At 44.4% G+C, this 72,089-nt stretch overlaps 3 protein-coding genes across 4 annotated transcripts in view; 1 reads left to right on the forward strand and 2 right to left on the reverse strand.

Moving 5' to 3' along the window:
* Nucleotides 1-12,910: 12,910 nt before the first annotated feature.
* LOC139415995 (uncharacterized) lies at nucleotides 12,911-19,894 on the reverse strand. Its single transcript, XM_071164223.1, has 7 exons — nucleotides 19,150-19,894; nucleotides 18,495-18,616; nucleotides 16,106-17,587; nucleotides 15,752-15,988; nucleotides 15,455-15,679; nucleotides 15,212-15,278; nucleotides 12,911-15,116 (listed from the first exon to the last, which is right to left on the reverse strand). The coding sequence occupies exons 1-7, from the start codon at nucleotides 19,319-19,321 to the stop codon at nucleotides 14,623-14,625; spliced, it is 2,799 nt and encodes a 932-aa protein (XP_071020324.1). The 5' UTR covers nucleotides 19,322-19,894; the 3' UTR covers nucleotides 12,911-14,622.
* Nucleotides 19,895-23,097: 3,203 nt separating this feature from the next.
* Nucleotides 23,098-33,803, forward strand: LOC139415994 (protein mono-ADP-ribosyltransferase PARP14-like). 2 transcript variants are annotated; one of them, XM_071164220.1, is made up of 7 exons: nucleotides 23,098-23,405; nucleotides 28,812-29,128; nucleotides 29,631-31,523; nucleotides 31,736-31,972; nucleotides 32,051-32,275; nucleotides 32,444-32,509; nucleotides 32,605-33,803. In XM_071164220.1, exons 1-7 carry the CDS (start codon nucleotides 23,234-23,236, stop codon nucleotides 32,629-32,631), a joined length of 2,937 nt encoding a protein of 978 aa, XP_071020321.1. In that variant the 5' UTR covers nucleotides 23,098-23,233; the 3' UTR covers nucleotides 32,632-33,803. The 2 variants fall into 2 exon arrangements, with proteins under 2 accessions (XP_071020321.1, XP_071020323.1); XM_071164222.1 differs by having other exon boundaries at nucleotides 23,101-23,405; nucleotides 29,673-31,523.
* Nucleotides 33,804-70,589: 36,786 nt separating this feature from the next.
* Nucleotides 70,590-72,089, reverse strand: part of LOC139415993 (uncharacterized) — an 8,936-nt gene continuing 7,436 nt past the window's right edge. Inside the window, exon 7 of the mRNA XM_071164219.1 lies at nucleotides 70,590-72,089. This exon is cut by the window's right edge and continues 3,374 nt beyond it. The gene's annotated coding sequence lies outside the window, so the exon portion shown is untranslated.

Raw genomic sequence — 72,089 nt, forward strand, 5'->3', positions numbered from 1 at the left:
GATTGACAGAGTCGAAAGCCTTGGCAAGGTCGATGAAGACGGCTGCACAGTACTGTCTTTTATCGATGGCGGTTATGATATCGTTTAGTACCTTGAGCGTGGCTGAGGTGCACCCGTGACCGGCTCGGAAACCAGATTGCACAGCGGAGAAGGTACGGTGGGATTCGAGATGGTCAGTGACCTGTTTGTAATAGCAGATAGAGTCTGTTGTTACTGTGGTGTTGGCCATTAGACCACATAAATGCAGTGTTGATCTGGGTCAGGACTCAGAGCCCTGGGTCTTGGTCCATATGCACTAATCCCTGAAACCCAAGTGAACCTGTAGCCGTTATAAAACCTGTTGTGTAGATCTGGAAGTATTGGATAGGTGCAAGCAATATGCTGCTAGCTCCATCTTGACCTTTGATAGGCCAGGTGGGATTAAGGAAAATGTCCTGTTGTGTTGTTCTTGTATTTTCAATTGGCATTCATACACGCAGTTTTTTTTTGTTTTTGCTAGCTAGGTCACAAAATGAGCTTGCTTGAGCTCTGATCCTGACTACAATATAGATACAAGAAGGTAGATAGGTATATGTATGTGCAGTATTATATATATGCCTATTTCATGTGTTAAACAGGGCAAAGAGTGTTAGAAGTGGTTTTAATTATATATACATCATGTGTATATATAATATAAAACCATATGTATATATAATATAAAACCACTTCTAACACTCTTTGCCCTGTTTAACACATGAAATATGCATCACTCATCTTGCTAGCTAGTATTAGCTAAACAATCGCCAGCTGATCGTTTTGTGAATAGAACTTGTGTGCATCGCATTCAGATTTTTAAAATGATTTAAATATATATATATTTTTACAAGCTAACTAGCTAAGCAGCTATTTATCTGGACCCATTTCTGATTATCCATTGATCGAATCCATGATGTCTTGATGGCTGTGTTGTGAGCTACATTGGGAAAAAAAGTTAACAAATCTTAGAATCAATGAGAGTAGAGCTACTGATTTCAGATGTCACACACATCCATATATGGCATTGTATTGGCAGCCATATTGGATTGGATTTCCAGTGATGTCCCTGGAACCTGGACCACATTATACCACCGCCATATTGCTGAATAGGGCTGAATGGCACCAAAAAATCTCTACGGATCATGGTGAAAATGGCCGTAACTAGCAAAGGATCATGGTCGATGTAAGGTAAGTATACTGTACCTATTTTAAGCCCACATACCCATTAAGCCCACCTCCATCTTTGAATATTTTTTTAAAATACAAATCTTATGCTGTTTAATATTTCAATCAATTAATCTGATTGTTAGATCAATAACAATGTTTTATTCTAAGCCAAGATACGAGATACGATTGTGTTGAGACAGATCTGGGGAAGGGTACCAAAACTTTTATGCAGCATTGAAGGTCCCCAAGAACACAGTGGCCTTCATCATTCTTAAATTGAATTAGTTTGGAACCACCAAGACTCTTCCTAGAGCTGGCCGCCCGGCCAAACTGAGCAATCGGAGAGAAGGGCCTTAGTCAAGGAGGTGACCAAGAACCCGATGGTCACTCTGGGAGTGCTCCAGAGTTCATCTGTGGAGATGGGATAACCTTCCAGAAGGATAACCATCTCTGCAGAACTCCACCAATCAGGCCTTTATGGTAGAGTGGCCAGACGGAAGCCACTCCTCAGTAAAATGCACATAACAGCCTGCTTGGAGTTTGCCAAAAGGCACCTAAAGACTCTCAGACCATGAGAAACACGATTCTCAGGTCTGATGAAGATTGATCTCTTTGGCCTGAATGCCAAGCGTCACATCTGGAGGAAACCTGGCACCATCCCTACGGTGAAGCATGGTGGTGGCAGCATCATGCTGTGAGGATGTTTTTCAGCTGCAGGTACTGGGGGACTAGTCAGGATCGAGGGAAAGATGAGCGGAGCAAAGTACAGAGAGATCCTTGATGAAACCTTGCTCCAGAGCGCACAGGACCTCAGACTGGGGCGAAGGTTCATCTTCCAACAGGACAATGAACCTAAGCACACAGCATAGACAAGTCGGGAGTAGCTTCGGGACAAGTCTCTGAATATCCATGAGTGGCCCAGCCAGAGCCCAGACTTGAACCTGATCAAACATCTCTTGAGAGACCTGAAAATAGTTGTGCATCGATACTCTCCATCCAACCTGGTTTTGCTTTGTCATTATGGGATACTGTGTGTAGATTGATGAAGGGAAAAAACTATTTAATAAATGTTAGAATAAGGCTGTAAAGTCACAAAATGTGGAAAAAGTCAAGGGGTCTGAATATTTTCCGAATGCACTGTATGAACGAACATCTCTGGAGAGACCTGAAAATAGCTGTGTAGCGACACTCACATCCAACCTGATAAAGCTTCAGAGGATCTGCAGCGAAGAATGGGAGAAAGTCCATAAATAAAGGTGTGCCAAGCTTGTATCCTCATACCCAAGAAGATTTGAAGCTGTAATCACTGCCAAAGGTGCTTCAACAAAGTAGTGAGTAAAGGGTCTGAATACTTATGTAAATGTAATATTTCCTTTTTTTCTGTATAGATTTGCACACAATTCTAAAAACCTGTTTTAACTTTGTCATTATGGAGTATTGTGTGTAGATTGTTGAGAAAAAAAACGAACAATTTAATCTGTTTTAGAATAAGGCTGTAATGTAATAGTCAAGCTGTCTGAATACTTTCTGATCAGATACAGTACGTCCAACCGGCTTCACAACCGCAGACCACGTGTAACCACGCCAGCCCAGGACCTCTCCGGCTTCTATTCCTGCTTGATCGTCTGAGATTAACCACCCGGACAGCTGATGAAATTGATCATTCTGATTGGCTGGGCCTGGCTCCCCATTGGGTGGGTCTGACTCCCAAGTGGGTGGGCAAATGCTCTCCCAGGCCCATCCATGACCGTGCCCTTGCCCAGTCATGTGAAATACATAAATTAGGGCCTAATGAATTAATTTCAATTGACTGATTTTCTTATATGAACTGTAACTCAGTAAAATCATTGAAATTGTTCCATGCTGCATTTACATTTTTGTTCAGTACATATACACACGGTACAAAGATGTTTTAAAGTGACCGTGATTGCGCAATAAAGTCGGGGACATATTTCCATTGTGATCCCTGTCATTTTTTAAAACATAAATACATATACAATTACATAAATACAGACACATTACAGAGACACAGACAAAACATATGCTTGACATCCAGATGAATATGAGGGGGGAGTTAAAGTACAATTCTTACAAGCTTGTTTAGGCTGGTCTGTAGTTTATTCTTTAGACGTTTGGGGCTGCTGGTGAATGTAAATTGTAAATTAGCGCAAGCTAACATGTTATTGTTGTAAATTGCAATGTGTCAGTGTTATTGCATCTGTCCCTACTCAAATAAATAAAATACAAAGAAAATAAATATGTGCCCACTCTGGTATTGGCACATGCTCATAGCAAACAGCTCGCAGATACGGTGCGGGTATAACCTACTATATGATGAGATTATTAAAGGCAAAAGTGCGAGATCATTTTTATTTGTTAAATGGTAGCCAAGCATCAATGCTCATGTCACCAGAATAAGACCCTTTAAGTCTACTTCTTCTGGGTAGGCCTTTTTCCTCCAGTATTTCAGATTTCAGCTTGGAGCTGTCAGTCAGCGTTGTTTGGCTAACCTGGTATTCAGCATTTGCCCTCTGGAGTTGGATCTCACTGTCATATGAGATGCGTGTAATCGGAAAGTTCTTTGGCCACTGTTCGGTTCGGGACGACACAGACTCGAAGGATGATCGTGCCATCCAATGCTATGGAAATGCAGTCGTCAGAGCCATGTGAGGCTGAGTCAGATCCAGTCTCAACAGGGGTACTGGTCAAAGGTGAGTTGGTGTGCTCCTGGATCACCTTCACTGTCCCCAAATCCTGAAGTTCAGAGGTCAGTTCAGAGGTCAGATTGAAGTACTCGTTGTCAAAATCTTTGTCCATGTATTGTAGCCTAATGTTGCCTTTTAACCCCAAGTCACTCGTTATCGTTTCGAGCAGGTCATCAAGCAACTCCGGTTAGCCATTCTGGATGGTTCGTTTTTCAGTGTTGTTCTCCCTGAAGATGACCTTTGCTCCTGCAAAGCCTGCAAGAAACAGAGCACAGACAGAAACAGAGCACAGACAGAAACAGAGCACAGACAGTTAGTTGTTCTTTGATTGTTACAGTACATCTATCAATTTAGCATTAAACTCATAACGTAGGGCTTCATTGATTCTAATGAAGTAACAATTACAACTTCTCTTGCAATATTATCATTTGGATGATTTCACTCAACTCAAAAGTGGCTTTTGAGAGTCATGATGCTTGCAGTGATGATGCAAAAAATGGCTAGGTATCCCCCCTTACCCCCGTCACTGTCCATTTCTAGATTTTAAACGATGAGAGAAGTGCTTTATGCGAAATAGTTGCTTTATGCTTGCTGTACGTTACGGCATGACACGTCACGAGGGTCAGTTCACGAGGGTCAGTTCTCAACTTTTCTCCAATACTATAGAGCCATTACCATGTCGATCAACGCTTGAATAGAAACCTAGTTCACACCCCCGTTTTTGAAGTCAACACAGTCGTTACAGTCCCATTAGCTTTCTTTGTATGCTCGTTTGAATGTTGTGGTTGCGCACATTTGTACGGAATGGGGTGAGTTTACCTTAGGTAACCCCCTTTCCGCTTATTCATATACAAAATGGATGCAGCTTTGAATGCTTTTATGTGTGGTATGATTGCTAGTTAGCCTATCATAAAACAACGTTTCATAATGTTTAGATTGACAAAGTACCGTAGAATAAATTAATATAATGAAAAGCCTAAAGAATGCATTCGTTCATAACAGTTGGCTATGTGAAAGTGAAACTTATTAAGCCTATACCATATTTATGTGTTGCATACTGTATGTCTGACATACATTCTGATTTAACAATCCTCTTAGAAAGTTGAAATATTATTGTGTCATCCAAGTGTAGGCCTATTCAAATATAACTATTAATCAAATAGGCCATAGAATTAAAACATATATTGAAAAAGCAACTTTCAATTATAAGCTGACTTTCACTTATGAACCAACTTCCACATATGAACCGAGTAGGAAATATGGTAAAAAGAAAAGGCACGCAATATCTGATCACTTAGCCTAAAAATATTCACGCATCTCTGGTCTATATAACTCATGACAATTAGCCTATTGCAGATATGGATAGAGGGCAGGATAGAAAGTCAGACTGCATGTAAACCTGGGAAAATAAACCCACTGAATAAACCACCACCGTGTCCAGTAAAGAAAAACACACAACCCGCCCAAAGCAATAAAATACGTTTGACAACGCTCCCCTATTTTTTAAAATCGTTATTCTCCTTATCGACTGACTTGCTCTTTCTAAACGACAAGTAATAGCAGGCTACTTTATAATATGGAATACCATGTTTTCTTCGAGTGCCAGACTCTGGACACATCACAGAAAGAGAAGATGAACAAGTACTTTGAAATTCGCCGTAATTCCGGTGGCGCAGATTGTGGACCAGTAGAATCAGTTGGTGACAACGTTTACAAGATCGCATTTATTGACCAAAAAGGTATGCAAATGTTTCGGTGAAGTGATCGGATATTGAGTGCCTTTTTTACCATATAGCTTACTCGAAAGTTGGTTGATAAGTGAAAGCCAGTTCACAAGTGCATTTCATAAATACATTATTTATTCTATGGCCTATTTGATTAATATGTTTATTTGAATAGCCCTACTGTTATATAAATAATCAAATATCAAGCATTACTAGCTGGCCAACGCTCTGGTTAAACCAGATGTCCTCAGATAACTCTGGGCCCAGTGTCCTCAGTCAAGTTTAGAGCCTACATGCAATAACATGATTATCCGAAGGACACATAGTTGCCATCACTCAAATACACTCCCCTGTAAACTACAAAATAACATCCTGCAACACTAACGAGCTTAGAGTGCCAAACTATTTCACTGACATTGACCCTTGCATGCACTCCTGCAAAAACAGGAAACACCTGAGACACTGCCAGTCCCCCTATCTCACGCTTCCTTGACACACAAACATTTCATGAGCACGCACACACACACTCCACTCCCCTCTACTGGTCGGGTGCCAAGAGCAGAGGACTCTGCTGTGCACCAATGGGGCTCCTGCTCTGGCTAGAGCAGGCCCGCCTCCAACCTTCACCGACCAGTCAGAAGACAGAACTACAAGAATCAACCTATGTCATTCTATGTACAAAATCCGCTGCACACTCTGTTTAAGCAGCCTTTTCAGCTAACTCCTTCTGAGCTATATGAATAGGTCCGTGCACGCTTAACTGCAAGGACAAGATATCTTTGACTTTAATAAACTGCCTTTTTGCTATACTTGATTCCATTCTGTCCAGCGTCTTGATTTGGTCTCTTTCTCTCGTAGTTAAACATCAACACTACACTTGCATAAAACAATACTATTTAAACTTTCTAGGAGGATTTGTTAAATCAGAATGTTTGTCAGACATATACAACAAATATATATGGTATAGTCTTAAGTTTCACTTTCACATAGACAGGTTACACATGCAGACAGACATGCACAATGTATTGCTTAGGCTTTTCATTAGGCTATATTGATTCATTCTACAGTACTTAATCAATCTGTAGTTACCAATTCTGTAACTAGCAAATACCCTGCTTCTCCCCTGACAATCCCACCTACAGTCATCAATTGGTTTTCCAATTACGATGTTTGGGAGCAGCTACGTCCAGATTTTGCAGGAGAAGCTGTTGCCAGTACTACATTGATCTGAAACAGTGATGAAAGATAAATATATCAATATCAGACAACATGATTACAGTTTGTTTATTGGAGCATTGCACAATGGCATATGCAAAACATCTAAAATTGAATAATTTGATACAAATATAATTATCAAGATTTAGGAAAAAACATCATGATCGTGCATCAAAGTTTTGTTGTTAAACCACACAGGGGACCTTGGTCTCAAATTTCAGTCTGCCCTCTAAAATCCAGGATCCTGGGAACTACATTGTATGGAGATCAGCGGAGTTGTTGACATAGTGGACCCGTTCGCTGGCGAAACAACGACCACACTTCTTCCTTGGGGCCACACCATGATCCTTATATAACTGTATCACTGCGGTCAGTTATCCATAGATATTCTGAAACCAGAAAATATATTTTTAAAAACATGTTTTTAATATGTGGTAAAAGGCAGTTCCTGTATTTATATTGATACATCCTACTACTAATTATTTCTTAAATACCTCATTAACTCTTTTTATGCTGTTGAAGCCCCAGCAATAACATTAAAACAAAGTTATATTAATCTCACAAAAACTTGCCGACAGAGATGGCCGCCTCGCTTCGCGTTCCTAGGAAACTATGCATTTCTTTTTTTTTTTTACGTGTTATTTCTTACATTGGTACCCCAGGTCATCTTAGGTTTCATTACATAGAGTCGAGAAGAACTACTGAATATAAGAGCAGCGTCAACTCACCATCAGTACGATCAAGAATATGACTTTCGCGCAGCGTATCCTGTGTTCTGCCTTTCACCCAGGACAACGGAATGGATCCTAGCCGGCGACCCAAAAAAACGACTTCGTAAAAGGGGGAAACGAAGCGGTCTTCTGGTCAGGCTCCGGAGACGGGCACATCGCGCGCCACTCCCTAGCATTCTAATCGCCAATGTCCAGTCTCTTGACAACAAGGTTGATGAAATCCAAGCAAGGGTAGCATTCCAGAGGGACATCAGAGACTGTAACGTTCTTTGCTTCATGGAAACATGGCTCACTGGAGAGACGCTATCGGAGTCGGTGCAGCCAGCTGGTTTCTCCACGCATCGCGCCGACAGAAACAAACATCTTTCTGGTAAGAAGAGGGGCGGGGGCGTATGCTTCATGGTTAACGAGACGTGGTGTGGCCACAACAACATACAGGAACTCAAGTCCTTCTGTTCACCTGATTTAGAATTCCTCACAATCAAATGTCGACCGCATTATCTACCAAGGGAATTCTCTTCGATTATAATCACAGCTGTATATATTCCCCCCCAAGCAGACACATCGATGGCTCTGAACAAACTTTTTTTGACTCTTTGCAAACTGGAATCCATATATCCTGTGGCTGCATTCATTGTAGCTGGGGATTTTAACAAGGCTAATCTGAAAACAAGACTCCCTAAATTGTATCAGCATAACGATTGCGCAACCAGGGCTGGAAAAACCTTGGATCATTGCTATTCTAACTTCCGCGACGCATATAAGGCCCTGCCCCGCTCTCCTTTCAGAAAAGCTGACCACGACTCCATTTTGTTGATCCCTGCCTACAGACAGAAACTAAAACAAGAAGCTCCCGCGCTGAGGTCTGTTCAACGCTGGTCCGACCAATCTGATTCCACACTCCAAGACTGCTTCCATCACGTGGACTGGGATATGTTTCGTATTGCATCAAACAACAACATTGACGAATACGCTGATTCGGTGAGCGAGTTCATTAGAACGTGCGTTGAAGATGTCGTTCCCATAGCAACGATTAAAATATTACTAAACCAGAAACCGTGGATTGATGGCAGCATTCGCGTGAAACAAGGTGACCGAATACAAACAGTGTAGCTATTCCCTCCGCAAGGCAATCAAACAAGCTAAGCGTCAGTACAGAGACAAAGTAGAATCTCAATTCAACGGCTCAGACACAAGAGGTATGTGGCAGGGTCTACAGTCAACCACGGATTACAAAAAGAAAACCAGCCCCGTCACGGACCAGGATGTCTTGCTCCCAGGCAGACTAAATAACTTTTTTGCTCGCTTTGAGGACAATACAGTGCCACTGACACGGCCTGCAACCAAAACATGCGGACTCTCCTTCACTGCAGCCGACGTGAGGAAAACATTTAAACGTGTTAACCCTCGCAAGGCTGCGGGCCCAGACGATATCCCCAGCCGCGCCCTCAGAGCATGCACAGACCAGCTGGCTGGTGTGTTTACGGACATATTCAATCAATCCCTATCCCAGTCTGTTGTTCCTTCATGCTTCAAGAGGGCCACCATTGTTCCTGTTCCCAAGAAAGCTAAGGTAACTGAGCTAAACGACTACCGCCCCGTAGCACTCACTTCCGTCATCATGAAGTGCTTTGAGAGACTAGTCAAGGACCATATCACCTCCACCCTACCTGACACCCTAGACCCACTCCAATTTGCTTACCGCCCAAATAGGTCCACAGACGATGCAATCTCAACCACACTGCACACTGCCCTAACCCATCTGGACAAGAGGAATACCTATGTGAGAATGCTGTTCATTGACTACAGCTCGGCATTCAACACCATAGTACCCTCCAAGCTCGTCATCAAGCTCGAGACCCTGGGTCTCGACCCCGCCCTGTGCAACTGGGTACTGGACTTCCTGACGGGCCGCCCCCAGGTGGTGAGGGTAGGCAACAACATCTCCTCCCCGCTGATCCTCAACACTGGGGCCCCACAAGGGTGCGTTCTGAGCCCTCTCCTGTACTCCCTGTTCACCCACGACTGCGTGGCCACGCACGCCTCCAACTCAATCATCAAGTTTGCGGACGACACAACAGTGGTAGGCTTGATTACCAACAACGACGAGACGGCCTACAGGGAGGAGGTGAGGGCCCTCGGAGTGTGGTGTCAGGAAAATAACCTCACACTCAACGTCAACAAAACTAAGGAGATGATTGTGGACTTCAGGAAACAGCAGAGGGAACACCCCCCTATCCACATCGATGGAACAGTAGTGGAGAGGGTAGCAAGTTTTAAGTTCCTCGGCATACACATCACAGACAAACTGAATTGGTCCACTCACACAGACAGCATTGTGAAGAAGGCGCAGCAGCGCCTCTTCAACCTCAGGAGGCTGAAGAAATTCGGCTTGTCACCAAAAGCACTCACAAACTTCTACAGATGCACAATCGAGAGCATCCTGGCGGGCTGTATCACCGCCTGGTACGGCAACTGCTCCGCCCTCAACCGTAAGGCTCTCCAGAGGGTAGTGAGGTCTGCACAACGCATCACCGGGGGCAAACTACCTGCCCTCCAGGACACCTACACCACCCGATGTCACAGGAAGGCCATAAAGATCATCAAGGACATCAACCACCCGAGCCACTGCCTGTTCACCCCGCTATCATCCAGAAGGCGAGGTCAGTACAGGTGCATCAAAGCTGGGACCGAGAGACTGAAAAACAGCTTCTATCTCAAGGCCATCAGACTGTTAAACAGCCACCACTAACATTGAGTGGCTGCTGCCAACACACTGACACTGACTCAACTCCAGCCACTTTAATAATGGGAATTGATGGGAAATGATGTAAATATATCACTAGCCACTTTAAACAATTCTACCTTATATAATGTTACTTACCCTACATTATTCATCTCATATGCATACGTATATACTGTACTCTATATCATCGACTGTATCCTTATGTAATACATGTATCAACTATGCCACTTTGTTTACATACTCATCTCATATGTATATACTGTACTCGATACCATCTACTGTCTCTTGCCTATGCTGCTCTGTACCATCACTCATTCATATATCCTTATGTACATATTCTTTATCCCCTTACACTGTGTACAAGACAGTAGTTTTGGAATTGTTAGTTAGATTACTTGTTGGTTATTACTGCATTGTCGGAACTAGAAGCACAAGCATTTCGCTACACTCGCATTAACATCTGCTAACCATGTGTATGTGACAAATAAAATTTGATTTTATTTTATTTAGTACCCATAGCAATATGTTGGTAGTTCCCTTAGCAATATGTTGGTAGTTCCCATAGCAATGTGTTGGTAGTTCCCATAGCAATGTGTTGGTAGTACCCATAGCAATACGTTGGTAGTTCCCATAGCAATACGTTGGTAGTTCCCATAGCAATACGTTGGTAGTTCCCATAGCAATATGTTGGTAGTTCCCATAGCAATGTGTTGGTAGTACCCATAGCAATATGTTGGTAGTTCCCATAGCAATACGTTGGTAGTTCCCATAGCAATACGTTGGTAGTTCCCATAGCAATACGTTGGTAGTACCCATAGCAATATGTTGGTAGTACCCATAGCAATGTGTTGGTAGTACCCATAGCAATATGTTGGTAGTTCCCATAGCAATACGTTGGTAGTTCCCATAGCAATACGTTGGTAGTACCCATAGCAATATGTTGGTAGTACCCATAGCAATGTGTTGGTAGTACCCATAGCAATACGTTGGTAGTTCCCATAGCAATACGTTGGTAGTACCCATAGCAATATGTTGGTAGTTCCCATAGCAATACGTTGGTAGTACCCATAGCAATGTGTTGGTAGTACCCATAGCAATATGTTGGTAGTTCCCATAGCAATGTGTTGGTAGTACCCATAGCAATACGTTGGTAGTACCCATAGCAATACGTTGGTAGTACCCATAGCAATTAGTTGGTAGTTCCCATAGCAATACGTTGGTAGTACCCATAGCAATACGTTGGTAGTACCCATAGCAATACGTTGGTAGTTCCCATAGCAATACGTTGGTAGTACCCATAGCAATACGTTGGTAGTACCCATAGCAATACGTTGGTAGTACCCATAGCAATATGTTGGTAGTACCCAACTCGCTAACAATCATCAGATCGCTCTATTGTTCCTCTAATCACTCTGACATCAATGCAAATACAATCAAAAAATCACATCAAACACATCAAAACAGTATGTGCTTTGTTAGGGTTGCGTCAATTCGAATCTGGTAACAGAACAAGTTATAACACTGAGTCACTGATTGTACTCTATGTACTTTTATTAGCTAAGCAATAAATGGCAAATGCAACTTTCGTATAAACGGGCTCACTGTAATACCACGCAGGGCAGAACAGGGAGCTGACAGCTGTTCTTATACTGTGATAGGCCAACAGACCGGTTGGAACTATGTCTATCACAGTAGAGGCTGAGCGTGGTTTAGACTTGCTCAGCCTATCGCAGGCGCTCAGGCTGGTCCCCGCCTCTTGGTGCTTCTTGGAGTCCTCCCTCCGTCGATGTATAGATTCCTACTGTTCTGGTATCCCCCCTTAGTTATAACAGTTGCTCAGTTCCTGCTATTGTGTTGTTCAGTATTTTTCCATCTCAGTTAAACCTCGTGATGACCACCCCTCTCTATGCCTGCTTAACCACAACTTTGTAAGATACAGCAAGTCACACCATGTGCTCAATATTGTCACATACAAACACAAGGACAAAGCATCTGCTGGGCTGTTGTCTACAGTTTTGCAACATGCAGGTCACACCATGTTACTCAGTTCTTGTCACACACACAAACGGGCAAGTAGATGTAGCAAGCAGTTGTTTAATCTCATGATGATGCTCAAGTGCACAAATGCAGATACCTCACACAGCCAACATCAGATAATATTTAATCATATATATGGTATTGTCTATAATGTAAAACACAGAATCCCACATGTTTGAAAAACTCATCTCACTGTGATTGATCACTTTGAAGAAAGAAGTTCAATGACAGGTTGAAACTGAATGGAAAACATGGATGTTGTTTCAAAGCCTAACACAATGAAATGGACAGCGCTATCTAAGGTGATGACGAATTAAACAACAACCTTATGCTATTAGAGCTTATGCATACATATAAACCTATATCTGAGCCCAAGCCTGAAAAAGAAACGTGAATTAAAATAATGTTTGTGCTGTTATACATAGCCTACCACATATTATGCATGACAGAATAGCATTTTAAAACAGATGGACATAACTGGTCTATCCTATACGAATTCAGAGTTAGCCAACAATTAAAGGGAATGTGTACAGGATTTTGAATATCCTAGTAATCGTTTTTTTCCCCTTTCTTCATGATTAATAGGCTTACGCATTACGATTAGCTACAGAATATCTCACCACCGTGCGTTTCCGTCTCTTCCCCTCTCCCCATCATTCCGTTCTTGAGCACGCACAGAGAGGGGCTGTAAACAGTCTAATTAAATATATTTCGTTGTTAAAACATGTTACTATCAATGTTCTTAACAGATTTAACTTGGTTCCCCAAATTAAGCACCGGGTAGCTGCAGGAAAAGGGTTGGAGAGCCCACTGGGTAGCTGCAGGAACAGGGTTGGAGAGCCCATAGTATTCAGAGTTTAGGCAGAATATCACCTGTCGTGCAGCAAGAGGCAGCATTCCCCTCAAACAGTGGTTGTTGTGTGGAGTGAAATAACCGGAATAGCAGGAAGTGGCCCCCATTCGCTATTCGAGTGCATACAGATTACATTTATTTCCCCCCTGCCCCTGTTCCTGCCCAATTGATAAAGGGCTATTCTAAATCTAAAGTCATTTTACATTTGGGTAAAGACAGATTAAACTGAGATTAGTCTGATGGGAGAAAATGTGATCAGGCAAGGAACAAAGCGCCAAGTTTTTTTGCGACTTTCTAAAATCATCAATTGCCTATAGTCGCATCATGCAGCCCATTACCGTTTTGATTTCTAAGACATTCTAAGGTTCAAACCATATAACTCTATAGGTATTGTTTGAAATTTTCACTTTTACTCCCAACATATAGCCACTTCATATGCGAACACGATCCGACATGGAAAAAACATCATATTAAATTCAATTATGTTCCTCGAACTATAAAATCAGCCTTTTGAATGTCAATACCCAGCTGACACATTTTCAGGACGGCCACATTACTATTTGCAATATATATCCCTTGATTTTTACAAAACTATAAAAATGAAAAATAGATGCAAAATATATATATTTTTAAACATTTTGACAAGCAGCTATGTTGGACAAGCAGCTATTCTACAGTGGTATAGAACTGACTGGTGTCTACATAGTTATTAGTCAGATGTTGAAACACACGTTGCCATCAATCAATGGTTTCAGGTATATATCATCTATTTAGAGTTATTGAAAGGTATGAAAAGGTTTTCTGCTTTGCGATAAAGACGCTTAGCATCCTCGAAGACAGCATTGGCTGCTTCCTCTGCTGCCTCCTGTACTGTCTCTGCCTCCTCTGCTGCAGTAGCTCCTACTATCCCTCCTTTTACTCCTCCTGCTGCTGCTGCCATCCCAACGACAACTCCTGCAGCTATGCCTACCCCTGCACCTATCCCTGAACCCACTCCCACCCCTGACTCTAGTGTAAGTACTGGTCCTGCTACCTCCGCCACAGCTGCTGGCCCTATTGTCATTGAAGCTGCTATATGACTTTTGACTAAATTGATCAATGGTTGTGTAGCGAGTGAGAGTGGAATCATTATCGCCAGTATTACGCCAAATAGAGCTCCTATCACTGCACCTGTTGCTATCCCTGACAATTTGATCAGGAGTTTCTTCCTCGCTCTTTTCTTGGCTTGTTTTCTCATCTCTTCCTCTGACATCTGGCCTTTTAACTCCTTCCTAAGACCCTCTATCTCTGCTTGTATTAATCTCTCTGCCTCTTGGAGCATCTCGTTGGTGTAGAACCCTCCTCCGTTATCTCTCACCATCTTCTCTATGGTGTTGAGTAACTCTGCTACTTGGTACTGGTTGCTGTACGGACCCTGCTGATTGGTGTTTCAGTATTTGTTGTCGATGACGTGACAGCGGCCTCCACATTTCTCCACAAGCTTGTTCAGTTCAGCATTCTGTTGGACAAACTTCTCAACGGTCAAACCATTGAGCTGGTCACCATGAGTGAAGAGGACTGTAGCATATTTGAAGGCCTCTGGTGAAAAATACGTCTCGATTTTCGCTACAGCTTCGTTCTCGTGGACTGTGTACCGTTCCACTTTCAGTACAATGAGAAAGGCATGCGGTCCTGGAGCACACTCTGTTATACATTTAACTATTTTAGGTTTCAGCTCCTCTTCAGGGATGTCAGTGTCAAAGAATCCAGGTGTGTCAATCAGGGTGATGTTTCTCCCTTTGATGTTCTTGGTATGAGCTTTACATTTCTGTGTTGAGGAGGTGGAGGAACTGTCTACGAGGAACACATCATCTTGTCCGAAGATGGTGTTTCCAGCACTGCTTTTACCTCCTCCGGTTTTCCCCAGCAGCACAATCCTGATGTCTATAGGGAGGGTTCAGAATTATAACTTGAAATGGATCAATCATATAGTAATAATGTATTTGATTTAAAGGTGGGGGTGAAGTGTTGTAACTCACCTTGCTCTGGTCGAGTGCCTAATACAAACCCTCTGAGATGCAAAGCATTCTGGGCAGTCTGAAAAGCCTGTAGATTAGAACAAACAATACAACTGCTATGAAGGACTGTAACTGTTATTATTGAAAAAAAAACTATAATTATGGATGTATGACAGTATTATTGAATGGCTGGCTGAAATAGTGAAGTTAAAGGATTTTTCCCCAATGCATTGAGTGAGCCTTTTTTCAAAGGTCTCTGCTCACCTTGGTAGAATCTCTGTCATTGGGATGGACGACAATGCGGACAAGGAAGGGGGTTCTGCTTGCTCGATTCTGTTCATACCTACGGATCTCTTCTAGCAGAACCTGCGTTGCCACGTTGTGAGGGAACTGGAGAACCTCACCAGTTCCAACTACAGGGAACGCAATGGAACGGAAGCCCCGGTTCTCACAAGAGGTCAGAATTTTCCTCACACCCTGCCTCAGAGCCTGAGAGAGGACCGGAGGTCAAGGGTTAATGGAGGATCAATGGTCACAACACACACACATAAAGGGACACACCTGTACTGCTGGTCCTTGGGGGTTGTTGTCCCAGTGTGCACATCTGAGGAAGAAGACACGGCCAGAGCTGAGACCAGACAGTCCCTCCACCAGAACGTTCTCACCAGGTGCAGTCCGTCCCCCTGATTCCCTCAGAAATGCTGTCATCAGCGCCAGTCCAGCTGCATCCAACAAGACATTACCCACTCGGGAGGAGAGAGGGTCACTGCCAACCATGGGGGACACCAGGGCATCCACCTTCAGAGAAAAAGAGATGGAAAAAAAGAGAGAACATTGAGTCAGTATGAAGTCAACCTAATTCACAGAATGTTGTTGAATCAAGGCTGTGGCCATGTCAGTGTGTCTCTCTCTCACCTCCTGTTTCTCTATGGTTCCCTGGATGATCTCCACCTGGACACAGACCTCTGGAGCAGCTGTTCCCCTGGCGGAGGCAGCAGTGGTGTCTCTCTGAGGAGCATGTGTAGTGGTAGTGGTAGTGGTGGTGCTGGACTCTACCTCCCATCCAGGAAACTCCCTCTTCCCCTGTAACAGCCTATCACAGGCCACCTGCATGGCTCTCACTGCCTCTCCACTCACATCAATCAGAGTGACCTTGGTAAGGATGTGCTGTTTCCTCCCAAAGTCCCTCACTGCAGAGACTATGGCCTCAGAACACACCTTCAGAGGAACACCGAATATCCCCGAGCTGATGCAGGGCATGGCCAGGGTCTGGAATTCCATGATCTCTGCCAGATCCAGGACTGACTTTACTGTCTTCTCCAGCAGAGGGCGCTCATTCCCACCTATGCTGCCCCCTACCGGTCCCACTGCATGCAGCAGCATCTTACAAGGCAGATTCCCTCCTGTAGTCTCTACCACTGTACCTGTGGGCACTCTCCCTATCTGCCTAACCAGATCCCTGCTGGCCCGCTGTACCTCAGGCCCCCCCGCCCGGCTCAGAGCTGCAGCCACGCCCCCAGCATGATCAAGGTCCTCATTGGCTGCATTCACCAGTGCGTCCGCCTGTTCCTTGGTGATGTCACCTTGACACACCACTACCTGCAGTCCCAGACGGAGGCGGTAGCTGGTGGCTGCGACCATCTCCTCCCGTATTAATCCGGTTCCTGCTTCGCTGACCATGCCATCCTGATTCTGTTGATGGTGTCTCATGACTCTTACACTGGACCTGCCCATCAGAAAGGCCCCAATCTCCTCCCTTAGCTCCTGAACCTCCTTCATGTGGCCCAGCAGCTGCACTCTACACCCAGGACCATATCTGGCCACCACCCTGCATCTGCTCTGGTTCATCTCCTTCACCGTCTCAAATGTAGATTTCAGTTCAGCCAGAAGGGCACCTTTGGGCACGTCAATCTTCTCCTCCCCAAACTCCCTCAGCAGATCCTTCTCAGCCTGGTCCAGTTTCCCAGAGGAGAGGGAGAACAGACGGAGCTCTGTGTCCCCCAGCTCTACCTCCACATTGTGTCCCAACCCCAGCAGACTGCTCAGGTTCCCAGGCCTCCCATACTCATCCCTCAGGAAGGACAGGAGGTGGGGGGACACCTCAGGCACCACCCGCTTCAGCACCAGAGAGATCTTATCCGTAACCAACTTTCTGGCTGTCTGGACTTCATTTGCGTAGCCATGCAGGACCAGCTGAGCTGAGTCAAGGCGCGTCACCCTCACCCCTGGAACAACCTCACCTAGATCCTTCTCTATCACTTCACCTAGAAGAAGGAGCTGGACCTGTCCCAGATGACAGGTGGTGCTGATCTTCTCCTGCTTCCCTGTGCTCAGACGATGGAGTACATGTTCTTGACCACCAGGTGGAGATGTCTCGACCGGGAGGGAGTGGTGACTCTAGATTTGGAAAACAATAAAATCAAATCAAATTGTATTGGTCACATACACATGGTTTGCAGATGTTAATGCGAGTGTAGCGAAATGCTTATGCTTCTTGTTCCAACAGTGCAGTAATATCTAACAAGTAATCAAACAATTTCCCAACAACTACCTAATACACACAAATCTAAAAGAGGCGAATGAGAATATGGACATAAATATATGGATGAGCGATGGCTGAGCAGCATAGGTAAGGTGCAATAGATGGTATAAAATACAGTATATACACATATGAGTAATGTAAGATATGTCAACATTATTAAAGAGGTATTGTTTAAACTGACTAGTGATCCATTTGTTAAAGTGGCCAGTGATTGGGTCTCCATGTAGGCAGCAGCCTCTCTGAGTTAGTGATTGCTGTTTAGCAGTCTGATGGCCTTGAAATAGAAGCTGTTCTTCAGTCTTTCTGCCCCTGCTTTGATGCACCTGTACTGACCTCGCCTTCTGGATGATAGTGGGGTGAACAGGCAGTGGCTCGGGTGGTTATTGTCTTTGATTATCTTTATTGCCTTACAAGTAAGTATTTGCAGGGTAATTACACTGTGATAATGAATACAATACTTTATTACTTTTCTACTTAAGTAGGTTTATGGATGTATTATTAAAAGGTAATCCGTCCAGCTGATTGTGGGAAATCTGATGATTCTACATTAAAGCGACTAGGTTGGTATTTTTCAGTTTACTTTAACATGGTTTCATTTAGTTAAAATGACTCTTCCCGCAATATTACAAAACCACACATTTATACCTCACAAACTGGCAAACGTCCAAGTGTGGGATCACAGTGCAAATACAACAAAAGTGCATTGTGGTCATGGTGATATGTGACTCACTGTATAGGTGTGTCTATATAGTCTGGCCTCACCTGACTACTGACTGGGGAGGTTGTTGTGGGTGGCGGCTCCAGGCTGTCTCTCAGAGTGAGGAAGAGAGGTCCTCCAGGCATCTCCAAAACATGATTAGGTTTCTGAAGTACCCTCTCCTGGACTGGAAGAGTTACAGACTCATAATGAGTTGTTGTTGTCATGTAGTTGTAGTAATAACAATACCAACAATGATAATAACAACACGTTTTACTATTTAGTAAGTGTAGCGTAGGCCATCATTGTAAATAAGAATTTGTTCTTAACAGACTTGCCTAGTTAAATAAAGGTTAAATAAGTAAATAAATAAAAGTAAGCATTTAGCATTTAGTCCAGGATTTGAAGAGTTAAAGGCTACATAGGCTAGAGGAGTTGTGCTATAATCTCTAAAGTACTATACTGTAGGTACATCTTTAAAGTTAATAATTCATCTTAAAAGTTATTACAACAACATGTTTCTTCTTTTTTAGATTGATAAAGTACTGTAGAATGAATCGATATAATGAAAAGCCAAAGTAAAAACATTTTTGCCTGTCCGCATAAGCGGATGTTGATGTTGAAAAACAAACGTTCAGTTATGAAACGAGTTTGGCAAGACTAGGTTACATGGTAGAAAAACACTCCATTTTCAATCCCTTAGCCTAAACATTTTCATACCTGTCTGGTCAATAAATGCGATCTTGTAGACTTTGTCACCAACTGATTCTACTGGTCCACAATCTCCGCCACCGGATTTACGTTTAATTCCAAAGTACCTTTTTATCATATTTTTCTGTGGTGGGTCCAGAGTCTGACACTCGAAGAAAACAGGGTATTTGAAAACGTCCATATTATAAAGTAGCCTGGCTATTATTTGTCGTTGACCCTAATAGAAATAGCAAGTTAGTCGATCGAGGAGAATATAGACTACACTGCTGCCAACATATCCCCATGCACACACCGATTCCTATTATTATTATTTTTAAATCAGATTTACTTGATGAACTTTAGATATTGTCCGCCCTGGCCTTGAGTTGGCCGGAAATATATACGTCTATTATTGGTTCAGATTAAGTCCGTCCAGACCATCCCAAATCAATGTCTGTGGACGTGCGGCATTTTTGAGAGGAATCGTATAGGTAGGCGTATTTTCAGCCGGTGTAAGTTGATTGTCCATACGTAAATTGTTAGGTCGCCATGGGTGAAACATGAAACGTAACGCTTAAAGTAGATCAGTAAACGTACAAACCATATGTTACGACTATGAATTTACATTTACACGTTCAATTCGTACTTTACATCTCCCTTTACTCGGTTATATATATTTTTTATAGTCAGGAATGTGGCATCTGCAAAGGACATGAACCGAAAGTAGCTAGTCGAAGTTAGCTAGCCACTCAAGCAACTCTAGGCTACGTTAGTTGCTTTGCAACTTTCGGTTTCATTTCCAACAGAAAAGTCTAGAGCTCGTTTTACAACGGCATTCGATATCGACGTTATACCAGTAGATGGCGTAGTATTGGCTTGGGCCTTCAGCAAATGACTTATGTCAGAATGATGCTATAAAGACAGAAGAACATTGGATAGAATAACCGCTTGAGCTGCAAAATAGAAAGTAAATATGATTTATGCTTATTCCACTATATAAATATGCCATTCGGTGAGTTATCTAATGGCCATATAATTGCATAATTTATGTTCATAGCAGCGTGGGGTCAATGTGGTGATTATGTAACCTAATGAATCACACCTTTTCCAGTATTTGGGAGCACGGACTGTAGGCCTTATATTATGATTGTTTTCCCTATTGTATTTGTGAATTCCACTCTGTATGTAGGCTTCTTATAGTCATTTGCGTTGCACAACCCCACCAAGCATTACATTTTTTATTGAACCTTTATTTAACTAGGCAAGTCAGTTAACCCCCTGGAGTCTAAGGGCCCGGGGCTGGGTTTCTACTTATCTAACATATTGAATTATTTGGTAATACCGAGGATCATTTAGCCATTAGATTTACCATCCCGTAGGTATAAAACATAGATTGAAACGTTTTTGGGATGAAATATACTGCTATTATCCCATAGAAACACATTGAATAACAGATTCATACATGGAAAAAGGATAGTCAAAAAATAAATCAAAAGGAAGTTTGTTTTGAATTATCTGTCCTATCTATATTGTGTATATAAATATATATATATGTGTTTGTGAGTGTCTCATCTTTCCATAGAGGAGTCATAATAGTTTGTATCCCAAACCATTCGGACGCGAGAGACATTTTCGTGAGAAGACCAAATTTCATGTTGTCTCCTGGTCTGACAAACACCTCTGTAGCTCTGCTACCTTTCACCGCAGATGCAGAAGGCCGACATCGGCGGATTGAGACTTAGCCCATGCAAAAAAAATGATATCTCTAGCATTAACCGACAGATATTTGCCTCGAAGGGAGCATAGAAGTAGTTTAGCTCGGTCTGGTAGACTTGTGTCACTGGGAAGCTCTCAGCGGTGTTTCCCTTTTGTAGTCTGTAATGGTTTGCAAGCCCTGTCACATCCGACGAGCATCAGAGCCGGTGTAGTACGATTCGATCTTAGTCCTGTATTGACGGTTTGATGGTTCGTCGGAGGGCATAGCGGGATTTCTTATAAGCTACAGGGTTAGAGTCCCGCTCCTTGAAATTGGCAGCTCTAGCCTTTAGCTCAGTGCGGATGTTGCCTGTAATCCATGGTTTCTGGGTGGGGTATGCATGTACAGTCACTGTGGGGATGAAGTCATCAATGCACTTATTGATGAAGCCAATGACTGATGTGGTGTACTTCTCAATGCCATCGGAGGAATCCTGGAACATATTCCAGTCTGTGCTAGTAAAACAGTCCTGTAGCTTAGCATCTACTTCATCCGACCACTTTTTTATTGATCAAGTCACTGGTGCTTCCTGCTTTAATTTTTGCTTGTAGAAAGGAATCAGGAGGATAGAATTATGGTCAGATTTGCCAAATGGAAGGCGAGGGAGAGCTTTGTATGTATCTCTGTGTGTGGAGTAAAGGTGGTCCAGAGTTTTTTTCCCTCTGGTTGCACATTTAACATGCTGATAGAAATTTGGTAAGACTGATTTAAGTTTCCCTGCATTAAAGTCCCCTGCCACTAGGAGCGCCTCCTCTGTGTGAGCGTTTTCCAGTTTGCTTATGGCGGAGTACAGCTCATTGAGTGCGGTCTTAGTGCCAGCCTCAGTCTGTGGTGGTATGTAGACAGCTACAAAAAATACAGATGAAAACGCTCTAGTTAGATAGTGTGGTCTACAGCTTATCATGAGAAACTCTACCTCAGGTGAGCAAAACCTCGAGACTTCCTTAGATATCATGCACCAGCTGTTATTTACAAAAATACATAATCAGCCCCTCTTGTCTTACCAGACGCCGCTGTTCTATCCTGCCGATACAGCGTATAACCAGCCAGCTGAATGTTGATAGTGTTGTCATTCAGCCACGACTCTGTGAAGAATAAGATATTACAGTTTTGAATGTCCTGTTGGTAGTTTAATCTTCCACGTCAGTCATCGATTTTATTTTCCAAAGATTGCACGTTTGCTAGCAGAATGGAAGGCAGTGGGGGTTTATTTCGATTGCCTACAAATTCTCCGAAGTCAGCCCGCCCTCCGGACCCTATTTTCTCGGTCTTCTCTTCACGCAAATGACGGAGATCTGGGCCTGTTCCCGGGAAAGCAGTATGTCATTCACATCGGGCTCGTCGGACTCGTTAATGGAAAAAACAGGATTCTGCCAGATCGGGGTGAGTAATCGCAGTTCTGATGTCCAGTTATTTTCGGTCATAAGAGACGGTAGCAGCAACATTATGTACAAAATAAGTTAGAAAATAAGTTACAAACAACGCAAAGAACGAACGAAAAAACACAATTTGATAGGCACACGTAAAACGTCAGCCTTCTTCTCTGGCACCATCTTAACATCTTTGACCTCATGGCTTGGTTTTTTCATGCACTGTCAACTGTGAGACCTTATATAGACAGGTGTGTGCTTTTCCAAATAATGTCTAATCAATTGAATTGACCAGAGGTGTACTCCAAGCAAGTTGTAGAAACAGGATGCACCTGAGCTCAATTCTGAGTCTCAAAACAAAGGGTCTGAATACTTATGTAATTAAGGTTTATTTGATATTTTATCTTATCTAAAACGCTGTTTTCAATTGTCATTATGGGGTATTGTGTGTAGATTGATGAGAAATTAGTTGTAACACGGTTAGCTACACCTGGGGTTGGAGTGTAAACCTACAGGAGAGTCGCTCTCCAGGAACTGGGTTGGGGACTCCTGCAATAGAGCCACACAATGCAGGCGATGAGTGTAGTATTAAACACTTTTTTTTACAGCAAAAATTTTGCAGCTAACTGCAGTTCGAGTGGAGTATACCTGCAGTTCAACTGTAGTTCACTTCAGTTATTCCGCAATTACTGCGTCAAAAGTCGACTGTTAATGCACTTTTACTGCAGTTGCAATCTTCTTTTGTAAGGGACACTTTGAAAGGCGGTGAATTGACAAAAGTGTTCCGCTTGATCGCATCCAAGGTCTATGGTCCCAAGTACAATACAAAAAAGTGTATTTCTTTTGCAAGAAGGGGTGGTCGCGCGCGTCATCTGTCAGGTGCGTAGGTTGACAAGTTCACAGCAGTTGTGCTGTTCGAATCAAACTGATTTGAGCGCTTGTACAGTAGCTATTATAAGAAAGCGAGTAGGCTACTTTGGATTACAATATGGAAGGTTACAAATACCCCGTTTTCTTCGAGGTTCCCAGTCTGGATCCAGCACAGAAAGAGAAGTTAGAAAAGTACTTTCAGGTTCGCCGTAAATCTGGTGGTGGAGACTGCGGACCGATACACAATGTTGGTGACAACGTTTACAAGATCGCATTTATTGACCGGACAGGTATAGAAATATTGAGTTTACTATTTGAACTGTACTTGAAACTAAAGGTGAAACGTAAAAAAAGTATATTTACATGTTTTTCTGTCGATAATTGTGTAACAGTTTCACTTTCATATTTAAAGCTGGTCTATGCAGAAATCGCTCCACCGTTTTTTTGTAAAAGTTCTAATAGTTAGCCTAATTTCAGTTTGTGACAAAACAAACATGAATAGTGTAGAGAATCTTTGTACCATCTAAACCTCCGTGAAATATGTTTTCCATAAACAAAAATATTTTATTTTCATCTGTTTGAAGCTTGTGCACGAAACTGAAAGTAAAAGAAGCAAAAACTACACGAAAGAATGAGACGCATAGAAATAGCACAAATAGAACAGATCAACATCTTCTTAAACTTGCTTTCAAACGCAATGATAGATCTATAACAGACATTTCTATGTGAATGTGGGTGTCCCCCCAAAACGTTACATATTGCTGCTTTAAATTAGGCTGCATGCTCACTTCACCCTTGAGAACATAACTTGTAGAATTTAAAGGGTAGTTTACCCAAATTAAAAATGTACATATTGATTTTCTTACCCAGGAAACAGGGTATGGACAAGGTACACTACATGACCAAAAGTATGTGGACAACTGCGTGTCAGACATCTCATTCCAAAACCATGGGCATTAATATAGAGTTAGTCCCCCTTTACTCTTACAATAGCCTCCACTCTTCTGGGAAGGTTTTCCACTAGATGTTGGAACTTTGCTGTAGGGACTTTGTTCCATTCAGCCGCAAGAGCATTAGTGAAGTCGACACCATTCTGTATACCTCTGGCCCTTCGTTAGACACTGTGTTAACTAACCTCCAGATGAGCTTCAATGCCACACAACTCCCGTGGCCTCCAACTGCTCTTAAATGCAAGTAAAACTAAATGCATGCTCTTCAACCGATCGCTGCCCGCACCTGCCCGCCCGTTCAGCATCACTACTCTGGACGGTTCTGACTTAGAATATGTGGATAACTACAAATACCTAGGTGTCTGGTTAGACTGTAAACTCTCCTTCCGATCTCACATTAAACATCTACAATCCAAAATGAAATCTAGAATCGGCTTCCTATTTCGCAACAAAGCATCCTTCACTCATGCTGCCAAGCATACCCTCGTAAAAAACTGACCATCCTACCGATCCTCGACTTCGCCGATGTCATTTACAAAATAGCCTCCAACACTACTGAACAAATTGGATGCAGTCTATCACAGTGCCATCCGTTTTGTCACCAAAGCCCCATATACTACCCACCACTGCGACCTGTATGATCTTGTTGGCTGGCCCTCGCTTCATACTTGTCGCCAAACCCACTGGCTCCAGGTCATCTACAAGTCTCTGCTAGGTAAAGCCCCGCCTTATCTCAGCTCACTGGTCACCATAGCTACACCCACCGGTAGTCCCCGCTCCAGCAGGTATACCTCACTGGTCACCCCCAAAGCCAATTCTTCCTTTGGCTGCCTCTCCTTCCAGTTCTCTGCTGCCAATGACTTGAACGAACTGCAAAAATCTCTGAAGCTGTAGACTCTTACCTCCCTCACTAGCTTTAAGCACCAGCTGTCAGAGCAGCTCACAGATCACTGCACCTGTCCATAGCTCATCTGTAAATAGCCAATCCAATCTACCTCATCCCCATACTGTATTTATTTATTTATCTTGCTCCTTTGCACCCCAGTATCTCAACTTGCACATTCATCTTCTGCACATCCTACCATTCCAGTGTTTATTTGCTATATTCTAAATACTTTTCTACCATGGCCTATTTATATTTTTCTGTATATTTATATTTTTGCTGTATATTTTTCTACTGTATTATTGATTGTATGTTTGTTTATTCCATGTGTAACTCTGTGTTGTTGTATGTGTTGAACTGCTTTGCTTTATCTTGGCCAGGTCGCAGTTGCAAATGAGAACTTGTTCTCAACTAGCCTACCTGGTTAAATAAAGGTAAAATAAATAAATGGTGGACGATTAGGCCTGGCTCGCAGTCGGCCTTCCAATTTATCCCAAAGGTGTTCGATGGGGTTGAGGTCAGGGCTCTGTGCTGGCCAGTCAAGTACTTCCACATCAATCTCAACAAATCATTTCTGGATGGACCTTGCTTTGTGCACGGGGGCATTATCATGCTGAAATTGGAAAGGGCCTTCCCCAAACTGTTGCCACAAAGTTGGAAGCACAGAATCGTATTGAATGTCATTGTATGCTGTAGCGTTAAGATTTCCCTTCACTGGAATTAAGGAGCTTGAACAATGAATCACTGCCCTAGACCATTTTTCCTCCTCCACTTAACTTTACAGTTGCCACTTTACATTGGGGCAGGTAGCATTCTCTTGGCATCAGCCAAACACAGATTTGTCCATCAGACTGCCAGATGGTGAGGCGTGATTCATCACGCCAGAGAATGTATTTTTTATACTGCTCCAGAGTCCAATGGCGTTGAGCTTTACACCACTCCAGCCGACGCTTGGCATTGCGCATGGTGATGTTAGGCTTGTGAGCGGCTGCTCGGCCATGGACACCTATTTCATGAAGCTCCCGACGAACAGTTATTGTGCTGACGTTGCTTCCAGAGGCAGTTTGGAACTCGGCAGTGAGTGTTGCCACCGAGGACAGATAATATTTGACATGCTACGCGTTTCAGCACTCAGTCAATCCCGTTCTGTGAGATTGTGATTTTACTTTACCTTCTATACCGGTATTTGAATGTTTGGTTTGTTAAATGTGATACGCCTTGTGTAACGTCCATTTTTATAGTTTACTCCGCTACTTGAGTCATCCCTCTCCGCTCTCAATTCAATTCAAGGGCTTTATTGGCATGGGAAACGTGTTATCATTGCCAAAGCAAGTGAGGTAGATCATATAGCAAGTGAGGTAGATAATATATAAAGTGAATATATAAAGTGAAATAAACAATACAAATTAACAGTAAACATTACACATACAGAAGTTTCAAAACGCTCTCTCTCTCTCTCCACGCCGCTTTCCACACAGACCTAGTCCCACCCCCTGTCACTCAAGGAGCCCTTTTGTTGTTGCTTGACCATGAGACACTTTCTTTCAGTCTGCTTGGTCAATGCAGCACATGCAACAATGTTGATGACAACAATGTTGTTTCCAATTTGATCGTAATATAAATTCACAAGCGTTCTTTAGTTACAATATTAGTTTGTGTTTCTTACATCTGCAAACAGCTAGTTTGTATTTTCTTAGAAAGTTAAGCTAAATCCTGTTAGCCACTAATGCTAATCGCTAATTAAGCTAAATCCTGTTAGCCACTAATGCTAATCGCTAGTTAGCTTGCTAGCTAACTAGCTAATAAAGTACTGAGTCAGAGCAAACATAGCTAGCTAATACAGCCTTATAACAGTGCTGGTGAAAGCATAAATCAGCATATTTATCTTCTAAATCAAAGAGGAATAGGGGGAACATGAATATGTTGGCTATATGCATAAAGATGTAATGTAGCCAAAGATTATAGGGTCCCCTAGGAAACATAGAACATCACTTTGGTTTCTACCCTGTCACAGTAACTCGTTCATGGCATTTTCATTCTTTGTCATGTCAAACAACACTGTATTCAAAGTGCCCACTATTATTTATATTCTAACTATAGAATTAGAATAAACATATGTCCATGATTCCAAAAGTTCACCCAAGTGTTTTGATCTAAATCGCAATTGCAACATTAAAAATAAGGCAGAGAATTTTTGCCCATATCGTGGCAGTGTGGAAATGATCTAAAATGATTGCAGGAAATGCGGAAATTGATAGAAATGCAGGAAATTATTTAAGTTGAAGTTGAATTTAACAGTATAAAACAATCAGAATGGAGAGAGACCCATTGAAATAATTTAGAATATACTGTATGTGTTGCCACCCTAGGGTCAAGCACTACTCATAAAGCAAATTTAGAACTTTTATTAATGAATAACATCAAATACCGTCATACCAACAAAAATTAGAAAAATACCATGATATGATATCTTGGCCGTATCACCAAGCCTTAAGAGTTACCTCTGCTGCAGAGGATAAGTTCATTAGAGTTACCAGCCTCAAAAATTGCAGCCCAAATAAATGCTTCACAGAGTTCAAGTAACATACACATCTCAACATCAACTGTTCAGAGGAGAATGTCAAGAGTGTGTAAAGCTCTCAAGGCACAGGGCAGCTACTTTGAAGAATCTAAAATATATTTTGATTTGTTTAACACTTTTTTGGTTACTACGTGATTCCATATGTGTTATTTCATAGTTTTGATGTCTTCACTATTATTATCTTATGTAGAAACCGTTGACTGAGTAGGTCTGTTCAAACTTTGGACTGGTACGAAATATGTATATATTTATAATAATTCATTTTCCATGGGTCTATTGGAAAAAATAATAGGATGTGTTGTCAAAACAAATGAATGCTTTCAAAAGTGAAAAAAAATATTATTAAAGGGTAAATTCTTTTCACCCTGTAACGGCTGTTGGTGTTCATGTTTGTTTATTGACACTGAACACTAAATACAAAAATAACAAAGGGAATAACCGAAACAGTCCTGAAAGGTGAGAAACACTCAACAGAAATCAACTACCCACAAGACACAGGTGGGAAAAGGCTACCTAAGTATGGTTCTCAATCAGAGACAACGATCGACAGCTGTCCCTGATTGAGAACCATACCCGGCCAAAACAAAGAAATACAAACACATAAAAAAAGAACATAGAATGCCCACTCAAATCACACCCTGACCAACCCAAAAATAGAGACATAAAAAGCTCTCTACGGTCAGGGCGTGACACACCCTTTGAACATTTTAAGATTTTGGGGCTTCGTCAAGCAACTAGTTACCAACAACAGAAAAACAAATTACTCTGATGTCTGTGTTATTGTGGATCCATGAAAAATGGTTCCACAATAAAAATAGGTACAACCTACAGTAAGAACGGCTGGCGATATGGGCAACGGTGCCATCAGACTTTTGGCTCTAACATTGTAATGCTAGGCTATCAATTTTTTATATGAATAACAGAGCAATGTTCATGTTGCTATGGACGAAATGTATCAACATAGCTGTTAAAAACATGAAAAACATACAAAAGTGTCTATTTTATAAAAACAAATTTAACTAAAAGTGATTTAAAAAAAATAATAATAATAATACTTATTTTGGGGAAATAAAACAATTTCTGTGAATTACAAAAGTTTAATAAAATAACATGTTACTGCTTGACAGTGTCTCTTTACAATCATTAATAATTTGTGGTAAAAAATGACCCCATTTGGTGCTTTTAAGATAAAAATATGTTGGCACTTTTAGGGTTGTTATTTCTATTATCACTACTACGACTATAATAACAATAACTTATTATGACTGTGTAACTCTTCCAGTCCAGGAGAGGGTACTTCAGAAAGCTCATGTGTTGGAGATGCCTGGAGGACCTCTCATCCTCACTCTGAGAGACAGCCTGGAGCCTCCACCCACAACAACCTCCCCAGTCAGCAGTCAGGAGCCTCCACCCACAACAACCTCCCCAGTCAGCAGTCAGGAGCCTCCACCCACAACAACCTCCCCAGTCAGCAGTCAGGAGCCTCCACCCACAACAACCTCCCCAGTCAGCAGTCAGGAGCCTCCACCCACAACAACCTCCCCAGTCAGCAGTCAGGAGCCTCCACCCACAACAACCTCCCCAGACAGCAGTCAGGAGGTGAGGCCAGACTATACAGTACAGCTGCACCTATATAGTGCATGCTTAGTCACTTAACTTGTTAGATAAAACATTTATCTTCCATAATATGAGGTCAATATTAATTGCATCCCAGTAAACACATATCGTGGATCTGCCTGTCAGGTAATGGCTTTATTATTATTATTTATTATTTATTATTATCCCTTCATATGAGGTCAAAATGAGGTCAAAATAGTCTGCATTGATTTTATTGCATGTTTGATTTTATGTGATGTTATGATGAGTAAAATATACATTTACAATATGAGAAATGACAAGAACATACATTTTAGCCAAACGAATCTGTATTCAACTAAAATGGACAAATGCCAAACGAGTTGATAGATTTATAATATAATCTAGACACAGCTGTACATTTGACCTACAATAATAAATGAATAATAAACATAGATAAAGACAGACATAATAATCATTAACAGTGGAATTCCCCAGGACTTGCACCTTTTATCTCTGACTCTAGAGTCACCAGTCCCTCCCATTCCATCCCTCCCTCCCTGTCCAGACATCCCCACCTGGTTTCCTAGAGCATGAACTCCATCTAGACTCCTACCTCCTGAGATACCTGAAGGAGAGCCCTGGGGCTGGAAGAGACCTGCAGCAGCAGCTGTCCTCTCTGGGCTGCTCTGTCCACCTCCATCCAGAGGACAAGAGGGCAGTGGTCAGAGGCTCAGGCCAAGCTGGGTCATGTGGAGATGGGGTTGGGGTGGGACCATGGAAGGCACAGGTCGAGAGACTGTTCAAACAGCTCCAGGAGCGGTACACATGCCACTATGAGGTAGACCCACGTAAGCTCCAGACTCTGCTGCAGAGCAGTACCCTGCGTTCGGAGGATGTGAGGGTTTACTGCGAGGCAGGGGAAGGGTTTGCGGTGGTGGTTGGGGAGGGGCCCGAGGTCCAGGCCAAGCTGAAGGAGCTGGAGGCCTTCCAGGGTCAGGGTCTGAGCTCCTGGAAGCAGGAGAAGATCAGCACCACCTGTCAACTTGGACAATCCAAGCTCCGTCTTCTAGGTGAAGTGATAGAGAAGGATCTAGTTGAGGCTGTTCCAGGGGTGAAGGTGACACGCGGTGACTCGGGCCAGCTGGAGCTGATGGGTTCAGCAAGTGATGTCCGGACAGCCAGACAGTTAGTTACAGATAAAATCTCTCTGGTGCTGGAGCGGGTGGTGCCTGAGGTGTCCCCCCACCTCCTGTCCTTCCTGAGGGAGGAGTATGGGAGGCCTGGGAACCTGAGCAGTCTGCTGGGGTTGGGACTCCATGTGGAGGTAGAGTTGGGGGATACAGAGCTCCGTCTGTTCTCCCTCTCCTCTGGGAAACTGGAGCAGGCTGAGAAGGATCTGCTGGGGGAGTTTGGGGAGGAGAAGATTGATGTGCCCAACGGTGCTTTCCAGGCTGAACTGAAGTCCAAACTTGAGACAAAGGTGAAGGAGATGAACCAAAGTAGACACAGGGTGGTGGCCAGGTATGGTCCTGGGTGTAGAGTACAGCTGCTGGGTCACCTGAAGCAGGTTCAGGAGCTGAGGGAGGAGATTGGGGCCTTTCTGAAAGACCAGTTCAGTGTAAGAGTTGTGGGACGTCCTCAACAGAACCATGGTGGCATAGACGGTGAAGCAGGCTCCGGACCAAGACCTAACGAGACGATCGCAGCCACCAGCTATCACCTCCAGGGTGGGCTGCAGGTAGTTGTTTGTCAGGGTGACATCACCAAGGAACGGGCAGACGCACTGGTGAACGCAGCCAATGAGTATCTGGATCACGCTGGGGGCGTGGCTGCAGCTCTGAGCCGGGCGGGGGGGCATGAAGTACAGCAGGCCAGCAGAGATCTGGTTAGACAGATAGGGAGAGTACCCACAGGTACAGTGGTAGAGACTACAGGAGGGTGGCTGCCTTGTAAGATGCTGCTGCATGCAGTGGGACCAGTAGGGGGCAGAGTAGGTGGGAATGAGCGCCCTCTGCTGGAGAAGACAGTAAAGGCAGTCCTGGATCTGGCAGAGACCCTGGAGCTCCAGACCCTGGCCATGCCCTGCATCAGCTCGGGGTTATTCGGCGTTCCTCTGAAGGTGTGTTCTGAGGCCATAGTCTCTGCAGTGAGGGACTTTGGGAGGGAACAGCACATCCTTACCAAGGTCACTCTGATTGATTTGAGTGGAGAGGCAGTGAGAGCCATGCAGGAGGCCTGTGATAGGCTGTTACAGGGTAAGAGGGAGATTCCTGAGTGGGAGAAAATGTCGAGCACCACCACTACCACTACACATGCTCCTCAGAGAGACACCACTGCTGCCTCCGCCAGGGGAGCAGCCGCTCCAGAGGTCTGTGTCCAGGTGGAGATCATCCAGGGAACCATAGAGAAACAGGAGGTAAGAGAGAGACACACTGACATGGCCACAGCCTTCACATTCTGTGAATTATGTTGACTTCATTCTGACTCAATGTTCCCTTTCTCTTTTACACTTTCTTTTCCTTTTTCTCTTCCCCTTTTACTTGATGTATTTGTCTCTCTCTCCCCCCTCTCTCTGTCTGTCCCTCTGTCTGTCTCTTTGTCTGTCTGTCTGTGTCTGTCTCTCTGAAGGTGGATGCTCTGGTGTCACCCATGGTTGGTAGTGACCCGCTATCCTCCCGAGTGGGTAATGTCTTGTCGGAGGCAGCTGGACCGGCGCTGATGACAGCATTTCTGAGGGAATCAGCGGGATGGACTGCACCTGGTGACAACGTCCTGGTGGAGGGACTGTCTGGTCTCAGCTCTGGCCGTGTCTTCTTCCTCAGCTGTGCACACTGGGACAACAACCCCCAAGGACCAGCTGTACAGGTGTGTGTGTGTGTGTGTGTGTGTGTGTGTTATGACCTTTGAACCTCCATTAACCCTTGACCTCTGGTCCTCTCTCAGGCTCTGATGCAGGGTGTGAGGAAAATCCTGACTGCTTGTGAGATCCGGGGCTTCCGTTCCATTGCGTTCCCTGTAGTTGGAACTGGTGAGGTTCTCCAGTTCCCTCACAAGGTGGCAACGCAGCTTCTGCTAGAAGAGATCCGTAGGTATGAACAGAATCGAGCGAGCAGAACCCCCTTCCTTGTCCGCATTGTCGTCCATCCCAATGACAGAGATTCTACCAAGGTGAGCAGAGACTTTTAAAGGTCTCAAAGAATTAAACAAAATGTCCCTTAACTTCAATATGTTTAAGCGAATCACATTGCAGATTATCTGAAGCCCTTATATAATACTGTGTAATACATCAATAATGGCAGATTTTTTAATAATGACAATCACATTTCTTCATTGCAGCTTTTCAAACTACCCAGAATGCTTTGCATCTCAGAGGGTTCAAATTGGGCACTCGACCAGAGCAAGGTGAGTTACAACACTTCACCCCCACCTTTAAATCAAATACATTATTACGATATGATTGATCCATTTCAAGTTATAATTATGAACCCTCCCTATAGACATCAGGATTGTGCTGCTTGTTATAACCGGAGGAGGTAAAACAGTGCTGGAAACACCATCTTCGGACAAGATGATGTGTTCCTCGTAGACAGTTCCTCCACCTCCTCAACACAGAAATGTAAAGCTCATACCAAGAACATCAAAGGGAGAAACATCACCCTGATTGACACACCTGGATTCTTTGACACTGACATCCCTGAAGAGGAGCTGAAACCTAAAATAGTTAAATGTATAACAGAGTGTGCTCCAGGGCCGCATGCCTTTCTCATTGTACTGAAAGTGGAACGGTACACAGTCCACGAGAACGAAGCTGTAGCGAAAATCGAGACATATTTTTCACCAGAGGCATTTAAATATGCCACAGTCCTCTTCACTCATGGTGACCAACAGAATGCTGAACTGAATAAGCCTGTGGAGAAATGTGGAGGCTGCTATCACGTGATCGACAACAAATACTGGAACACCAATCAGCAGGGTCGGTACAGGAACAATCAGTACCAAGTAGTAGAGTTACTCAACACCATAGAGAAGATGGTGAGAGAGAATAGAGGAGGTTTCTACACCAACGAGATGCTCCAAGAGGCAGAGAGATTAATACAAGCAGAGATAGAGGGTCTTAGGAAGGAGTCAACGGGCCAGATGTCAGAGAAAGAGATGGGAAAACAGGCTAAAGAAATTGTGAGGAATAAAGTCCTGATCAAACTCTCAGGGACACTAACAGGTGTTGGTATGCATAGCTGCAGGAGTTGTCTTTGGGACGTCCACAACAACAGGAGCAGTCAGAGGAGGGTCCGTAGGAGTTACTGCAGCAGAGGAGGCAGAGACAGTACCGGAGGCTTTTAACTAAGGTTCTGAATGTGCAAGAAGAAAACCTTTTGAAAGGTTATAGTAACAGATAAACCTGGAATCATTGGATAAAAAAATGATGGAAAAGTATGATTCAACATCTGACTAACTATGTAGACACCAGTCAGTTAAATTCAACTGTTGAATAGCTTTTTGTCCCATTTATTTTTCTTTCTGTTTTGTTAAAAGCAGGTGACATGGTTATGGTTAAACTGAATGAATATTAAATTGTTCAATTTGAGTTTAATATTTTTTACTGTTTAATGTACAAATTGACTAATTGAATGAATCATTTGAACCTGTGTTTAATGATTTGAAACGGTATTGAATAAATATGTCATTCAGTTCAAAATGTAAATTTATTGAACATTCAAGGTCAATGTTTATATTTTCAGTTTCAATCGGGTAATTATTGCATTCATTGTCTGTGTAGCAAGTTTATAAACCATCATTTCAAGTTAATCAAAGTTCAATATATTAAACTTCACAGATGCATTTAGATTCCGTTTTCAAGTTCAGTTCTCTAAATCAGTGCCGTTTTTAGCATGCCAATCTTGGTGGGGCAAACAAACCAAAAATAGTTTTGATGCATGCCAGCAAAGCAAAGCCACGACACAACACTAAACAATAGATTTATAGCACTATAACGGTGCCCACAAACTGTTGAGACCTACATAAAGCTGTCCCAACAGCAGAGCTTTCTTTTCAGCACCATGGAGTGAATCCTTACCAACGCTACACCTGGCTATCAGCTGAACATAGCTGATATGGCTGACTTCTCCACAACTACCTGCGGAGGTCATTCCAGGAGCAGCTCTGGATGGAGGCGGGCACGCCAAATGGTCACCTACCTGATGTCACCAGGGCAGGTGCCAACAACACCCCCAGACAGGCACTCCAGGTGAGGGAGAACCTGACCATCTTCTTCTCATCGCCAGCAGGTGAAGTTCCATGGCAGTATGCCGTGGAGTGAAACTGCTCTTTTAAGAGCCCCCTAACACAAAGGTTATTTTAAGAACCCTCCACCGTTGTCCATAAAATTGAATTTTCTTCCCCCAGATTACTTTATGTATCATTGTCTCTCTTCATTTGGAAGTTATATTTAAGTGACATTTGGGAGTAAAGACCACACCTTAACCCCTTCCCTCTCCCATTAACATCAGTGTTATACACTCCTGGCATGGTACATCAGATGAGCTGGAGCTCTAATTAAGGTTATACGACATACAGTTAGCATGATCACAAAGGGTCCTAGGGTAGGGGTCCATACAAATAGTGCAGTTTACCACCATGTTCACTGGCCTGACAAAATGCAGGTGGAAAAAAACAAACACTAATGTGTTTTTACTTTCATCTTGTCTTAGATCTGCAAAGGTGTAGGGAAGAAATAAGCAGATTCAGTCTAAATGAGATATTAATAAACAACAACTGACTATGAAAACATAATTTAATAAGTATTCATGTACAGGAAAGAACATGACAGGTATGTGTGTTTATTATTATTTTTTTTACAAAAATTAAACTATTGAAAGAGGTGTGTGTGCGTGTAAAAATAAATGAATGTGTAGCCTGTAATCTGTAAGAGAACAAGAGCATGTATTTTTGGCACAACTGCAGACCGATACAGGGACTAGTCATAAAGCCTATTTGTAGTAGGGGGAACTTCAGACATGCCCATAGAGAGAGAGAGGGCAGGGCACTGGAGATCTGAGGTACGAAGAGGTTTGTGTGTGTCTCTGGAAAAAATATGGAATAAAATTGAATAATATGTAGCCATAACACAGCTAAACAAACAAATGGCCCCTGGACGTCACGGACCAGTCGATGGAACATATCTTCACAAAATGTTTCAACACCCTGGCTTTCAAGTGGTTTTAAATGAAATAAATATATTCACCTTTAGTCTCGTAAGAGACCAACAAGAGCATCTGAATTCTCCGGTGTGTGAGTTTCTGTCAATTCAGAAATCTATGTAACACTAATAATGAATGCTATCCTAAGACTTTATAAACAAATGACTTTATGAATTGACTGAATTTCAACGGAACTGACGTGTGTGAAAAGAAAGGTACAATAAGGGAGGTCAAAACAACAACCAGACAACTCGTCTTCCTGTCCTTCCTGTGGGCTGGTCGGCTAAATTGACACCATTTCTGAAAGGGAAGAGAAAAACAACACATACAAGCTTAACATAATATGACACCATAAAAGGTGAGATTTATGTTAACTAAATACTGCTTGCATAGTGTAGTTAGTGGCATAAATATAGGAACAGTGTGGTAAAGTTGGTAATACTTGCTGTTTACTCATGGAATTTGTATTTCAGATCAAAAGATGAATATGACAGGCAGATATTTAGACAGCAAACTGTTGTTTTAGGATATTTTCTAACCCAGAAACAGCTATACATTTGCCTCATATTAATACTTTGATCTGAAATACCAATTAGCCTACATGACTATACTGTAAAAATGACCTACTTTACTTCACTGTCGCACACTTATGACACTACCTGTGATGTGGGGAGAAGAAAATGTACCATTGAACTCGGCTTCGAAAAGCAGCTGATACATTTATCCTTGACTGCTGCTTTTCTTCGCTGAGGCAGCCTCTTCAGTGTTGGTGTAACGGATGTGAAACGGCTAGCTTAGTTAGCGTGGGCGCTAAATAGCGTTTCAATCAGTGACGTCACTTGCTCTGAGACCTTGAAGTAGTAGTTCCCCTTGCTCTGCAAGGGCCGCGGCTTTTGTGGAGCGATGGGTAACGATGCTTCGAGGGTGACTGTTGATGTGTGCAGAAGGTCCCTGGTTCGCGCCCGGGTATGGGCGAGGGGACGGTTTAAATTTGTACTGTTACATTGATGCTGTTGACCCGGATTACTGGTTGCTGCGGAAAAGGAGGAAGGTCAAAAGGGGGGTGAGTGTAACGGATGTGAAACGGCTAGCTTAGTTAGCGTGGGCGCTAAATAGCGTTTCAATCAGTGACGTCACTTGCTCTGAGACCTTGAAGTAGTAGTTCCCCTTGCTCTGCAAGGGCCGCGGCTTTTGTGGAGCGATGGGTAACGATGCTTCGAGGGTGACTGTTGATGTGTGCAGAAGGTCCCTGGTTCGCGCCCGGGTATGGGCGAGGGGACGGTTTAAATTTGTACTGTTACATTGATGCTGTTGACCCGGATTACTGGTTGCTGCGGAAAAGGAGGAAGGTCAAAAGGGGGGTGAGTGTAACGGATGTGAAACGGCTAGCTTAGTTAGCGTGGGCGCTAAATAGCGTTTCAATCAGTGACGTCACTTGCTCTGAGACCTTGAAGTAGTAGTTCCCCTTGCTCTGCAAGGGCCGCGGCTTTTGTGGAGCGATGGGTAACGATGCTTCGAGGGTGACTGTTGATGTGTGCAGAAGGTCCCTAGTTCGCGCCGGGGTATGGGCGAGGGGACGGTCTAAATTTGTACTGTTACATTGGCACCAGGCTCATGGCAAATAGGGTCTCGTCATCCTCCTTCCTGTGAGCATCAGGTTGGGCTGCATCCCTCTCGACGGCTTGGAGGAGCCTCTGCTGAAATGAATTAAGTGGATCTGGGGGCTGGTACCTCCGATGACGCCTGGTGTGACATTGTTCCTCTTCATTTCTCTCTCTGTTTCTCTCCACGGCCACATCCTGTTCAACGAGGTCCTCAGTGGTCACTTCATTGAGGTTCATAATAATCTCAGGTGGTCCTAGATCCAGAGGTGCTTCCTCCATTTCATCATCTTCCATGGCTGCACCGGTGGTGGTCATACTTGTGGATGATGTAGACGTTGTAGAGGGTCTCGCTGCACCAGTGGTGGTCATACTTGTGGATGATGTAGACGTTGTAGAGGGTCTCGCTGCACCAGTGGTGGTCATACTTGTGGATGATGTAGACGTTGTAGAGGGTCTCGCTGCACCGGTGGTGGTCATACTTGTGGATGATGTAGACGTTGTAGAGGGTCTCGCTGCACCGGTGGTGGTCATACTTGTGGATGATGTAGACTTTGTAGAGGGTCTCGCTGCACCGGTGGTGGTCATACTTGTGGATGATGTAGACGTTGTAGAGGGTCTCGCTGCACCGGTGGTGGTCATACTTGTGGATGATGTAGACGTTGTAGAGGGTCTCGCTGCACCAGTGGTGGTCATACTTGTGGATGATGTAGACGTTGTAGAGGGTCTCGCTGCACCAGTGGTGGTCATACTTGTGGATGATGTAGACGTTGTAGAGGGTCTCGCTGCACCAGTGGTGGTCATACTTGTGGATGATGTAGACTTTGTAGAGGGTCTCGCTGCACCGGTGGTGGTCATACTTGTGGATGATGTAGACGTTGTAGAGGGTCTCGCTGCACCGGTGGTGGTCATACTTGTGGATGATGTAGACTTTGTAGAGGGTCTCGCTGCACCGGTGGTGGTCATACTTGTGGATGATGTAGACGTTGTAGAGGGTTTCACTGCACCGGTGGTGGTCATACTTGTGGATGATGTAGACGTTGTAGAGGGTTTCACTGCACCGGTGGTGGTCATACTTGTGGATGATGTAGACGTTGTAGAGGGTCTCGATGCACCGGTGGTGGTCATACTTGTGGATGATGTAGACGTTGTAGAGGGTCTCGCTGCACCGGTGGTGGTCATACTTGTGGATGATGTAGACGTTGTAGAGGGTCTCGCTGCACCAGTGGTGGTCATACTTGTGGATGATGTAGACGTTGTAGAGGGTTTCACTGCATCAGTGGTGGTCATACTTGTGGATGATGTAGACGTTGTAGAGGGTTTCACTGCACCGGTGGTGGTCATACTCGTGGATGATGTAGGCGTTGTAGAGGGTCTCGCTGCACCGGTGGTGGTCATACTTGTGGATGATGTAGACGTTGTAGAGGGTCTCGCTGCACCAGTGGTGGTCATACTTGTGGATGATGTAGACGTTGTAGAGGGTCTCGATGCACCGGTGGTGGTCATACTTGTGGATGATGTAGACGTTGTAGAGGGTCTCGCTGCACCGGTGGTGGTCATACTTGTGGATGATGTAGACGTTGTAGAGGGTCTCGCTGCACTTGTCTCCAAGTGTCAGCAGTTGTGTCAAAAAGACACGGTTTTGAGGATACTGCGAAAAGGATTCCTCCATGTGTCCAACCGCATGCGACCATCTGCAAAAGATACCAGTTGGCTTTTCATAGCCGAGCATTCAGAGTTAGAGACAGCAGGTGTGGTAGAGAGAGAGAGTTGAAAACAGCAGGTCTGGGACAAAGTAGCACGTCTGGTGAACAGGTCAGGGTTCCATAGCCGCAGGCAGAACAGTTGAAACCGGAGGTGGACTGGGGACAGCAAGGAGTCATCAGACCAGGTAGAAATACCCCAGATATAAAAGACTGACCCTAACCCCCCCCCAGCCCCCCCCGGACACAAACTATTGCAGCATAAATACTGGAGGCTGAGACTGGAGGGGTCGGGAGACACTGTGGCCCCGTCCGACAATACCCCCGGACAGGGCCAACGAGGGGGGCGCCAACCCAGACGCAACCCACTCAAGTGACGCACCCCTCCTTAGGAAGGCATGGAAGAGCACCAGTAAGCCAGTGACTCAGCCCCCGTAATAGGGTTAGAGGCAGAGAATCCCAGTGGAGAGAGGGGAACTTGCCAGGCAGAGAAAGCAAGGGCGGTTTGTCATTCCAGTGCCTTTCCGTTCATCTTCATACCCCTGGGTCAGATTTCACTCAATCATAGGAGCTATTGAAGAGATGAGTCTTAAGTAAAGACTTAAAGGTTGAGACCGAGTCTGCGTCTCACATGGATAGGCAGATCATTCCATAAAAATGGAGCTCTATAGGAGAAAGCCTTGCCTCCAGCTGTTTGCTTAGAAATTCTAGGGACAATTAGGAGACCTGCATCTTGAGACCATAGCGTACATGTAGGTATGTACGGCACGACCAAATCAGAAAGATAGGTAGGAGCAAGCCCATGTAATGCTTTGTAGGTTAGCAGTAAAACCTTGAAATCAGCCCTTGCCTTAACAGGAAGCCAGTGTAGGGAGGCTAGCACTGAAGTAATATGATCACATTTTGGGGTTTTAGTCAAGATTCTAGTAGCTGTATTTAGCACCAGCTGATGTTTATTTAGTGCTTTATCCGGGTAGCCGGAAAGTAGAGTTGCATTAGTCTAATCTGGAAGTGACAAAAGCATGGATTAACTTTTCTGCATCAGGGTCCAAAGTAACTCAGCGGTCCTTCACAGTTTTATTTGAGATGACTGTACAACCATCAAGATTAATTGTCAGATCCAACAGAAGATCTCTTTGTTTCTTGGGACCTAGAACTGGTATCTCTGTTTAAAAGTAAAACATTTGTGATGTTCTGACGACTGGAAGAACACATTTCACATGTGAAGTGTTCCAAAAACACGTTTTTTGTCACGTGTACTTTCATGTTATCATGTTGCTTTACATGTTGTCACATATTTTCACAAACGTCACATCAGATTACATGTGATCATGTGAAATTCATATGTTTTTTTCTGCAAGGGTGAGGATGATGTTAGAATGTCACTAAGATGTTCTCATGGCTGCCGTCTTATCGGCTCCTAACCAACTGTGCTATTTTGTTTGTTTTTCCGCATTGTTTGGAACTTGTTTTGAAGATAATGTTGCTGCTACCGTCTCTTATGACCGAAAAGAGCTTCTGGATATCAGAACTGCGAATACTGACCTCAGATTAGACGAAGAGTTTTTCTTCAATGAGTCGGACGGAAGGGATATACAACAGACATCCGACGGCCCAATCCAACGGCCCAGATCCCCGTCATTCGCTGGAGAAGTAAACACCGGTTTTGCGGAAAGATATCGGGGTGCCTTATGAGGATCAGGCGACGAGTGGCTAATCTGCCTTTGCCTCCGTCCTGCTAGCTAACGTTCAATCGCTGGAAAATAAATGGGACAAACTGAAAGCACGCATATCTTACCAACGGGACATTAAAAACTGTAATATCTTATGTTTCACCAAGTCGTGGCTGATCGGCAACATTAAGGACATACAGCTGGCGGGTTTTACACTGTATCAGCAGGATAGAACAGCAGCCTCTGGTAAGGCATGGGGAGCGGGCCTATGCATATAGGTAAACAGCAGGTGGTTGAATATATAAATATTGAATGTGTTTTATTAAATAGCAATTGAATTTTAAAACTAAATGCAATATTCATTTAATTCAGTTTCAAATCAATAGTTCAGTGCTACAACAAACTTGTGAAATGTCTGGTTGTGGTTTGAGAAGCACTGCACTGAGGTGTTGTGTATCAGATCACACACATTACGATACATCATGTACAGTGCATCCGGAAAGTATTCAGACCCCTTTACTTTTTCCAAATGTTGTTACATTACAGCCTCATTCTAACATGTATTAAAATGTTTGTTTTTTTACCTCTACACACAATGCCCCATAATGACAAAGCAAAAACTGTTTTTTATACATGTTTGTACATTTATTCAAAATACAAAACTGAAATAGAACCTTTACATAAGTATTCAGACCCTTTACTCAGTACTTTGTTGAAGCACCTTTGGCAGCGATTACAGCCTTGAGCATTCTTGGGTATGAGGCTACAAGCTTGACACACCTGTATTTGGGGAGTTTCTCCCATTCTTCTCTGCAGATCCTCTCAAGCTCTGGCAGGTTGGATGGGGAGCATCGCAGCACAGCTACTTGCAGGTCTCCCCAGAGATGTTTGACATGTTCAAGTCCGGGCTCTGGCTGGTCCACTCAAGGACATTCAGAGACTTGTCCTGAAGCCACTCCTGCATTGTCTTGTTGGAAGGTGAACCTTCACCCCAGTCTGAGGTCCTGAGCACTCTGGAGCAGGTTTTCATCAAGGATCTCTCTGTACTTTGCTCCGTTCATCTTACCCTCGATCATGACTAGTCTCCCAGTCCCTGCCGCTGAAAAATATCCCCACAGCATGATGCTGCTACCACCATGCTTCACCGTTGGGAGGGTGCCAGGTTTCCTCCAGACGTGATGCTTGGCAATCAGCCCAAAGAGTTCCATCTTGGTTTCATCAGACTAGATAATCTTGTTTTTCATGGTCTTTAGGTGCCTTTTGGCAAACTCCAAGCAGGATTTCATGTGCCTTTTACTGAGGAGTAGCTTCCGTCTGGCCACTCTACCATAAAGGCCTGATTGGTGGAGTGCTGCAGAGATGGTTGTCCTTCTGGAAGGTTGTCCCATCTCCACAGAGGAACTCTGGAGCTCTGTGAGAGTGACCATTGGGTTCTTGGTCACCTCCCTGACTGAGGCCTTTCTCCCCCGATTGCTCCGTTTGGCTGAGCGGCCAGCTCTAGGAAGAGTCTTGGTGGTTCCAAACTTCTTCCATTTAAGAATGATGGAAGCCACTGTGTTCCTAGGGACCTTCAATACTGCAGAAAGTTTCTGGTACACTTTTCCAGTACTGTGCCTCAACACACTCCTGTCTCGGAGCTCTACGGACAATTCCTTCGACCTCATAGCTTGGCTTTTGCTCTGACATGTACTGTCAACCGTGGGACCTTATATAGACAGGTGTGTGCCTTTCCAAATCATGTCCAATCAATTTAATTTACCACAGGTGGACTCCAATCAAGTTGAAGAAACATCTCAAGGATGATCAATAGAAACAGGATTCATCTCTGCTCAATTTTGAGTGTCATAGCAAAGGGTCTGAATACTTATGTGAATAAGGTATTTATTTTAGCAAACATTTCTAAAAACCTGTTTCTGCTTTTTCATAATGGGTATTGTGTGTAGATTGATGAGGACATTTTTGTTTTAATACATTTTAGAATAAGTCTGTAATGTAACAAAGTGTGGAATGTTTTTAATCGGCAGGGACTGGGAAACTGGTCAGAATTGAAGGAATGGTGGATGTACTAAATACAGGGAAATTCTTGAGGGAAAACTGTTTCAGTCTTCCAGAGATTTGATACTGGGATGGAGGTTCACCTTCCAGCAGGACAATGACCCTAAGCATACTGCTAAAGCAACACTTAAGTGGTGAAACATTTAAACGTGAATAGTTATGCATGCTCAAGTTTTCTGTTAATTTGTCTTATTTCTTGTTTGTTTAACAATAAACATATTTTGCATCTTCAAAGTGGTAGGCATGTTGTGTAAATCAAATGATACAAACCCCCAAAAAATCTATTTTAATTCCAAGTCGTAAGGCAACAAAATAGGAACAATGCCAAGGGGGTGAATACTTTCGCAAACCACTGCGTACAATAAAGTGTTCAGTCTGTTCTGTGCTAGCATTCCATTCCTTTCCACCAGTTGTCATGCCAACAATGTTGTTTATGTTTGACATGGCAAGGAGTGGCAAAGAGTGTAATGTTAGCACAAACAGACTGCATTTCAGGATAACAATGTGTACCTACACTGTTTAATTAGACTGTACCTGCTTACGTAGCTACAGTACCATGTAAATACATAGAGCTCTGGATACTTAATATATTGTAAAGTGGGACCAATATATTTTGCTACATACAGTACATACATAACATAAAAGACAGGTTAAAATAAAATAGTTTATTATAACCATGAACAGATTGGGAATGTTTTGTACAGTATTAGTACAATACAGTAATGATTATCATAGAACTGTATATATACATAATGTTCAAGGTGGCAATAATCTAAGTCTATTTTTAGTGTATGCAGGTTATTTGACACAAAAGTATAACATTAATCAGAGAATGTATATTTGAATGTAGGCATGTACGTAAATGAATTACTACTCTGTACCTCTTACAATCTCACCCATTTTACTTTGTAGGTTGTAGCAGGTCTGGATTTTAAATAGGTTTTTAGGTTTGTCATGGTTTTGTTCTGTCACAGAAACAACATTTGCATTATTAAAGAAGGCCGTAGGAACTCTACTTATTATGTAGCTGAAGTGGCACACTTACTTGTTAGCTAACTGGTTATGGCTATCCAACACTGGAACTCTTCAAAGTCAAGGTAAACTTTATGCTTTATTAATTTATTGCCACAGGGGCCTGCCAGTGTAACTGCTAAACTGCTTGCTGCTGACTGTACTGCATGATTGTAGCGGGTTTACTAACACATTAGTTCTAGTAGCGATGTTGACTATGAAGTTAATATGGTGACAACGATGTAGGCTGTGTGTACCGGTTAGGGGTTATGATATGAAGGTTTGGCATGGAAAGGTTTGTTCGCATGGTCACAGATAGCTGATATGTGCTCTGAAGTCCACCAAAGAAAGGGAAAAGGTGGGAGGAGGAGAGCGTGTGATAGTGAACTGTCTTTGCGTGTGATCAGGGGTGTATTCATTCCACCAAATCTGTTGAAAAGCATTTCTTATACGGAAGCAAACGGAACGGGGATAAACATACCTGAATTTGTTCAATAGAAACTCTGGCTTGCATCTGTTGGACTAATGATTACACCCGACATCAGCTAGATGCAGGCAAGACTGTGCAAGGTGGTATTGAATGTGTCAATGTTTGTCACCTTGATTACTCAATTTGTCTCTCGAGCTGTGCACCTACTTTGTAAACTTTCATTCATAGGCTAGGTTGTAGCAACCTCATGATGGGTATAGGGAAATGTCCAGTATCATGTAGTAGCCTAAACCTATCGATGTTACATTGAGCTGGGTGAATAGAATATGAATGACAGTGATCCGATATGCTGTAATAGAAATAAGGCCATGCTCATACATTTTTTAAATCATCCTCCCTCATGTTAAATGGCATCGACCACCACTCGTATACAGTAGTTATTAAATACTTTTTTTACCAGGTAAGTTGACTGAGAACAGCAACAACCTGGGGAATAGTTGCATGGGAGAGGAGATGAATGAGCCAATTGTAAGCTGGGGATGATTAGGTGACTGTGATGGTATGAGGGCCAGATTGGGAATTTAGCCAGGACACCAGGGTTAACACCCCTATTCTTACAATAAGTGCCATGGGATCTTTAATGACCTCAGAGAGTCAGGACACCATTTAACATCCCACCTGAAAGACAGCACCCTACACAGGGCAATGTCACCAATAACTGTCCTGGGATTGTTTTTTAGACCATAGGAAAGACTGCCTCCTACTGGCCCTCCAAAACCACTTCCAGCAGCATCTGGTCTCCCATCTAGGGACCCATCAGGACCAACCCTGCTTAGCTTCAGAAGCAAGCCAGCAGAGGGATGCAGGGTGGTATTACCGTAACAGTAAAACTTGAAGTTGAAATGTATGTCAGAAAGAACTACTGTCGATATTTGAGAATATTACAATTATTGCCACTTTATTAGCAGTCTTGCATGTACTATATACTAGAGGCATATTTGTACACTTTGTACAGGACATGTTCTACTCAGTGCCATAGATACATATGAGGACAATTGGTTGTGTATCAGCAGTTTTCCTCGTTATACACTGAGTGTACAAAACAGTAAGAACACCTTCCTAATATTGAGTTGCACCTTCCCCCTTTTGCCCTAAGAACAGCCTCAGTCTATCAGGGGCGTGGACTCTACAAGGTGTTTAAAGCATTCCACAGGGATGCTGGCCCATGTTGACTCCAATGCTTCCCACAGTTATGTCAAGCTTGCTGGATGCCTTTTGGGTGGTGGACAGTTTTTGATACACACAGGAAACTGTTGCGCGTGAAAAATCCAGCAGCATTGCAGTTCTTCACACGAACCGGTGCGCCTGTCACTTATTATCATACCGCATTCAAATCTTTTGTCTTGCCAATTTACCCTCTGAATGGCACACACAATCCATGTCTCATTTGTCTCAAGGCTTAAACATTATTATTTAACCTGTCTCCTCCCCTTCATCTACACTGATTGAAGTGGATTTAACAAGTGACATCAATAAGGGATGATAGCTTTCAGCTGGATTCACCTGGTCAATCTATGCCATGTAAAGAGCAGGCGTTCATAATGTGTTGTACATTCAGTGTCACTCACTGACAGTCATTAAAGCCCCATGTATACGTGGTTCCATCCTACATCCTTTGTCCTGATTGTGTCTACATCCTGATTGTGCCCACATCTGTAGACAGGTGTAGATGATCAACAGACACATTGTGATCCGATTGTGATCCAATCTTCCTGACCGTCTCCGGAGGTAGTCAGGTACACATTGTATCTGGATATCTCACAAGTGGAGACGGATATTGACAGAGAAACCACTTAAATAATCATTGTCCCATCTTTTAACATCCTTGACAGGCGGTACCACCAAGTCAATTAAAAATATTTTGAAAGAATATCCACAAATAACTTGCATACAGGGAGGGACCAGGATATCTGGTCGCAATGTGAGTCATTCTAGCACAGTTATTAGCTTGACATAACAAGAGCATACAAAGAAAGTGCATTGTTGAGGGAGGTGTGCCGTAGGGAGGAGAGCCAATCGTCTGAACAACACATACTTAAGATTAGGCAACCAGGTTGCCACACTGGAATTTGGACTGAAGACACAATCACCAGTCTCATCCTCCCCAGGTACGCCAACCTGTACACGTCTAAATATATCTGCTGGCACACGGAAACATTGTCATTTTAAAAGGCAAACCCCACCCCCCAACAATGAGACGCACCTGGGGGAAATCACAGTTAGGCGATGCATGTCACATAGGATGAGGATGAGTCAACAACATTATTTGGCTATGAGTTAACAGAATATTAACTTTTTAAAAGTGGGATTTTCACTGGAAAGTTACTTTAATAACACAGCAATAATACTCTGCTGATACTGCGAAAGATCAATAAAAATGCCCTTGTCTTGAACGCAGCCATGGAATCTAGGCCTATGAAAAGGGGAGACATATTGTTCAATATGACGTCCATCTGGCCTGGAAGACAAAAAATCTACTTTCCAGTGGCACTGACTCACCCAATGATAAAGACAGTGAATATGAGCACTCGCCAAGAATATGTCCAATGCTCATTGCTAGCGCCAAGATAGACTAGGCCTAGTCTACGCCTACTGCTGTTTCAGTATTGGGTGGTGAGAATTTTGATAACTAAAGACAGATTATAGTTTTTTCTGTGTCTCATTTTCTCTTGTGTTTTAACTGCAATATGTTTTGAAATATTACGATAGGCCTATAACTATTTTAGATTATTTTCACTCTTAGCCGCAACTCAACAATCAGCTAGCTAGTCCAATGGTGTCACGCCCTGACCTTAGAGAGCCTTTTGTATGTCTCTATTTGGTTTGGTCAGGGTGTGATTTGGGTGGGCATTCTATGTTCTGATTCTATGTGTTTGTATTTCTATGTATGGTTCTCAATCAGGGACAGCTGTCTATCGCTTTCTCTGATTGGGAAGCAGCCTTTTCCCTTTCGTTTTGTGGGAAGATAACTTTGTTAGTGGCATTATCGCCCAGTTAAGCGTCACGGTCGTTTTGTTGGAGACATTCATTCAAATAAAAGGAATACAGTGCCTTGTGAAAGTATTCGGCCCCCTTGAACTTTGCGACCTTTTGCCACATTTCAGGCTTCAAACATAAAGATATAAAACTGTATTTTTTTGGGAAGAATCAACAACAAGTGGGCACAATCATGAAGTGGAACGACATTTATTGGATATTTCAAACTTTTTTAACAAATCAAAAACTGAAAAATTGGGCGTGCAAAATTATTCAGCCCCCTTAAGTTAATACTTTGTAGCGTCACCTTTTGCTGCGATTACAGCTGTAAGTCGCTTGGGGTATGTCTCTATCAGTTTTGCACATCGAGAGACTGAAATTTTTTCCCATTCCACCTTGCAAAACAGCTCGAGCTCAGTGAGGTTGGATGGAGAGCATTTGTGAACAGCAGTTTTCAGTTCTTTCCACAGATTCTCGATTGGATTCAGGTCTGGACTTTGACTTGGCCATTCTAACACCTGGATATGTTTATTTTTGAACCATTCCATTGTAGATTTTGCTTTATGTTTTCGATCATTGTCTTGTTGGAAGACAAATCTCCGTCCCAGTCTCAGGTCTTTTGCAGACTCCATCAGGTTTTCTTCCAGAATGGTCCTGTATTTGGCTCCATCCATCTTCCCATCAATTTTAACCATCTTCCCTGTCCCTGCTGAAGAAAAGCAGGCCCAATCCATGATGCTGCCACCACCATGTTTGACAGTGGGCATGGTGTGTACAGGGTGATGAGCTGTGTTGCTTTTACGCCAAACATAACGTTTTGCATTGTTGCCAAAAAGTTCAATTTTGGTTTCATCTGACCAGAGCACCTTCTTCCACATGTTTGGTGTGTCTCCCAGGTGGCTTGTGGCAAACTTTAAACTACACTTTTTATGGATATCTTTAAGAAATGGCTTTCTTCTTGCCACTCTTCCATAAAGGCCAGATTTGTGCAATATACGACTGATTGTTGTCCTATGGACAGAGTCTCCCACCTCAGCTGTAGATCTCTGCAGTTCATCCAGAGTGATCATGGGCCTCTTGGCTGCATCTCTGATCAGTCTTCTCCTTGTATGAGCTGAAAGTTTAGAGGGACGGCCAGGTCTTGGTAGATTTGCAGTGGTCTGATACTCCTTCCATTTCAATATTATCGCTTGCACAGTGCTCCTTGGGATGTTTAAAGCTTGGGAAATCTTTTTGTATCCAAATCCGGCTTTAAACTTCTTCACAACAGTATCTCGGACCTGCCTGGTGTGTTCCTTGTTCTTCATGATGCTCTCTGCGCTTTTAACGGACCTCTGAGACTATCACAGTGCAGGTGCATTTATACGGAGACTTGATTACACACAGGTGGTGTTACGGTGAGTGAATGAGGACCCAAAAGCGAATTAACTTAAACAGAGCTTCTTTAATAACCAAACATAGGTAGGCTCAGATAGACCGGCAGATTCCGACAGGACAGGACAAGGTTACAGCAAACATGACGATAGTCTGGTTCAGGCATGAAACACAACAAACAAGAATCCGACAAAGACAGGAGCAGAAACAGAGAGAGATATAGGGACCTAATCAGAGGGAAAAAGGGAACAGGTGGGAAAAGGGGTGGATGAGGTAGTCAGAGGAGACAAGGAACAGCTGGGGGAAAGCGGGGGAGAAAAGGTAACCTAATACGACCAGCAGAGGGAGACAGGGTGAAAGGAAAGGACAGAAAGACACAACATGACAATACATGACAGTACCCCCCCACTCACCGAGCGCCTCCTGGCGCACTCGAGGAGGAAACCTGGCGGCAACGGAGGAAATCCTCGATCAGCGCACAGTCCAGCACGTCCCGAGAGGGAACCCAACTCCTCTCCTCAGGACCGTACCCCTCCCAATCTACGAGGTACTGGTGACCACGGCCCCGAGGACGCATGTCCAAAATCCTGCGGACCCTGTAGATGGGTGCGCCCTCGACAAGGATGGGGGGGGGGGGGGGGGGGGGGGAAGACGAGCGGGGGCGCGAAGAACGGGCTTGATACAGGAGACATGGAAGACCGGGTGGACGCGACGAAGGTATCGCGGAAGAAGAAGTCGAACTGCGACAGGATTAATGACCCGAGAAATACGGAACGGACCAATGAACCGCGGGGTCAACTTGCGAGAAGCCGTCTTAAGGGGAAGGTTCTGAGTGGAGAGCCAAACTCTCTGACCGCGACAATATCTAGGACTCTTAGTTCTACGCTTATTAGCAGCCCTCACAGTCTGCGTCCTATAACGGCAAAGTGCAGACCTGACCCTCTTCCAGGTGCGCTCGCAACGTTGGACAAAAGCCTGAGCGGAGGGGACGCTGGACTCGGCGAACTGAGATGAGAACAGCGGAGGCTGGTACCCGAGGCTACTCTGAAAAGGAGATAGCCCGGTCGCAGACGAAGGAAGCGAGTTGTGGGCGTATTCTGCCCAGGGGAGCTGTTCTGACCAAGACGCAGGGTTGCGAAAAGAAAGACTGCGTAAGATGCGACCAATAGTCTGATTGGCCCGTTCTGCTTGACCGTTAGACTGGGGGTGAAAGCCGGAAGAGAGACTGACGGAAGCCCCAATCAAACGGCAAAACTCCCTCCAAAATTGAGACGTGAATTGCGGACCTCTGTCCGAAACGACGTCTGACGGAAGGCCATGAATTCTGAAAACATTCTCGATGATGATTTGTGCCGTCTCTTTAGCAGAAGGAAGCTTAGCAAGGGGAATGAAATGAGCCGCCTTAGAGAACCTATCGACAACCGTAAGAATAACAGTCTTCCCCGCTGACGAAGGCAGTCCGGTGACAAAATCTAAGGCGATGTGAGACCACGGTCGAGAGGGAATGGGAAGCGGCCTGAGACGGCCGGCAGGAGGAGAGTTACCGGACTTAGTCTGCGCGCAGACCGAACAAGCAGCCACGAAACGACGCGTGTCATGCTCCCGGGTGGGCCACCAAAAACGCTGGCGAATGGAAGCAAGCGTACCCCGAACGCCAGGGTGGCCGGCTAACTTGGCAGAGTGAGCCCACTGAAGAACGGCCAGACGAGTAGGAACGGGAACGAAAAGAAGGTTCCTAGGACAAGCGCGCGGCGACGGAGTGTGAGTGAGCGCTTGCTTTACCTGCCTCTCAATTCCCCAGACAGTCAACCCGACAACACGCCCCTCAGGGAGAATCCCCTCGGGGTCAGTGGAGGCTACTGAAGAACTGAAGAGACGAGATAAAGCATCAGGCTTGGTGTTCTTAGAGCCCGGACGATAAGAAATCACGAACTCGAAACGAGCGAAAAACAGCGCCCAACGCGCCTGACGCGCATTAAGTCGTTTGGCAGAACGGATGTACTCAAGGTTCCTATGGTCAGTCCAAACGACAAAAGGAACGGTCGCCCCCTCCAACCACTGTCGCCATTCGCCTAGGGCTAACCGGATGGCGAGCAGTTCGCGGTTTCCCACATCATAGTTACGTTCCGACGGCGACAGGCGATGAGAAAAATACGCGCATGGGTGGACCTTGTCGTCAGAGAGGGAGCGCTGAGAAAGAATGGCTCCTACGCCCACCTCTGACGCGTCAACCTCGACAACGAACTGTCTAGAGACGTCAGGTGTAACAAGGATAGGAGCGGATGTAAAACGATTCTTGAGGAGATCAAAAGCTCCCTGGGCGGAAACGGACCACTTAAAGCACGTCTTGACAGAAGTAAGGGCTGTGAGAGGAGCTGCCACCTGACCGAAATTACGGATGAAACGACGATAGAAGTTCGCGAAGCCGAGAAAGCGCTGCAGCTCGATGCGTGACTTAGGGGCGGGCCAATCAATGACAGCTTGGACCTTAGCGGGATCCATCTTAATGCCTTCAGCGGAAATAACAGAACCGAGAAATGTGACGGAGGAGGCATGAAAAGTGCACTTCTCAGCCTTCACAAAAAGACAATTCTCTAAAAGGCGCTGGAGGACACGTCGAACGTGCTGAACATGAATCTGGAGTGACGGTGAAAAAATCAGGATATCGTCAAGGTAAACGAAAACAAAGATGTTCAGCATGTCTCTCAGGACATCATTGACTAATGCCTGAAAGACAGCTGGAGCGTTAGCGAGGCCGAAAGGAAGAACCCGGTATTCAAAGTGCCCTAACGGAGTGTTAAACGCCGTCTTCCACTCGTCCCCCTCCCTGATGCGCACGAGATGGTAAGCGTTACGAAGGTGCAACTTAGTGAAAAACCTGGCTCCCTGCAGGATCTCGAAGGCTGAAGACATAAGAGGAAGCGGATAACGATTCTTCACTGTTATGTCATTCAGCCCTCGATAATCTATGCAGGGGCGCAGAGACCCGTCCTTCTTCTTGACAAAAAAAAACCCCGCTCCGGCGGGAGAGGAGGAGGGGACTATGGTACCGGCGTCAAGAGCTACAGACAAATAATCCTCGAGAGCCTTACGTTCGGGAGCCGACAGAGAGTATAGTCTACCCCGGGGGGGAGTGGTTCCCGGAAGGAGATCAATACTACAATCATACGACCGGTGTGGAGGAAGAGAGGTGGCCCTGGACCGACTGAACACCGTGCGCAGATCGTGATATTCCTCCGGCACCCCTGTCAAATCACCAGGCTCCTCCTGTGAAGAAGAGACAGAGGAAACAGGAGGGATAGCAGACATTAAACATTTCACATGACAAGAGACGTTCCAGGAGAGGATAGAATTACTAGACCAATTAATGGAAGGATTATGACAAACTAGCCAGGGATGGCCCAAAACAACAGGTGTAAAAGGTGAACGAAAAATTAAAAAAGAAATGGTTTCGCTATGATTACCAGAAACAGTGAGGGTTAAAGGTAGCGTCTCACGCTGAATTCTGGGGAGAGGACTACCATCCAGGGCGAACAAGGCCGTGGACTCCCTTAACTGTCTGAGAGGAATGTCATGTTCCCGAGCCCAGGTCTCGTCCATAAAACAGCCCTCCGCCCCAGAGTCTATTAAGGCACTGCAGGAAGCTGACGAACCGGTCCAGCGTAGATGGACCGACAAGGTAGTGCAGGATCTTGAAGGAGAGACAGGAGTAGTAGCGCTCACCAGTAGCCCTCCGCTTACTGATGAGCTCTGGCTTTTACTGGACATGAAGTGACAAAATGACCAGCAGAACCGCAATAGAGACAGAGGCGGTTGGTGATTCTCCGTTCCCTCTCCTTAGTCGAGATGCGGATACCTCCCAGCTGCATAGGCTCAGCTCCCGAGCCGGCAGAGGAAGATGGTAGTGATGCGGAGAGGGGGGCAACGGAGAGCGCGAGCTCCTTTCCACGAGCTCGGTGACGAAGATCAACCCGTCGCTCAATGCGAATAGCGAGTTCAATCAAGGAATCCACGCTGGAAGGAACCTCCCGGGAGAGAATCTCATCCTTTACCTCTGCGCGGAGACCCTCCAGAAGACGAGCGAGCAAGGCCGGCTCGTTCCAGCCACTGGAGGCAGCAAGAGTGCGAAACTCAATAGAGTAGTCTGTTATGGATCGATTGCCTTGACATAGGGAAGACAGGGCCCTGGAAGCCTCCTCCCCAAAAACAGATCGATCAAAAACCCGTATCATCTCCTCCTTAAAGTCCTGATACTGGTTAGTACACTCAGCCCTTGCCTCCCAGATTGCCGTGCCCCACTCACGAGCCCGTCCAGTAAGGAGAGATATGACGTAGGCGACACGAGCAGTGCTCCTGGCGTAAGTGTTGGGCTGGAGAGAAAACACAATATCACACTGGGTGAGGAACGAGCGGCATTCAGTGGGCTCCCCAGAGTAACACGGCGGGTTATTGATTCTGGGCTCCGGAGATTCGAAAGCCCTGGAAGTGGCCGGTGGATCGAGGCGGAGATGGTGAACCTGTTCTGTGAGGTTGGAGACTTGGCTGGCCAGGGTCTCAACGGCATGTCGAGCAGCAGACAATTCCTGCTCGTGTCTGCCTAGCATCGCTCCCTGGATCCCGACGGCTGAGTGGAGAGGATCCGAAGTCGCTGGGTCCATTCTTGGTCGGATTCTTCTGTTACGGTGAGTGAATGAGGACCCAAAAGCGAATTAACTTAAACAGAGCTTCTTTAATAACCAAACATAGGTAGGCTCAGATAGACCGGCAGATTCCGACAGGACAGGACAAGGTTACAGCAAACATGACGATAGTCTGGTTCAGGCATGAAACACAACAAACAAGAATCCGACAAAGACAGGAGCAGAAACAGAGAGAGATATAGGGACCTAATCAGAGGGAAAAAGGGAACAGGTGGGAAAAGGGGTGGATGAGGTAGTCAGAGGAGACAAGGAACAGCTGGGGGAAAGCGGGGGAGAAAAGGTAACCTAATACGACCAGCAGAGGGAGACAGGGTGAAAGGAAAGGACAGAAAGACACAACATGACAATACATGACAGGTGGATTGTATTTATCAACATTAGTCATTTAGGTCAACATTGGATCATTCAGAGATCCTCACTGAACTTCTGGAGAGAGTTTGCTGCACTGAAAGTAAAGGGGCTGAATAATTTTGCACGCCCAATTTTTCAGTTTTTGATTTGTTAAAAAAGTTTGAAATATCCAATAAATGTCGTTCCACTTCATGATTGTGTCCCACTTGTTGTTGATTCTTCACAAAAAATACAGTTTTATATCTTTATGTTTGAAGCCTGAAATGTGGCAAAAGGTCGCAAAGTTCAAGGGGGTCGAATACTTTCGCAAGGCACTGTATGTACGCTCACAACGCTGCACTTTGGTCCACTTATTCCTTCCAGGAAGACGACCGTGACAGTACTACCCACCAGCAAAGGACCAAGCAGCGTTGCCAGGAGAGGCAGCCCCCAAAAAATGTTTTTGCACACGGGACGGTCGGCGGAGCCGAGGATGAAACCAGAGCCAGTGAACTTGGAGGGGAGCGAAGGGAGTGAAGCAGAGACAGTTAAGGAGTTGATGGGGAGATTGGAGGAGAGAGTTATGAGAAAGCTGCTGTGATGGTGCATGAGGCATGACATTCACCTAACAGAGAGTGTCCTCGGTTTGATGTCAGCTCTCCATACTTGTCCTGAGATGCGTGCTAGCCGTCTGGTGAAAACTGTGCCAGTCCCACGCACCAGGCCTCCTGTGCGCCTCCCCAGCCCTGCACTTCTTGTGCCAGCTCGGCGCTCCAGACCTCCAGTGAGTCCTGCACTGGCTCTATGCACGGTATCCCCAGTTTGCCAGGAGAACCCAGTGCGGCCTGTTCCAGTTCCCCGCACGTGCCGGGTTAAAGTGGGTATGCAGCCAAGAGGTGGGCATGCAGCCAAGAGGAGCGGTGCAAGGGCTAAGCACCAGAGCTCCAGTGCTCCTCCACAGCCCGGTGAAAAATGTACGTTATACCGCGTGATGTTACAGTACATAAACAAGAGTGTGCAATATAGAAGGGTACATTCTGCACCATGTTTGAAGTCAGAAGGTCACATGACCAAGGAGCTATAGAAATGTTAGATTTTGAAAAATTTATGTAAAATCTTGTGAGATGAAAATGGACAAACTAAAGGGTGTGCAATATAGAAGGGTAATCAGTGGCCATGCTGAACCTTCTTTGAAATAATTAGGTCACATGACATAGGAGCTATTGAATTTTTTTTTAAATAGTGCGAGATTTAAATCGACCAAAAATAAATATGTGCAATATGTGTCTATGCCATCGGGTTAGCTAGAACCAGTTTTGAAAGTTTTAGAAGTAATGGTTAAATAACTATTGACATTTGAAAAATGTGATTTGTCACTAGTTAACGGTCCCTAACTGCTGTTGGTGGACGTAAGGAAGACTACAGGCGATTATCCGTATGATTTACAAGAATTCACCCGAAAACACAGCGCAATCCCATAATACAATGGGCCTAGGATTAACCGGTATTAGCTGTAAATAATCATGCCTGTATTTTATTTGCTTAACATTTTCTGTAACATTCACTGTTACAAACTAATTGTTTGACGGCCCAAGTTGCATTGCAATCTACAACATATTGTTCATGGATAAAACAGGGAATTACTGTGCTTTTTTACTATAAAAACTACAGCAATTAGTTTATTTTAGTAAACATTGAAAATGGGTACCACAGACCCAAACACCACACAAGAGTTAAGTAAGTAGTAGGCAAAACAGATTTCGGGCACGGCTAAAATAGCTTCCAGATAATTTGGAACTGCAGCCACTCCATTTGATACATGTTCCTGGGTGCCGAAATTACGGGCTTCCCGACTGTAGGCTACGCGGTTGTTTTATTTCCAATTGTAAAAAAAAAAAAAAAAAAGTACTCAAAACATGTGATAACCCTTGTGAAAATGTAGTCGACCATTTATATCCATGCTTTGAGAGAGAGAAGGGAATACCTAGTCTGTTGCACAACTGAACGCATTCAACAGAAATATTCCACATTTAACCCAAACCCATCTGAATCAGAGAGGTGCTTCCTTAATTGATGTCACCGGCGCAGTTGTTGGTGGTTAAACTGCCTCTTTTTACGATACTTCTACTCTCTGTTCATCATATATGCATAGTCACTTTAAAGATCCCGAATAATTTATGGAATTTGTTTTTTCAGACCAATGTGACATTTCACATTTTTCATTCTTGAGTCAAAACATTCCCCTGGTGCAATGGAGACGTATCAAGAAGTGGGTTCTACCCCCAGGTAATGTAAACATGTTTTTTGCAGCATTTACCATGGCCTATTGTCCCAGGTTGCAACTACCCTTTCCGGCCTTAATCGCAGGCCCATCCAATAGCGGTAAAACTTGTTTTGTAAAACGTATTTTAGAGAATTCTGAACATGTATTATCTCAGAAACCTGACAACATTGTGTGGTGTTATTCACGTTATCAACCTTTGTATGATGAGTTGTTGAAGAAAATAAAAATCAAGTTTGTTGAAGGAAGAGCCGCATCCCTGTCTGATGATGAACTTTGCCCTCCTCATAAAAACAATATGCTGGTTTTGGATGATCTGCTTTTTGCCGGTAGTGAACATCCTGAAATTGCACAAGCTTTTACTCAATATACTCATTATCGAAACCTGTCCGTGTTTTACTTGGTACAAAATGTGTTTCTCCAAGTTAAAAATAGCCGTACCATTAGTTTGAACGCCAATTACATGGTTTTGTTAAAAAACGTAGAGACAAACTACAAATAAACATTCTAGCTCAGCAGATGTACCCTGGAAGGAAATCCTACTTTATGGAGAGCTATGAGGACGCTACCAAAGCGCCATTTTCTTATTTAATCGTGGATTTAAAATGAAATACTCCAGAACACCTGAGGCTCAGACAGGATTTATTCCGTGGGAGTGGCTGACAGTTTACATTCCGAAAAAGTAAAAATATGTCTCTGCGTTTAAAAAGAAGCCTATCGCTCTTGAGATCCCTAGTTGGTGCTACCCATAAAGAACGTAAGGCCATCTTGGGTCATTATTCTTCAGATCTCATATTATCACTACGTGAGATTACTTTGAATCTTCTCAAAGGACGCATCCCAATCACCCTGACCCAATTAACAAAATTAAAGAGACAAAAGACAGCGATCAAACTCTTTGCCAATAAAAGGGCCAGTCTTCAAAAGAAAAGATACACCATACAACAGTCTGGGGGTTTTCTTCTACCTTTACTAAGTATAGCCGTGCCCTTCATCACCAGCCTTATTGCTGCCAGACGTGGGGGTTGAACACAGAGTGTGATGGCCAATAAAATGTACTTAGTGCTTCAACAAGAGTTGGATAGACTGAAACAGCAATTACAGGGTCCTGAAAATATCAAACAGCGGAAAATTATTTGATATGGCCATGAGGGATATTTTGAACACAAAAGGAGTGAATCCCTATGATAAGGTCCAAAAATACACAAAACTATTGCAAAGGTATTTGGCCTTGGTAAAACAAGGTGAGTGTCAGGTCTTCTAGGAGTAGTGGGTTTGGAGTCAGGCGCAGAGAGCAGAGGGTTAGGACAATCATACACCAGGCGCATAAAAGTGACCGGCCCAAAAACAGGACCCAAACAGTCCGGAGAAAATACAATACAATACACATCCACAAACTAACAGAGGAACAAGCAGGCGGGCCTAACCGGCTTCAATGGCCCTAACCAAAACCCAAACAAGAAACCGGTGTAACTAAACTAACAGAGGAACAAGCAGGCAGGCCTAACCGGCTTCAATGGCCCTAATCAAAACCCAAACAAGAAACCGGTGTAACCAATAAGACAAAACTAACAGAAGAACAAGCAGGCGGGCCTAACCGGCTTCAATGGCCCTAACCAAAACCCAAACAAGAAACCGGTGTAACTAAACTAACAGAGGAACAAGCAGGCAGGCCTAACCGGCTTCAATGGCCCTAATCAAAACCCAAACAAGAAACCGGTGTAACCAATAAGACAAAACTAACAGAAGAACAAGCAGGCGGGCCTAACCGGCTTCAATGGCCCTAACCAAAACCCAAACAAGAAACCGGTGTAACCAATAAGACAAAACTAACAGAGGAACAAGCAGGCGGGCCTAACCGGCTTCAATGGCCCTAACCAAAACCCAAACAAGAAACCGGTGTAACTAAACTAACAGAGGAACAAGCAGGCGGGCCTAACCGGCTTCAATGGCCCTAACCAAAACCCAAACAAGAAACCGGTGTAACCAATAAGACAAAACTAACAGAGGAACAAGCAGGCGGGCCTAACCGGCTTCAATGGCCCTAACCAAAACCCAAACAAGAAACCGGTGTAACCAATAAGACAAAACTAACAGAGGAACAAGCAGGCGGGCCTAACCGGCTTCAATGGTCCTAACCAAAACCCAAACAAGAAACCGGTGTAACTAAACTAACAGAGGAACAAGCAGGCGGGCCTAACCGGCTTCAATGGCCCTAACCAAAACCCAAACAAGAAACCGGTGTAACTAAACTAACAGAGGAACAAGCAGGCGGGCCTAACTGGCTTCAATGGCCCTAACCAAAACCCAAACAAGAAACAGGTGTAACTAAACTAACAGAGGAACAAGCAGGCGGGCCTAACCGGCTTCAATGGCCCTAACCAAAACCCAAACAAGAAACAGGTGTAACTAAACTAACAGAGGAACAAGCAGGCGGGCCTAACCGGCTTCAATGGCCCTAACCAAAACCCAAACAAGAAACCGGTGTAACTAAACTAACAGAGGAACAAGCAGGCGGGCCTAACCGGCTTCAATGGCCCTAACCAAAACCCAAACAAGAAACCGGTGTAACTAAACTAACAGAGGAACAAGCAGGCGGGCCTAACCGGCTTCAATGGCCCTAACCAAAACCCAAACAAGAAACCGGTGTAACTAAACTAACAGAGGAACAAGCAGGCGGGCCTAACCGGCTTCAATGGCCCTAACCAAAACCCAAACAAGAAACAGGTGTAACTAAACTAACAGAGGAACAAGCAGGCGGGCCTAACCGGCTTCAATGGCCCTAACCAAAACCCAAACAAGAAATTGGTGTAACTAAACTAACAGAGGAACAAGCAGGCAGGCCTAACCGGCTTCAATGGCCCTAACCAAAACCCAAACAAGAAACCGGTGTAACCAATAAGACAAAACTAACAGAGGAACAAGCAGGCGGGCCTAACCGGCTTCAATGGCCCTAACCAAAACCCAAACAAGAAACCGGTGTAACCAATAAGACAAAACTAACAGAGGAACAAGCAGGCGGGCCTAACCGGCTTCAATGGCCCTAACCAAAACCCAAACAAGAAACCGGTGTAACTAAACTAACAGAGGAACAAGCAGGCGGGCCTAACCGGCTTCAATGGCCCTAACCAAAACCCAAACAAGAAACCGGTGTAACCAATAAGACAAAACTAACAGAGGAACAAGCCCGCACAAAAGCAGGCAGGCCTAACCGGCTTAAATGGCCCTAACCAAAACCCAAACAAGAAACAGGTGTAACCAATAAGACAAAACTAACAGAGGAACAAGCCCGCACAAAAGCAGGCGGGCCTAACCGGCTTCAATGGCCCTAACCAAAACCCAAACAAGAAACCGGTGTAACTAAACTAACAGAGGAACAAGCAGGCGGGCCTAACCGGCTTCAATGGCCCTAACCAAAACCCAAACAAGAAACCGGTGTAACTAAACTAACAGAGGAACAAGCAGGCGGGCCTAACCGGCTTCAATGGCCCTAACCAAAACCCAAACAAGTAACCGGTGTAACCAATAAGACAAAACTAACAGAGGAACAAGCAGGCGGGCCTAACCGGCTTCAATGGCCCTAACCAAAACCCAAACAAGAAACCGGTGTAACCAATAAGACAAAACTAACAGAGGAACAAGCAGGCGGGCCTAACCGGCTTCAATGGCCCTAACCAAAACCCAAACAAGAAACCGGTGTAACTAAACTAACAGAGGAACAAGCAGGCGGGCCTAACCGGCTTCAATGGCCCTAACCAAAACCCAAACAAGAAACCGGTGTAACTAAACTAACAGAGGAACAAGCAGGCGGGCCTAACTGGCTTCAATGGCCCTAACCAAAACCCAAACAAGAAACCGGTGTAACTAAACTAACAGAGGAACAAGCAGGCGGGCCTAACCGGCTTCAATGGCCCTAACCAAAACCCAAACAAGAAACAGGTGTAACTAAACTAACAGAGGAACAAGCAGGCGGGCCTAACCGGCTTCAATGGCCCTAACCAAAACCCAAACAAGAAACCGGTGTAACCAATAAGACAAAACTAACAGAGGAACAAGCATGCGGGCCTAACCGGCTTCAATGGCCCTAACCAAAACCCAAACAAGAAACCGGTGTAACTAAACTAACAGAGGAACAAGCAGGCGGGCCTAACCGGCTTCAATGGCCCTAACCAAAACCCAAACAAGAAACCGGTGTAAGCAATAAGACAAAACTAACAGAGGAACAAGCAGGCGGGCCTAACCGGCTTCAATGGCCCTAACCAAACCCCAAACAAGAAACCGGTGTAACCAATAAGACAAAACTAACAGAGGAACAAGCAGGCGGGCCTAACCGGCTTCAATGGTCCTAACCAAAACCCAAACAAGAAACCGGTGTAACTAAACTAACAGAGGAACAAGCAGGCGGGCCTAACCGGCTTCAATGGCCCTAACCAAAACCCAAACAAGAAACCGGTGTAACTAAACTAACAGAGGAACAAGCAGGCGGGCCTAACTGGCTTCAATGGCCCTAACCAAAACCCAAACAAGAAACAGGTGTAACTAAACTAACAGAGGAACAAGCAGGCGGGCCTAACCGGCTTCAATGGCCCTAACCAAAACCCAAACAAGAAACAGGTGTAACTAAACTAACAGAGGAACAAGCAGGCGGGCCTAACCGGCTTCAATGGCCCTAACCAAAACCCAAACAAGAAACCGGTGTAACTAAACTAACAGAGGAACAAGCAGGCGGGCCTAACCGGCTTCAATGGCCCTAACCAAAACCCAAACAAGAAACCGGTGTAACTAAACTAACAGAGGAACAAGCAGGCGGGCCTAACCGGCTTCAATGGCCCTAACCAAAACCCAAACAAGAAACCGGTGTAACTAAACTAACAGAGGAACAAGCAGGCGGGCCTAACCGGCTTCAATGGCCCTAACCAAAACCCAAACAAGAAACCGGTGTAACCAGTAAGACAAAACTAACAGAGGAACAAGCAGGCGGGCCTAACCGGCTTCAATGGCCCTAACCAAAATCCAAACAAGAAACCGGTGTAACCAATAAGACAAAACTAACAGAGGAACAAGCAGGCGGGCCTAACCGGCTTCAATGGCCCTAACCAAAACCCAAACAAGAAACCGGTGTAACCAATAAGACAAAACTAACAGAGGAACAAGCAGGCGGGCCTAACCGGCTTCAATGGCCCTAACCAAAACCCAAACAAGAAACCGGTGTAACTAAACTAACAGAGGAACAAGCAGGCGGGCCTAACCGGCTTCAATGGCCCTAACCAAAACCCAAACAAGAAACCGGTGTAACCAATAAGACAAAACTAACAGAGGAACAAGCCCGCACAAAAGCAGGCAGGCCTAACCGGCTTAAATGGCCCTAACCAAAACCCAAACAAGAAACAGGTGTAACCAATAAGACAAAACTAACAGAGGAACAAGCCCGCACAAAAGCAGGCGGGCCTAACCGGCTTCAATGGCCCTAACCAAAACCCAAACAAGAAACCGGTGTAACTAAACTAACAGAGGAACAAGCAGGCGGGCCTAACCGGCTTCAATGGCCCTAACCAAAACCCAAACAAGAAACCGGTGTAACTAAACTAACAGAGGAACAAGCAGGCGGGCCTAACCGGCTTCAATGGCCCTAACCAAAACCCAAACAAGAAACCGGTGTAACCAATAAGACAAAACTAACAGAGGAACAAGCAGGCGGGCCTAACCGGCTTCAATGGCCCTAACCAAAACCCAAACAAGAAACCGGTGTAACCAATAAGACAAAACTAACAGAGGAACAAGCAGGCGGGCCTAACCGGCTTCAATGGCCCTAACCAAAACCCAAACAAGAAACCGGTGTAACTAAACTAACAGAGGAACAAGCAGGCGGGCCTAACCGGCTTCAATGGCCCTAACCAAAACCCAAACAAGAAACCGGTGTAACTAAACTAACAGAGGAACAAGCAGGCGGGCCTAACCGGCTTCAATGGCCCTAACCAAAACCCAAACAAGAAACAGGTGTAACTAAAATAACAGAGGAACAAGCAGGCGGGCCTAACCGGCTTCAATGGCCCTAACCAAAACCCAAACAAGAAACCGGTGTAACTAAACTAACAGAGGAACAAGCAGGCGGGCCTAACTGGCTTCAATGGCCCTAACCAAAACCCAAACAAGAAACCGGTGTAACTAAACTAACAGAGGAACAAGCAGGCGGGCCTAACCGGCTTCAATGGCCCTAACCAAAACCCAAACAAGAAACAGGTGTAACTAAACTAACAGAGGAACAAGCAGGCGGGCCTAACCGGCTTCAATGGCCCTAACCAAAACCCAAACAAGAAACCGGTGTAACTAAACTAACAGAGGAACAAGCAGGCGGGCCTAACCGGCTTCAATGGCCCTAACCAAAACCCAAACAAGAAACCGGTGTAACTAAACTAACAGAGGAACAAGCAGGCGGGCCTAACCGGCTTCAATGGCCCTAACCAAAACCCAAACAAGAAACAGGTGTAACTAAACTAACAGAGGAACAAGCAGGCGGGCCTAACCGGCTTCAATGGCCCTAACCAAAACCCAAACAAGAAACAGGTGTAACTAAACTAACAGAGGAACAAGCAGGCGGGCCTAACCGGCTTCAATGGCCCTAACCAAAACCCAAACAAGAAACCGGTGTAACTAAACTAACAGAGGAACAAGCAGGCGGGCCTAAATGGCTTCAATGGCCCTAACCAAAACCCAAACAAGAAACCGGTGTAACTAAACTAACAGAGGAACAAGCAGGCGGGCCTAACCGGCTTCAATGGCCCTAACCAAAACCCAAACAAGAAACCGGTGTAACTAAACTAACAGAGGAACAAGCAGGCGGGCCTAACCGGCTTCAATAGTCCTAACCAAAACCCAAACAAGAAACCGGTGTAACTAAACTAACAGAGGAACAAGCAGGCGGGCCTAACCGGCTTCAATGGCCCTAACCAAAACCCAAACAAGAAACAGGTGTAACTAAACTAACAGAGGAACAAGCAGGCGGGCCTAACAGGCTTCAATGGCCCTAACCAAAACCCAAACAAGAAACCGGTGTAACTAAACTAACAGAGGAACAAGCAGGCGGGCCTAACCGGCTTCAATGGCCCTAACCAAAACCCAAACAAGAGACAGGTGTAACTAAACTAACAGAGGAACAAGCAGGCGGGCCTAACCGGCTTCAATGGCCCTAACCAAAACCCAAACAAGAAACAGGTGTAACTAAACTAACAGAGGAACAAGCAGGCGGGCCTAACCGGCTTCAATGGCCCTAACCAAAACCCAAACAAGAAACCGGTGTAACTAAACTAACAGAGGAACAAGCAGGCAGGCCTAACCGGCTTCAATGGCCCTAACCAAAACCTAAACAAGAAACCGGTGTAACCAATAAGACAAAACTAACAGAGGAACAAGCAGGCGGGCCTAACCGGCTTCAATGGCCCTAACCAAAACCCAAACAAGAAACCGGTGTAACCAATAAGACAAAACTAACAGAGGAACAAGCAGGCGGGCCTAACCGGCTTCAATGGCCCTAACCAAAACCCAAACAAGAAACCGGTGTAACCAATAAGACAAAACTAACAGAGGAACAAGCAGGCGGGCCTAACCGGCTTCAATGGCCCTAACCAAAACCCAAACAAGAAACCGGTGTAACTAAACTAACAGAGGAACAAGCAGGCGGGCCTAACCGGCTTCAATGGCCCTAACCAAAACCCAAACAAGAAACAGGTGTAACTAAACTAACAGAGGAACAAGCAGGCGGGCCTAACCGGCTTCAATGGCCCTAACCAAAACCCAAACAAGAAACCGGTGTAACTAAACTAACAGAGGAACAAGCAGGCGAGCCTAACCGGCTTCAATGGCCCTAACCAAAACCCAAACAAGAGACAGGTGTAACTAAACTAACAGAGGAACAAGCAGGCGGGCCTAACCGGCTTCAATGGCCCTAACCAAAACCCAAACAAGAAACAGGTGTAACTAAACTAACAGAGGAACAAGCAGGCGGGCCTAACCGGCTTCAATGGCCCTAACCAAAACCCAAACAAGAAACCGGTGTAACTAAACTAACAGAGGAACAAGCAGGCAGGCCTAACCGGCTTCAATGGCCCTAACCAAAACCCAAACAAGAAACCGGTGTAACCAATAAGACAAAACTAACAGAGGAACAAGCAGGCGGGCCTAACCAGCTTCAATGGCCCTAACCAAAACCCAAACAAGAAACCGGTGTAACCAATAAGACAAAACTAACAGAGGAACAAGCAGGCGGGCCTAACCGGCTTCAATGGCCCTAACCAAAACCCAAACAAGAAACCGGTGTAACTAAACTAACAGAGGAACAAGCAGGCGGGCCTAACCGGCTTCAATGGCCCTAACCAAAACCCAAACAAGAAACCGGTGTAACCAATAAGACAAAACTAACAGAGGAACAAGCAGGCGGGCCTAACCGGCTTCAATGGCCCTAACCAAAACCCAAACAAGAAACCGGTGTAACTAAACTAACAGAGGAACAAGCAGGCGGGCCTAACCGGCTTCAATGGCCCTAACCAAAACCCAAACAAGAAACAGGTGTAACTAAACTAACAGAGGAACAAGCAGGCGGGCCTAACCGGCTTCAATGGCCCTAACCAAAACCCAAACAAGAAACCGGTGTAACTAAACTAACAGAGGAACAAGCAGGCGGGCCTAACCGGCTTCAATGGCCCTAACCAAAACCCAAACAAGAGACAGGTGTAACTAAACTAACAGAGGAACAAGCAGGCGGGCCTAACCGGCTTCAATGGCCCTAACCAAAACCCAAACAAGAAACAGGTGTAACTAAACTAACAGAGGAACAAGCAGGCGGGCCTAACCGGCTTCAATGGCCCTAACCAAAACCCAAACAAGAAACCGGTGTAACTAAACTAACAGAGGAACAAGCAGGCAGGCCTAACCGGCTTCAATGGCCCTAACCAAAACCCAAACAAGAAACCGGTGTAACCAATAAGACAAAACTAACAGAGGAACAAGCAGGCGGGCCTAACCAGCTTCAATGGCCCTAACCAAAACCCAAACAAGAAACCGGTTTAACCAATAAGACAAAACTAACAGAGGAACAAGCAGGCGGGCCTAACCGGCTTCAATGGCCCTAACCAAAACCCAAACAAGAAACCGGTGTAACCAATAAGACAAAACTAACAGAGGAACAAGCAGGCGGGCCTAACCGGCTTCAATGGCCCTAACCAAAACCCAAACAAGAAACCGGTGTAACTAAACTAACAGAGGAACAAGCAGGCGGGCCTAACCGGCTTCAATGGCCCTAACCAAAACCCAAACAAGAAACCGGTGTAACCAATAAGACAAAACTAACAGAGGAACAAGCAGGCGGGCCTAACCGGCTTCAATGGCCCTAACCAAAACCCAAACAAGAAACCGGTGTAACCAATAAGACAAAACTAACAGAGGAACAAGCAGGCGGGCCTAACCGGCTTCAATGGCCCTAACCAAAACCCAAACAAGAAACCGGTGTAACTAAACTAACAGAGGAACAAGCAGGCGGGCCTAACCGGCTTCAATGGCCCTAACCAAAACCCAAACAAGAAACCGGTGCAACTAAACTAACAGAGGAACAAGCAGGCGGGCCTAACCGGCTTCAATGGCCCTAACCAAAACCCAAACAAGAAACCGGTGTAACTAAACTAACAGAGGAACAAGCAGGCGGGCCTAACCGGCTTCAATGGCCCTAACCAAAACCCAAACAAGAAACCGGTGTAACTAAACTAACAGAGGAACAAGCAGGCGGGCCTAACCGGCTTCAATGGTCCTAACCAAAACCCAAACAAGAAACCGGTGTAACTAAACTAACAGAGGAACAAGCAGGCGGGCCTAACCGGCTTCAATGGCCCTAACCAAAACCCAAACAAGAAACAGGTGTAACTAAACTAACAGAGGAACAAGCAGGCGGGCCTAACCGGCTTCAATGGCCCTAACCAAAACCCAAACAAGAAACAGGTGTAACTAAACTAACAGAGGAACAAGCAGGCGGGCCTCACCGGCTTCAATGGCCCTAACCAAAACCCAAACAAGAAACCGGTGTAACTAAACTAACAGAGGAACAAGCAGGCAGGCCTAACCGGCTTCAATGGCCCTAACCAAAACCCAAACAAGAAACCGGTGTAACCAATAAGACAAAACTAACAGAGGAACAAGCAGGCGGGCCTAACCGGCTTCAATGGCCCTAACCAAAACCCAAACAAGAAACCGGTGTAACCAATAAGACAAAACTAACAGAGGAACAAGCAGGCGGGCCTAACCGGCTTCAATGGCCCTAACCAAAACCCAAACAAGAAACCGGTTTAACCAATAAGACAAAACTAACAGAGGAACAAGCAGGCGGGCCTAACCAGCTTCAATGGCCCTAACCAAAACCCAAACAAGAAACCGGTGTAACTAAACTAACAGAGGAACAAGCAGGCGGGCCTAACCGGCTTCAATGGCCCTAACCAAAACCCAAACAAGAAACCGGTGTAACCAGTAAGACAAACCTAACAGAGGAACAAGCCCGCACAAAAGCAGGCAGGCCTAACCGGCTTAAATGGCCCTAACCAAAACCCAAACAAGAAACAGGTGTAACCAATAAGACAAAACTAACAGAGGAACAAGCCCGCACAAAAGCAGGCGGGCCTAACCGGCTTCAATGGCCCTAACCAAAACCCAAACAAGAAACCGGTGTAACTAAACTAACAGAGGAACAAGCAGGCGGGCCTAACCGGCTTCAATGGCCCTAACCAAAACCCAAACAAGAAACCGGTGTAACCAATAAGACAAAACTAACAGAAGAACAAGCAGGCGGGCCTAACCGGCTTCAATGGCCCTAACCAAAACCCAAACAAGAAACCGGTGTAACTAAACTAACAGAGGAACAAGCAGGCGGGCCTAACCGGCTTCAATGGCCCTAACCAAAACCCAAACAAGAAACCGGTGTAACCAAACTAACAGAGGAACAAGCCCGCACAAAAGCAGGCGGGCCTAACCGGCTTCAATGGCCCTAACCAAAACCCAAACAAGAAACCGGTGTAACTAAACTAACAGAGGAACAAGCAGGTGGGCCTAACCGGCTTCAATAGCCCCAACCAAAACCCAAACAAGAAACCGGTGTAACCAATAAGACAAAACTAACAGAAAAGGAAAAGGGGATCGGTGGCAGCTAGTAGACCGGTGACGACGAGCGCCGAGCGCCGCCCGAACAGGAAGAGGAGCCACCTTCGGTGGGAGTTTTGACAGTGAGAGAGAAACCAACCATTTATCGCTTTCCCTACCGGAACCCTTAAAGGATGAAGAGCATAGAGAGAGCCCTGCCCCTGTAATTCCTGGACTGGAGATCTTACCGGTTGAAGATCAAATGCATGTTGAAGATAATGTTATGCATGACATGCTGACACATGTTCCAGCACGTAACAGGAAAAATGTTAGATGCATTATGAACAAAATAAAATACTTAAAGGGGGCCGCTACTTGGAAAGGCAAAGGAGAGTTTATCTTTCAGGGAGATGTTGCCAAGGGTTCTCATATGATGGACTTGCTTAAAAGTACCACAGCATCCCACAAGATTGCTGATGACAGAAGACCTCCTCGGTGGCGTCAGTTTCTTAAAGCCCTGGCAATCCTCAACATTCCACTCTCGGTTGTACCAAACTATAAGCTTCACCAACAGATTGTTGATGATAGAAGACCTCCTGGGTGGCGTCAGTTTCTTAAAGCCCTGGCAATCCTCAACATTCCACTCTCGGTTGTACCAAACTATAAGCTTCACCAACAGATTGCTGATGACAGAAGACCTCCTGGGTGGCGTCAGTTTCTTAAAGCCCTGGCAGTCCTCAACATTCCACTCTCGGTTGTACCAAACTATAAGCTTCACCAACAGATTGCTGATGACAGAAGACCTCCTGGGTGGCGTCAGTTTCTTAAAGCCCTGGCAATCCTCAACATTCCACTCTCGGTTGTACCAAACTATAAGCTTCACCAACAGATTGCTGATGACAGAAGACCTCCTGGGTGGCGTCAGTTTCTTAAAGCCCTGGCAGTCCTCAACATTCCACTCTCGGTTGTACCAAACTATAAGCTTCACCAACAGATTGCTGATGACAGAAGACCTCCTGGGTGGCGTCAGTTTCTTAAAGCCCTGGCAGTCCTCAACATTCCCCTCTCGGTTGTACCAAACTATAAGCTTCACCAACAGATTGTTGATGATAGAAGACCTCCTGGGTGGCGTCAGTTTCTTAAAGCCCTGGCAATCCTCAACATTCCACTCTCGGTTGTACCAAACTATAAGCTTCACCAACAGATTGCTGATGACAGAAGACCTCCTGGGTGGCGTCAGTTTCTTAAAGCCCTGGCAGTCCTCAACATTCCACTCTCGGTTGTACCAAACTATAAGCTTCACCAACAGATTGCTGATGACAGAAGACCTCCTGGGTGGCGTCAGTTTCTTAAAGCCCTGGCAATCCTCAACATTCCACTCTCGGTTGTACCAAACTATAAGCTTCACCAACAGATTGCTGATGACAGAAGACCTCCTGGGTGGCGTCAGTTTCTTAAAGCCCTGGCAGTCCTCAACATTCCACTCTCGGTTGTACCAAACTATAAGCTTCACCAACAGATTGCTGATGACAGAAGACCTCCTGGGTGGCGTCAGTTTCTTAAAGCCCTGGCAGTCCTCAACATTCCCCTCTCGGTTGTACCAAACTATAAGCTTCACCAACAGATTGTTGATGATAGAAGACCTCCTGGGTGGCGTCAGTTTCTTAAAGCCCTGGCAATCCTCAACATTCCACTCTCGGTTGTACCAAACTATAAGCTTCACCAACAGATTGCTGATGACAGAAGACCTCCTGGGTGGCGTCAGTTTCTTAAAGCCCTGGCAGTCCTCAACATTCCACTCTCGGTTGTACCAAACTATAAGCTTCACCAACAGATTGTTGATGATAGAAGACCTCCTGGGTGGCGTCAGTGTCTTAAAGCCCTGGCAGTCCTCAACATTCCACTCTCGGTTGTACCAAACTATAAGCTTCACCAACAGATTCAAACTTTAAAACAAAACCCTTCAAAGAGCTACAGCACCCCTAAAGATGTTCTAGCAACCCTTCCCCCTTTTGAATGGGTCAATAATAACTCATTTATGGATGAATCTTCACCCCTGAACGCCTCCGGACCTTTTCCTAATCCTGATCTCTCAGGGAGGTTAGACTTTTGAATGACTTCTGAATGACTTTTTATTAAATTCAATACATTTTATTTTAAAAAATGAGACAATTTAACATTTGTGACATTATTTAAACATTTGACTTGAGCCTACACCTTGATTATAGGGTCTTAAAAGGACACATACTTAAAACCGTTTGATATTTTCTAACCAAACAATCTACGGTGCTATCATTACTTCTTAAATCATCATTATAAAGAGACATAACATCTTCAAAAGAAACTCCATGGGCTCTTTGGCATAGGTAGAATACACAGTGTTGGACACATGTAGTAGAAAGGTTATCTTGTACTTGTTTGATGCTTTAGTAGATATTTGATCCATTTTTGTCCAAAAACTGTTTAATAGTTGGGGGAAATGGGAAAAACCGGGGGGATTCCATAGGAGTGAAAAAAGTTTTGATTTTTCTACCTCCTTCATCTTCTAATGTCACAGCTAGTCAATGTTTACCAGGCATGTGTTTAGGATGGGTATTGACAATAAACATGTCCGGTCGATCCTTCCCTTTCTCAATAGGTAGTTCATCACAAGCCCATACTCCACAAAATTGTTTTCCAATCAAGTGGCTCATGAGACCTTCTAGTTCTTGGGTAGTCATGTTTTTGCTCAATGATCCTTAATATCTTAATTACTAATAATCCACTAAGACTTGTCTTCGGGCATTCACTTCCAAGATTGAATCAGAGCATGCATAAACAGTCATACTAACTGTACAAGCTAAAGGTGTAGTCCTGACGCCCCCCCCCCCCCCCCCCCCCCCCCCCCCCCCCCCCCCTCGGGTTGTGCTGTGGCGGAGATCTTTGTGGGCTATACTCGACCTTGTCTCAGGATGGTAAGTTGGTGGTTGAAGATATCCCTCTAGTGGCTGTGCTTTGGCAAAGTGGGTGGGGTTATATCCTTCCTGTTTGGCCCTGTCCGGGGGTGTCCTCGGATGGGGCCACAGTGTCTCCTGACCCCTCCTGTCTCAGCCTCCAGTATTTATGCTGCAGTAGTTTATGTGTCGGGGGCTAGGGTCAGTTTGTTATATCTGGAGTACTTCTCCTGTCCTATTCGGTGTCCTGTGTGAATTTAAGTATGCTCTCTCTAATTCTCTCTTTCTCTCTCTCGGAGAACCTGAGCCCTAGGACCATGCGTCAGGACTACCTGGCATGATGACTAATTGCTGTCCACAGTCCACCTGGCCTTGCTGCTGTTCCAGTTTCAACTGTTCTGCCTGCGGCTATGGAACCCTAAACTGTTCATATTTACTCTTGAGGTGCTGTCCTGTTGCATCCTCTACAACTACTGTGCTTGTGGAAGGCAACCCAAAACATTTGACCCAAGTTAAACAATTTAAAGGCAATGCTACCAATTACTAATTGAGTGTATGTAAACTTCTGACGCACTGGGAATGTGATGAAAGAAATAAAAGCTGAAATAAATAATTCTCTCTACTATTATTCTGACATTCCACATTCTTAAAATAAAGTGGTTATCCTAACTGACCTAAAACAGGGCATTTTTACTTGGATTAAATGTCAGGAATTGTGAAAAACAGAGTTTAAATGTAGTTGGCTAAGGTATAAGCAAACTTCCGACATGAATTGTATACATCATGGTCACATTACAATATGTCTAAATAGTGCCATTTAACCGTTGTAGTTACTTTGTGGTATCACCTATGCTTAATGTACATGTAAGTCACAAGGGAGAGAACTTAGGGTTGTTTAGTCATTGATTTTATATTTTAAAAAGTGAAATATTACAAGAAAGTATTTAGAAATAAAAAATATTGCACAAACATTGATTTTCTTAAACTTTTCTTAACATGTTCTAAACATGACTATTTGTGGTAATCACCAAAAACGGAAAACATGTTGAATGAGATTTTATTGGTATGACATACACTTTTACAATTTTAAATACACTTAAACTGTTTAATTACACCTATCATTTCTAGAAAATAATGATGTAATGCATGTGTTAGTTTTTGGATTGACCAAATCTGCAACAGTCAACAACCATAATTATTAATACCCATGAATTATTACTTACGAAAAAAAACAATAAAAATATTATAATACAACAACAAAAAATAACTAATGTAATGTAAGTTCTCAATAATACTTCTCAAACATGTCATGACCATAATTTAATGTTAGTGATCAATAATATTTAATCAAACATAATTACTGTAATTTACAACATGAAAATGAGCAAACATTTTATCAAATATACTGTAATTTACAACATGCTTTACCCTAAACAGATGCGCTATCAGGTTACATAAGCACTCACTCGATAGCGTGAGAACGTCAGGACTGGATGTACACATATGGGCATAACCACGTGACACATAAAATAGGTCATCAATCACTTTAGACGGTTTGCGTTCAACTGTATTCTCTCTAATATATCAAATTGAAATATGCATGCTTTACAGAAAATACATTACTGCAAATTAAAAGAAATGTTAAGAACATTTACTCTCTGTGTCCAATGATTGGGTCATATTTTATTGCTTTGATGTAATAATAACTTCAATGAAGTCAAAGAGTAAAAAACCCATGTGTCCATAATCCTAATTCCTAATCATCTATAAATATTTGCTAGGTATAGCCCCGCCTTATCTCAGCTCACTGGTCACCATAGCAGCACCCACCAATAGCACGCACCCCAGCAGGTATATTTCACTGGTCACCCCCAAAGCCTATTCCTACTTTGGCCACCTTTCCTTCCAGTTCTCTGCTGCCAATGACTGGAATGAATTACAAAAATCACTGAAACTGGAGACTCATACCTCCCTCACTAGCATTAAGCATCAGCTGTCAGAGCAGCTCACAGATCACTGCACCTATACATAGCCCATCTGTAAATAGCCCATCCAACTACCTCCTCCCCATATTGTTATTTTTTTATTTATTTTTGCTCCTTTGCACCCCAGAATCTCTACTTGCACATTCATCTTCTGCACATCTATCACTCCAATGTTTCATTGCTAAAATTGTAATTATTTCCCCACTAGGGCCTTACCGCCCTAATCCTACCTCATTTGCACACACTGTATAGATTTGTCCTATTGTGTTATTGACTGTATGTTTGTTTATTCCATGTGTAACTCTGTGTTGTTGTTTGTGTCGCACCGCTTTGCTTTATCTTGGCCAGGTGGCAGTTGTAAATGAGAACTTGTTCTCAACTGGCCTACCTGGTTAAATAAAGGTGAAATAAAATAAAATAATTCAGGTGTGTGAACCATAAACCTATGGATGGTTATGGCCCAGAAAAAATATATAATCATTTTCTAGGGCTGTTGCGGTGACTATATTACCGCCACACTGGCTGTCATGAGTCATGAACGCAGTAAAATGCCATGTGACC

The sequence above is a fragment of the Oncorhynchus clarkii genome, chromosome 9 (assembly GCF_045791955.1).
Source record: "Oncorhynchus clarkii lewisi isolate Uvic-CL-2024 chromosome 9, UVic_Ocla_1.0, whole genome shotgun sequence".
Lineage (NCBI taxonomy): Eukaryota > Metazoa > Chordata > Actinopteri > Salmoniformes > Salmonidae > Oncorhynchus > Oncorhynchus clarkii.

What these genes read in the sequence shown, in the direction of transcription:
- LOC139415994 (XM_071164220.1), top strand. Translation starts at nt 23,234, where the DNA reads ATGGAAGGTTACAAATACCCCGTTTTCTTCGAGGTTCCCAGTCTGGAT. An exon ending in CGCATTTATTGACCGGACAG is followed by an intron (nt 23,406 to 28,811) that starts GTATAGAAATAT and finishes TAACTCTTCCAG; the next exon opens with TCCAGGAGAGGGTACTTCAG. An exon ending in CCCCAGACAGCAGTCAGGAG is followed by an intron (nt 29,129 to 29,630) that starts GTGAGGCCAGAC and finishes CTCTGACTCTAG; the next exon opens with AGTCACCAGTCCCTCCCATT.
- LOC139415995 (XM_071164223.1), bottom strand. Translation starts at nt 19,321, where the DNA reads ATGGACGTTTTCAAATACCCTGTTTTCTTCGAGTGTCAGACTCTGGAC. An exon ending in CGCATTTATTGACCAGACAG is followed by an intron (nt 18,617 to 19,149) that starts GTATGAAAATGT and finishes TAACTCTTCCAG; the next exon opens with TCCAGGAGAGGGTACTTCAG. An exon ending in CCTCCCCAGTCAGTAGTCAG is followed by an intron (nt 17,588 to 18,494) that starts GTGAGGCCAGAC and finishes TTCCAAATCTAG; the next exon opens with AGTCACCACTCCCTCCCGGT.